The sequence below is a fragment of the Mustela lutreola genome, chromosome 9 (genome assembly GCF_030435805.1).
Source record: "Mustela lutreola isolate mMusLut2 chromosome 9, mMusLut2.pri, whole genome shotgun sequence".
Lineage (NCBI taxonomy): Eukaryota > Metazoa > Chordata > Mammalia > Carnivora > Mustelidae > Mustela > Mustela lutreola.
The window spans coordinates 1,132,973-1,201,078 of record NC_081298.1 but is presented as its reverse complement, the minus strand read 5'-3'; the positions used below and the strand labels follow the sequence as shown (position 1 = coordinate 1,201,078).

The 68,106-nt window shown below is 62.5% G+C and overlaps 1 protein-coding gene across 1 annotated transcript; it reads left to right on the top strand.

Moving 5' to 3' along the window:
• The first annotated feature begins 13,637 nt into the window (after positions 1 to 13,637).
• Positions 13,638 to 56,568, top strand: NTSR1 (neurotensin receptor 1). The gene is made up of 4 exons (XM_059133738.1): positions 13,638 to 14,666; positions 47,972 to 48,173; positions 51,468 to 51,558; positions 52,925 to 56,568. The coding sequence occupies exons 1-4, from the start codon at positions 13,953 to 13,955 to the stop codon at positions 53,172 to 53,174; spliced, it is 1,257 nt and encodes a 418-aa protein (XP_058989721.1). The 5' UTR covers positions 13,638 to 13,952; the 3' UTR covers positions 53,175 to 56,568.
• Positions 56,569 to 68,106: the final 11,538 nt, after the last annotated feature.

Sequence of the window (68,106 nt, the reverse complement as noted above, 5' to 3'; positions counted from 1 at the left end):
CGCGTGCTGGCCGTGGACGCCAGTCGCGGGCAGAATCCGTGGCACCCACAGCAGGCTCCCCGGGGAATCGCGTTCTGCTGTGTATACTTCCTGGCTGGCTGCTTCACTGCTCGTTGTGCGGGGCCCACAGGGGCCATGGAGGAACTGCCCTCCCGGCCGGAGAGAAGCGGCTCGGGAGGCTTCGGGGTGGCGGGAACGGCCATGACGACAGTGAGGACGAGGACTGAAAGCGAAGGCTAGGACGCGGGCTCCGTAGTGACTGCACCTGGGCCTCTCAGCCTGGGACGGTGCCCTCTGAGCCCCAGCGCACCCGCGAGCCTGGGCTGGCCGCATGGCCTGGGTCTCACAGGGACAGGCCTGGGGCAGACCCAGTGCATCCAGAGACGTGCGGTTCTGGGGTGTCACTTACCCTTTCCGTGGCCTCGGTCTCCCCACCTGTGAAATGGGCGTGATGCCACTGTAAGGGCTTATCGGGGTTTACGAAGACAAGGGTCCCCAGGTCGGTGCTAAATGCCGTGGGCTTGCTCATCGGATGCCTGAAGCAGCCCTGGCCCTTGCTCCGCGGGTGGGAATCGGAGGCCCTGACAGCCCGAGAGCCAGCCCGCACCAGCCGGGGTCCCAGAGACAGACACAAGGGGAATGTGTGCGTCTGTGCAGACGTCCTGTCCCTGAGGCCGGGAGCCCCGCCGTCTGCCGGCTGCAAGCGTGGGCCCGGGGAAGTCGGTGAAGGACTTCCCACGGAGGGCCACAGCCGGAGCCCCCAACCGAGGGCAGAACAGACGCCCTCCTCCACTTCTGTTCTACTCACGCCTGCAGGGATCGGACGAGGCCCCACACGGAGGGGCCGACTTCTTCCACAGTCCCTGGGAACACCCAGAAAAATGTGTCATCTGGGCTCCGGGGGACCGCCAGGTTGACAGGGGACGTGAAAAGTCGCACAAGCCTGCTGGGCTGTGCCGTTTCTTCCTTGAGCCCCACGTCCCCCAGAGGATGGGGCTAACCTGGCTTGCAGCCCCACATGTGCACAGGAACTGGGGGGGGACCCGCACTGAAAGGCGGAGCCCGCGGCCCTCACGCTTCAGAGTGTCTGGGGAGGGCCCAGGCCCAGGTCTGACCGGTGTGAGCGCTGCCCTCGCTGAAGCTGCCTCAGACCTCCTGAGCCCCTCCCAGGAGTCACTGCCCCTGGAAGGAGCGAGTCAGGAGCCCGGTGGTCCCCAGCCTGTCCTCCGCGCAGCCCGCCACGGATTTGTGCTTCAGCTAACACCGACTGCACAGCAGACACAACCCTGAGGACCGCCTCCGCGCTGACTTCCCGCCTCCCCAGGGAGACAGCGGGGCAGGGCTCGAGCCCCTGGGGGCCCAGCAGCCCCTCCAAGGCTAGCAGGTGATCTGGCCGGGGCACCCAGGTTGGGGCAGAGGGGCCCCCTCTCCCATCCTAGCAGCATGGATGGGTTGGGTGGCAGAGTCGCCACAGGGGCCGTGGGGCAGAAAGGGTCCGATGAGGTCAGGCCGACGGCTGCCCCCAGTCTGCTCCGCAGACACGGCCGCGCAGGGTCAGCTTCCCGCACAGTCGCTTTCTGCCCTCTGCGGTGGCCTCACGCTGGTGGCATCTTCTTGTTGGGTCGCAAGGAGGCAGAGAAGGAAGTCAGGAGGCCACGAGGCCCAGTGTGTGCCTACGGAATACCCCGACCCTCGAGGCGCCCAGGCGTGAAGTGCCCGGCCCCTCACGCCAGGCTCAGACGGGACAGGAGGGACAGGACGGTGCGTGTGCTTTGTGCTTTGTCTCCGCTTCCTTCCTTTGTGGCGCTTTCTCCTGGGCGGCTTCGTTCTGCGCAAGAAGACGGTGTCTCAGGCGTGCAACACGCACCGTGCGTGTCCGCGTGTCCCTGTGCTGCTGGGGTCCGCGGGCGGCTGTGGGCGGGTGGGCTCGGGGGAGGCAGCAGCCACGGGATTTTCAGCGGGGCGGCGGCTCCTTCCAGGGCGAACGGGATCTCCCTCCCCGCGGACTGGCACCTGGGCGCCCGGGGTCAGTGGCCTGCCTGCCCCTCAGGACAAAAACGCACTTCGCCCCAACCCCCCACACCCCCACCCTGCGCCCAGGCTGCGCACACAGAGGGGAGCGCGGGAAGCGCAGGACCGGACTGCCGGCGAGGGGCTGGAATGCGCCCTGCTCCAGCCCAGGAAGCAGCGGGGCCGTGCGGAAGGGGGCGTCCTCCTCGGGGAGGGGCTTTCCGGACAGGCTTCCCCTCCCCCTCCTCCCCCTCCCCACCTGCTTCCCCTTCCCCCACTCCCTGCCCTCCTCCCCATCCCTACCCCTCCCCCACGCCCTCCTCTCTCCACTCCTTCCTCCCCCCCCCCCCCCGCTTGCCCCTCCCCCGCTTGCCCTCCCCCTTTCGGGGCTCCTTCCCCCCACCTCCCCCACCTCTCATCCTCCGATTCCTCCCACCCTCTCCCCAGTCCCAGCCCCTCCCCCTCCTCCCCTTCCCCTCCTCCTTCCTCTCCTCCAGGCTGAGGCTGCCGTCGAGGGCTGGGGCTGGCAAGTGGGCCTCTGGGCTGTCCCCTTCTGGGCCGCCTCTGATCCCTGACGGCAGCACTGACGGAAGACAGAGCTGTGTCACGGGGGTGTCTTTCAGGGCCATGTGCCCCGTTATCTCAGCCCAGTGCACCTGCCAGAGCATCTTTGTGCTGGGGGGGGGGGGGCTGCAGAGCTACTGCTTCCGGAAACGGAGTGTCCCAGCTCAGGCCTCCCGGTGACGTCCTGAGGCCTCCGGACTTGACTGTGACCCCCAAGCGCCCAGCTCTCTCCCCACTTCTCTCCTCGCAATGGAGAAGCTGCCGGCCCCCACCGCCACCCCCCACCCCCCTTCACCAAGGACAACGGCTCTGATGTCCCTCAGCTTCCCAATGAGGCAGTCTCTGGGCTGGGGGCGGGGAGGAGCAGAGTCTCCCGGCCAGGCCCCTGCCCCAGGGGCTCCAGACGGCTCCCCGACCCCAGGCCGCCCCCCCCCCCACCCACCGCACACCTTCCCTGCCTCCCAGATGTCACTCCCAAGGTTTTGTTTACTTTTCTTAAAAACTACCTTGTTACAAGACTGAAAGGGAAAGAGCCGTATTAAGCCGCAGCAGTCGCTTACATGCTGGTCGGAGTTTGTTTCAGCTCCTTCTCCAAGGGCAGCTTTGGGTGATACGCAGGAGGAGGAGCAGGTGGCGGGGGACACAGGGCCACACAGGCAGGCAGGAGGGAGGCTTGTAGCCACAAGAGAAGTCCCCACCACAGGCAGGGACCTCTGCAGACAGACGTCTTCATATGACTTCCTGATTCCGGCGGCCTCTGGCCCAGCCTCACGGGGCCGGCCCTCGTCAGCCAGCAGACGCCCACCAAGCATCTTCTCAATGCTGAGGCCACGGCCGCTGCTGAGGGCAGAGCCATGGATGGCACAGGGGGCCCCCAGTCCCTAGGAGTCCTCCACCCACACAGGGTACGTGTGGCCACCTACCGAGGGGGTGCTGCGGAGGAGGTGCCCCGTGAGTCAGGGGGCCTGTGGAGAACAAGAGTTTGAGCTGACCTGGGAAGGAGGTAGCAGGCAAAGGGGGAGCACACTGATGGCCAAGGGCACGACCCTGGTCGGCGGGTGCATCTAGGGAGCAGGACACGGCAGGCGGCCCACCACCATCCACGTGGGGAGCCGGGGTGGGGCAGGCGAAGCAGCAGCATCAGAGCCACAGACAGATCCCGAAGAAAGGGAGCCGGCCCCCCACCCAGGGCCACACCCTCTGGGACCCCAGGTTGGTGGCCAGCTCTCTAGAACCTGGGGGGGCACAGAGCACTCCTGCGGGCCTGGGCCTCCAAGGAGGGCAGCCAGAGGCCCAGCTGCCAGATGGAAGGGCCTAGAGCTGACGGCACCTGCCAGGAAAGCTCCGTGCTCTAAGCAAAAGTGCCCAGCGGAGGGGAGAGGAAACTGCCGGGGTCTTCGGGGCCCCCGGCTGGTGGAGAAAGAGGGTTCTCATTTCCTGAGAAACGCACTCCTTCAAATAAACCAAATGAGGGCCCTGTTCAGCACGAAGACACATGGGAATAGAAGTTTGGAAAATCCGATTCATCACGGCACAAGAAATCCATTTCCCACGAAGACCTCCCTGACCTTCCCTCTTGCAGACTGTCCTCCAGGTCCCGTCCAGGCGCTGGAGGCCCCCACGGCTCCCAGAGCAGGACGAGCCTCTTGTCAAAGAGCCAGTCCGACCCTGGCCCTCTGTGCCTTCAGCCTCTTCCTCCCTGATGCGTGGTGGCCTGGGACTGTGCCTCTGGACGGGACGTCAGTGGGACAGGGAATTCACACACCAGGGTCTTCCTTTCCTGTGCACCCTTCATTTCATGGCAGGAGGGTTTGTGGAGAAGCCCAAACGGGCAGACGCCACCCTGGGCGCCAAGGACACCAGATAGACAGTAGAGGCTCGGAGCATGGGACGTGGTCCAGGCGGCCCCGGTCCCCGGCCCCCACCCCAGCGGGGCCAGGCCCGCTCAGCAGTCACTCTGGAGAAGCAGCTGCATCCCACACCTCCCCCTCCTCTGGGCCCGAGTCCTTTCCAAAGAAAGTCCTGGAAACCCTTGGGAAGTCTCAGGCTGAAGAAAGGAGCTGACCGCCCTCCCGCTCAGGGACCCCTGTTGTGCTCCAAGCAGAGGTGACCTGTGCCGTCAGTGCCCCAACCCCTGGGTGCGTCCGCCTGGCTCTGGCTGGGCCTGTGGGCTCGGGCAGGGGTGCCCTTGGGCTGAGGAAGAAGTGGAACCGAAGAATGCTGCCCCCTGAGGACATGGCCACAGGTACCTGCATTCCTCGTCACACCTCAAGGCCCACTTCGGGGACTGCCAACAGCCGTGGAGGGAGAGCTGCTGCGGGCAGATTCAGCTGCCGCACAGGTGTCGGGGGGACGTGCAGGTGCCCCGGCCTCACCTGCTGCCCCCAGCGCTGCTTCCTGGCCTCCTCCCCCCTACACCCTGCCTGTGCCTCCCTGTCCCACGTCTGTTCGGGTACCCGCCTGCCGTGTGGCTCCCCGGGCGCCCCAGTACCCCATCGACTCCTGCCGTGGCCCCAAGAGGCGGGTCGACATCCTGTTCTAATTCCCCACGAAGGACACAGAGCTCAGGAGAGGGTGTCCCCTGTTCCTGCCTCCAGGCCACCTGCTGGAAAGGCCGGAGGAGACCCCAGGCCATCTACCCCTCTGCCCCCTCCTGCGCCTGGGGAGGGCTCTGCAGGAGCAGCGAGAGCCCCAACAGGAAGGGAGCAAGTGAGGCCCGGCCCTCCACGCCCCTGGACGCCGCTCCCGGTGGGACATGACGTCCCCATGTCACAGAGGCTGCCTCAGTGGGCTCGCTCTGGGGTTTATGTCTGGACGGTGGAGAGGACGCACCGCACTGGTTTCCAGCCTGGCCACAGCAGCCAGCCCCGCCCAGGCAGGGACCGCAGTTCAGTAACTGCCATTATCTTACGCCAGACGCCGTTCTGTCAAGCTTGTGTAGACGCAGAGGGAGAACGGTGCCGAGCGCCCGCGGGCCCCCTCCTGCCTCCGTGTTTTCCAGCGCACACACCCCCCGCTTCAGCCCCTCGGCAGCTCAGCCTCTGGCCCCAAATTCTTTGACAAGGTCAGAAGCCCTTTGTCAGTGCACAGGCACGCTAGGAACAGGGGTGGACCTGCTGGCCTCCAGGGACTCCCCTGTGCTTCCTCAAGGGACATTCACAGAAGAGCAGACGGCCCGGTGCTGCTCAGACCTGGAGGACGAGCCTGGCCCTGGAGGATGGAGCTGGAGGACCGCAACCTGGGCTGCTCAGGACTGCTCGGAGAGGGACGTGAGGGCCGAGGTTCTGGGGTGCTCGGAAAGGAGCAGGAAGGGCCTAGAATTCTGTGTTCCCACAAACGTGTTTTCCTGCAGTAACTCGGCGGCGGCCTGTCAGTCGGAGCCGGCGGCGTGCCGTTCCGAAGCTGATCGTTCGCTGTCACAGGGAGAAGCTAATTATCTCCTCCCGGCTCCCGGCGGACAGGAGCGTCTCAGGAGCTGACGTCTCCATCTCCGAGCCTTGAAATTTCTAGAGAAGCCGAGAGTCCGCCAGGCGTGACGCCGTCGGCCTGTTCCCACTGGGCGTGTGAAAGCAGCAACCGGCGGGGGCAGCTCTGGGCCCTCTCGCTCACTTTGCGCATCAAGGCCTCCAGAACCCAGGTGTGCGAAAACCTGCAAGGACATCTGAGGTGCCCGTCGCGAGACACGTGGGGCCAGGGCTGGAAACTGAGTCAAACCCGCTTGAGGAAAAGCAGGCGGGCGGGGCCGGCTCACGGGGTCCCGGGAGTCAGTGCTGCAAGCGGAGTCAAAGGCCTCGGAACCAGCTCAGCGAGCAGCCAGCAGGGGTGTCTGCTCTGCCCGGCGAGTGGGAGGGCTTCCGAGCGTTCACCCTGGGCCCCTGGGCCGTGGGCAGGGGACCTCTGATTTCAGGGGGCAGGCCACACTGGTGGGCTCCAGGTCCCCAGACGCCGGTGACTGAGCAATAGGGGCAGGGATGGGGCAGGGCTGGAGAGAGCACAGGGCTCCGGACAAGCAACACCGACAGATGTCCCGTCCGGGGTGGAGCAGTGCCCTTCGCCCCTTGTGAGGACAGATGAAGTGGCGCAGACGTCCCATCCAGAGAACCAGCCTGACAAACACATACGGCAAAAGAGATGACCAAAGCCAGGCTCTGAGAGCTGGGGCCGCTCCGGCTGTGGACAGCAGAATGCTGGTGCCGTCTAGCAGCCTCAGCCCTTTTAAAAGGAAGACGAGTGAGCCATTGTGTCCCAAAGCCGCCCCACTCAGCTGGGGGTCCGCGTCAGGCCAGCCCGGGGCTGGACGCCAGAGCAGCGCCTGGAACAAAGCAGGCACAGAGCAGAGCCGGGCTCCCGTGTGTGCGTGTGTGTGTGTGCGTGCGTGTGTGTGTGTGTGTGTGTGTGCGTGCGCTCGCCCGAGAGGCACGCAGCGCCGGAGCCGGCTGTGACTGTTCATTTACACGAGAACACATGTCCTCACGAGTGCTTATGCTCCTTTTCTCCCCCAGTGACGATATTTTTAAAAACCAGATTGCAGAACCATGCTGGTGCGCTAACCGGCGAACCCATCTTTCGAGGGGAAAACACACAGCCGGCCTCCAAGCACGTCTCGCAGACGCCCGCCAACCGGGGATGGACACTCAGCCTGGCCCCAGGAGGGGGCCCCCAGCTCTGAGCCTGGGAGAAGCTCCCCACTGGCTAGGCCAGCAGGGGCGCCCTGGAGCAGGGACAAGAGGGACCCTGTGTCCCCACTGCCCCAGGACGAAGGGTGGCTTCATGCATGTGCACCTGTGCTCCCTGACCACGCTGTGGTCAGGTTCCGGCAGCCCCTAGATGCTCCCGGCCCCAGGGAGGAAGGGCTGGGGCTTCACGGCTAACAAGGAAGGCCCCGTGAGCCCCATGGGCTGGGTGCTGGCCGGTGTGGCCCGTATCCCCATCCCCGATCTGAGGACCCGAAAGCTGTCTTCACTGGGCTCTGTCGCTTCAGAAAGTTAGATTCACGCCGACAGAACAGAGAATTCCTCACCAGCCTCTTGCTCCTTGTGAGCGGGGCCCCTCTCACGCTGCAGAGAGGCCACAGGCAGCTTCCCCAGGACCGCCAGGTCGCAGCTCCGGTCCCCACAGGTGGCACACGAGCGGCACCAGCCAAGGGCCACTGCCCGACCCCACGGGAGCTCAGTGTCCACTCTGCGGCTCCGACGTGGACGGGCAGGCCCCAGCGGGCTGTGGGCCGATTGGCCCCGAGTGGGAAAGGCCCCGGGTGCTGGGGCTCGGGGTGCGCGGCCCGCAGGGACAGCACTCTGAAGGCCTCGACCAGAAGTCGAGGCATCAGCCCCTGGAACTTGTGAGGACATAAAGCAGGCCGCATGGACTGGACAAAGCGAGGGCACTGCTCCCAGACTGGGTGGGGAATGCTCTCTGACTCCGTCGGAAAGTGTCAGGACCAGAAGTCGGAAGGCAGGCGTGAGGCCTCTGTCAGAGGACCAGGAAGGCCTCCAGGAGCTGGGGGGACCCGCCTGGCTGCCAGCCAGACTCACGCCTCAGTCCTGCGGCCACAGGGAGCCACCCTGCGAGCCAGGAGACTCTGCCAGAGCCCCGGTCAAGGGCCCGCAGGCTGATGCCTTGGCCAGGCTGCTGGACTTGCAGCTGGTGATTGCTGGGCCGCCTGGGGATGGGGAGGCTCAGAGGCCTTCGCTTCGGGAACGTGAGGTCCAGCGGGCAAGGCCACCGTGCATAAACGTGTTGCCGACAACAGGCCCCTTACACACTGCTGGGGACAGTGCCTGGCATCCAAGTAAGGAGGGGAGAGCCAGCGGGGGTCACCTGGCTGTCATCCAGGCCTCCCATACCTCGGGGCTCCTGTCCCAGAGACGGACCCCATGAGGCCTGGGTGGGTCCACCCTGCTGGCTCCAGACTCCTGGACCCGTCCCTAGACCCACACTCAACTCCCTCGAGAGGGCCCTGGTCCCCCCCCCCCCAGATCCCGAGCACCCTCAGCCTGGAGCAGGTGGACAGATGGTGAATGCGTTGTCTGAGGTCACAGAGGGCTGTCTTGGGGCACTTTGGGGACGAGGCAAAGACCTCTAGGGGTGGAGGTCCTGGGGAGGGGGATTCTAGCACCTTCTCTTTTGCTGCTGGGCATCTCCTCCAGAGCTTCCAACACGGGGTCCCACCGCCCTAAACCCATGTTGGGCGGCAGAAGCCAGAGAAGGACTTAACCGAGGGGACGCCTTTCTCCTCACCCCTGCTGGCCGGAGCACTGCCTGTGGCCCACCTGAGGGGCAGGACCCTCTGTGTCCACAGGGGAGAGGGAGGGCGGAGGGAAGAGGGACGTGGGGATGCCCGTGACGCCCCCTCGGCCCCACAGCCGTGGCTCTCCGGGGCCCCAGCCGTGCTGTGGGGGCCGCATGGGAATCCAGGCTGCCCAGCCTGCTGCCGCACCCCTGCGACACGTCGGCCTCCGCCCCGAGCCCCTGCGGCCACTCGCCCTCAGTGCCCCCACCTGGCTGGGCGTGCCCTTGAGCAGCCACCGGAGCTCTGAGGCAAGAATGACAAAAGAGCCTCCGGTTCGAGTTTTATTTTTGGAACTCGTATGAAGTCACTACAAGATGAGAGACATTTCTTCTATTTAAATATTTCTAGGCAACTAGAACTCCTGATTACAGACAAAGGGAGCTTCAGCTCTGCAGAGAAAGAGCTGGAACCGTCAGCATCATGTTTATGCAAACTCCATGCTCCCCGCCAAGGAGGAGAGAAGTCGGGAAGGCAGGGGAAGGGGCACCGATGCCCACCTGCCCCTTCCCGCCTCGCCCAGGGAGGTGCTGGGGGCGGGGGGCATGGGGAGGGGTCCCCGCACAGGGCTGTCAAACAGCCAGCAGGCTCCCGAGGCCAAGAACTCCCAGTCCCCCCTCCTCCAGATAATAAATAGAAGCGTCATATTAGCCGAACGGGACCCTCTCGTCTTTAAATTGCCTGTTACGTTCGGAGTGTGCCTGGGAAATTCAGCCACAAACTGGTAAATTTATAACAGGCTCAGAAACTGTCCGCCTCCTAGGGCGAGAGCTGCAAACACACCGCTTTTCTTTGCACACTGAGCAGATGGGATTGTCCTTCTGTGTTAGACGCGCTGTGTGTGTGTGTGTGTGTGCGCGCGCGCGCATCTTCTGCCCAAGAGCAAATTAGGGACCTCCTCCCAGCATGACCAGGAGGGGGTGAGCGGGGAGCGGGGAGGCAGAGGGCCCCTCCGTCCGTTTCGAGCCTGGTCTGGGGGCGTCGCCGTGCCGCCTCTAAGGCAGTTCTGACAAGCACCCTCGTGTGCACGCCCGCCTGAAACCGAAGTCAGCCGTCCCAGGACACTTCCGGGGACCGAGCGACCTTGAACGTGTCTGGGAAGTTGGATTTTCTTTCTCCTGAGGAAATGATCCGACCTGGCCCCTTTCCTCCCAAACCCCAGCTTCCTGGCGTGCTGCGTCACCGAAGCCTCAATGTCCCAGACGGGGCTCACGCGGGCGCGGCTCCACCGGGCTGTCCCGCCCTCGGCTGCCGGAAGGGCCAGGAGCTGCTGCTGTTTGACAAGCCTCCAGGACTGGTGAGGAGGAGGGGCTGGCTTCTGGGTGCGGTGACGATGGAGGCTCCCAGGGGACCAGCCCCTGACCGGCGGCCACGGCACAGCCTTGCCTGCACATCCAGAGGGAATAAAGCCCCTGCTGTGTCCCCCTCCAGGGCCGGGCGCTGAGCCCCCGGGGCCTTGCCCCTCAGCCTCCTCCCCTCACAGCCCAGGCCCCCACCTGCAAACACTTCTGCACGGAACGCTCCCCACATGGTGTGTTGTGAGCCCTGGGAAGGCAGGCCCCCGTGCCCGGTGCTGACCACACTCGGTTACTGCTGGACAGACGGACAAAGGGACAGCGGATGGAGGGGAGATCCTAGGGAGAGCGTCTCTGGCCGATGGACACTAACTCTGTCAGCGTTCGTCCACAGAGATCCCAGAATGAGGGGCCCCAGGGCCGGGCCCAGCCCATTGGTGAAGGCGCCCACAGTGGTTCCGACACACATTCGGAGAAAAAGCCTCGGCCCAGTGAGGTTCTGCGCTGCAGCTCCCGGGGGAGGCTGGAGGCACGCTCCCCGCTCGGGGGCTTCCTCCCTCCCCGCCACACGCACAGCTTTCTCTGACACGCACACACCCAGCCCGGGGGCTGAGGCCGGCGATGCGCTTGCCGGTGAAGATCTCTGAGCCCGTGTGCCCAGGTGCCCTACATACGCGTTCTCGTTCCCACGCGGACACACGCACACGGACCACGTGAAGGGCGTGCGGCTCACCAGGAGGCCAGGAGAGACGAGGATGACGCAGCGGAACTCAACAGGCCCGGAGCGGGACCTCTGGGGTCTGCCGACAGCCCGACCAGGCCATGAGCCGGCGGGGGCCCCGGCTGAGGGAGGCTCTGCCCGCCCCTCCGGCCGGCTCACACTCACACCTCACTTGCGTTTACACACGTGTGGCTCTATTTTTAAAAATTTTCCGGAATGCTGTACATTTGGGCATGTGTGCGATTTCCATGTCGAGGATGGGAAAATCCACACCTAAAACTCTGCAAATGTGCAATTGTGTTTCCTCGAATTACTTTCCTCACAGCACCTTCCCACAGAAGCGCTCGCTCCCCCGCCCCCGGCCTTGCAGGAAACCCCATCGCGATGTCCCACAGCGGTCGGACTGCTAACTGATGACTTTTTCTTACTTTCTTACTTGCTCGCCAGAGTTGCCCTCCCGCAGAGGGTGCCCAGAGGAAAGAGAGGGACCTCCAGGGCGGAGAGCAGCTCAGGGCACTGATAACTCCAGGGACTGAAATCCTGCACCCAGAAAAGCGGACGTCTCCCCAACCTGGATCTTGGCTCCCGAGGTGAGTGAGTCCCCCGATTCCTCCCACGGCTGCAGGCGCAGCCAGCATGGGGACCGGCCCAGCGGGCTCTGTATGTGAAGCTCAGACATCCGTGCACATGGGACTGGCCAGCTCGCCCTGGAGCCTGGGGTCAGGGGTGACAGGTCCCGAGGCTCTCAGAGCAGCCGGGAGCAGCTCACCATACGGGCTCCCCTCCCCCCGAAGCCCGCCAAGTGCCAGGCTTCGCCTGTCAGTCTTGGGGGCAGACACCAGCCAAGGGCACGGGCTGTCACCCATAGACACAGCCAGACCCAGGATCCGTCCTCTCCGCCCCGTGCTGACACTTTCTTAGAAGGGTCTCAGCTGTTACAGGACACGTTCGCGCCAAATGAGTGGGAAGATTCTGGCCTCTGTGCCGTCCAGGCTCCCGGGACACGGGACAGGGGTTCCAAGAGGGCCACCAGGGAGCCCCAACAAGGGCTTGCTGCCCTCTTTGTAGACCGAGGCCTTCCAAGTGACATTTCCTCCATGGTGTTAAGCAAATGCCTCGTCCAATATTTGCACTAAGTTGACTTTTATGATTTTTTAAGCTCCTAGGTTGGCTCAAGAAGAAATCTTTGAAAAGAAGGCCGGCTTACCGCAAAGGTCAGGGTTTGAAAACCAAACAGTGAGCTTAAGCAGCTGGGCTGGAGCACGCTTCCACCAGCGTCGTCTCGGGCAGCTTCAGCTGCTGGCCGGCAAAGGGATGGGCCCCAGTGGCCACCAGCTGGTGCCTTCCCCTGGGGAGGCTCCTGAGAGGGGCAACCAGATGCCACCACCTGTGGCAAGACCCCAGTGTCACCCGTGGTAAGACCCCGGTGTCACCCAGGGCTCCCATGTGGTCTGGCACCGTCCCTTCTTCTTGTGACCAGCACACCCAGGTCCCCATCCCAAGAGCCATTTACTTAGTTGGTGGACTTGCCTTCCAGAGAGCAAGCCGGTCTTACCGTCTGGGGTTTAATGTGACTTTTGCTGGCCTGGGCCTTCACCCGCTCGCCTGTGAGGCCGCTGCACGATCCCGTCAGCAACGCCCAGCCGCAGGTCCACGGAGCTCCTGCTGCGTGCCTGCACCGTCAGCGTCCGGAGCAGCCCTGGCCGGGGGCCACCCGTCCCACCACCACGCCGGGGCCACAGATGACAAACGGAGGTACAGGACGCTTTGCTTTGGTACTTTGGTGCCCAATTTCGAAGCATCGAGGCCGGGATGGAGCCATGACGGGGGCCTCCCAGCCTGCTCTACCGGCTTCCAGCAAAGGGAGGTTCACGTTGTCTTTGAAGGCTGAGTTTTTAAGCACATGTTTTTATGTGCTGGGATCGCCTGATGAGAACACCAGGCTTCTGCAGAGCAGTCAAGTCCAAAGCCTTTTGAAAAGAGAGGAATAAATACGGACCCATTGCTGGGCTGGGTCCGGACTGGCCCAGCTTCTGATGCCCGACCTCTTCCTCCCACAGCAGAGCCTCTGCCCCCACTCCGCCTCCTCCAGTTCCTATTCTCAGCACAGCAGGTACAGCCAGACAGGCCCACCCTGGGACCCCCAGGGTCACCCTAGCCAAGCCTGCTGGGCATGGGCTCTGAGGGTGACTTCTGATAATCACATCCAGGTGGTGATAAAAGGCCGGTGTCCCCACTGGCACGCACGCACGGTGGGACAAAGCCCGGCAGGGTGCCAGGTGCAGGACCACAGTCCCCGCGGGGAGGGGCGCTGCTCTCCTCCTGCTCTCTGCACCCCCCACTCACCACTCCCCCCCAGTTGTGCTAGAGCCCCCCTGGGCACCCAGAATGGCGCCGTGCGGGCTGTTCAGCCCACGGTACCCCTGTTCCTCCCTCACCCCCCTGAGAGCCCTGCAAGCGCCATGGGGGCAGTTCCCTTCCTGGGGGGGCGGGGCGGGGCGTGAGAAGCCGGGAAGACCCCAAACGAAGAAGAGCACGCTCCTGGCAGAGGTGTGGGGAAGACCCCACATCCCCTACGCACCCCCGGCGGCACGCGGGGGACTCGCCAGCCCCACACTCGGGCTGGGCGGGGACAGAGGCTGGGGCCGCGCCGCCGCCGCCGCCACCGCCCCCCGCGGCTGGGCGCGCCGCGCTGCCGCCCGCTGAGTGGAGGCGCGGAGCCCAGGAGGCGCGGGCGCGGCGGGCGGAGTGCGGGGCGGGGGCGCGCGGGGAGCGCGAGCGAGGACCGCGCAGGCGAGGGAGTGAGCGTGCCGGGGCGGCCGTGCGTGCGCTCCGCTCGGCGCCACAGGCTCTCCGCGCGCCGGGGACCCGCAGAGCCGCGGAGGCCGGAGTTCGGAGCGAGCCGGGCCCGCCAGGAGCGGGAGGGAAGCGGCGGCCCCCGGTGAGCGCGCCGCGAGCGCTCCGGGGCGGCGCGGGCCGGGTCGGGAGCTGCCCGGCTGGACGGCGCGCCCGCTCCCAGTCCTGCGCGCTCCCCGCCGCTCCCTCCGCTAAGGTCCCCGCCGGCGCCGCGCCCACCATGCGCCTCAACGGCTCGGCGCCCGGTCCCCAGGGCGCGCCCGGCGCCAAACCCTTCCCGCTGCCGCCCTCCGGGCTGGAGGCGGCGCTCCTGGTCTCCAGCTTCGGCAACGGCTCGGGCAACGAGTCCGAGCGCCTGCGAGCGGCGCCCAGCAGCGACCTGGACGTGAACACCGACATCTACTCCAAGGTGCTGGTGACAGCCGTGTACCTGGCGCTCTTCGCGGTGGGTACTGTGGGCAACTCGGTGACAGCGTTGGCGCTGGGCCGCAAGAAGTCGCTGCAGAGCCTGCAGAGCACCGTGCACTACCACCTGGGCAGCCTGGCGCTGTCGGACCTGCTCATCCTGCTGCTGGCCATGCCCGTGGAGCTGTACAACTTCATCTGGGTGCACCACCCCTGGGCCTTCGGCGACGCCGGCTGCCGCGGCTACTACTTCCTGCGCGACACCTGCACCTATGCCACGGCCCTCAACGTGGCCAGCCTCAGTGTGGAGCGCTACCTGGCCATCTGCCACCCCTTCAGGGCCAAGACCCTCATGTCTCGCAGCCGCACCAAGAAGTTCATCAGCGCCATCTGGCTCGCCTCGGGCCTGCTGGCTGTGCCCATGCCCTTCACCATGGGCCAGCAGAACCGCAGCGCCGACGGCCAGCACCCCGGCGGCCTGGTGTGTACGCCCATCGTGGGCACCGCCACGATCAAGGTCGTCATCCAGGTGAGAAGCCGCGTCGGGGAAGAAGGATGGGGAAGAAGTGGGGTCTGGCCAGGGGCAGGGTTGGCAGGCACTCCTCACGCAGGGGTGCCTCAGGCGTCTCGGGCGCCTCGCTCTTTCCGTCCCCGCAAAAGTCCTCTCCAGCCTGTGTGCCCTCTGGGGCAGGGAGCAAGAGGATGTCCCCAGGAGACTGTGGATCTGTGCAGCCGGGAAGGGGATGGGGGCAGGGGGCTGGGCGCTCAGGAGCACCTTTCACTCCGGAGCTGCCAGATCTCTCGCCCCATCCCGTCCACTCCTATCAAAAGGGGCTGGGCCCTCAGATCAGGGACATCTCAGAGGGTCCGTAGACGGGCCTCAGCTGTCCCCAAACTCGCTGAGGTTTAAGGGAAACGTGTGTGTGCTGTACACAGCCCCTTTCGCCGGCATCCCTGAAAGGATCTGTGGCCCCAGGAGGCTAGGTCTGTCTCCTCTGCAGGCCAGCACTGACCTGTGCCCGACCCCCTGCGTCCAGTGCCTCCTGGCTGCCCCGCCCCCACTCACACTTGGAGCTATAGCCAAACCTGCTGCCACCTGCGACTGGCTCCGTAGTTAAGCCTCAGCATTCGCATCTGTGAACCTGGTAGCCCCAGCCCGACCTCAGGCGGTAGAGGATTCGGGAAAAAGTGCGTGGGAAGCACTCGCTGGTTCCTGGCTCGGGGAAGTGCTCAGAAGCACAATTTTGGTAATGATAAAGTTGCTTCTGCTGGGAAGATCCTGAGGTATTTGTGCGTGGTGGCAGGTGGGGGACCATTGTGAGGTGGACAACACGGGAGCCAAGTGCCCAACAGCCCTCCGAGGGTCTGAGCAGGGTGCCGCGGGAGCCCAGGTGGGAGCCCTCCCTGGGGACCGGCTAGGACGAGGCATCTTGGCAGGGTCGGGCACCACAGGATGGAGAGAAGGCGTCACCTGAGCAAGGGCCCTGTGTGGGCGGGCGTCCAGGCAGAGATGCCCCACTGGGCGGTGTCGTGGCCCTAGGACCAGGTGGCTGTGGAGGTGCAGCGTGGGACGGAGGGGAAGGGTCTGGGGGCGCAGAGCCAAGGAGGGGACCAGGGTGCCCCGTGCCCATCTGGCCATCCTTTCCGGCTTCTGACCAGGGCTCCTGCTGGAAGCAGGACGGTGGGCTGGGGTGGGGGCCGGCCACGCGGGCAGGAGCTGTCATCTACGTGTCACTCCCCAGGCTGCAGCTTATGGCCACAGGGTCCCCTGCGTGCCGAGGAACCCACCCCTAGCCGCGCGTTGTAGGGAGGTTCGTAGAGCCCAGCTGCCTGTCTGTGACAACGTCCCTGCGCTGGAGGCAAAGCCACACGGGGCCGCGTGCGACATGCGGTAGGAAACTGTCTTCCCGAAGCCTCAGAGGGCCACGCTGTCTCTGACCAGCTGCGCAGGGGCCTCCCCTGAGCTGCGCGGGCTTGGGGGCCCAGCGGCCACACCTCCTGCCTTGGAAGGTGTCGTGGGGCAGGCTGGGCTCAGCAGCTCAGGTTGCCGGCACTCACCGCCCACGCGGCAGCCGCTTCCACTCTGACCCCTGTCCCTGCCCTGAGCTCCCAAGGGCTTGGCCAGGAGCAGGCGGGTTTGAATCCCAAACAAGCCACGGTGGCGTGAGCACAGCCCCCTGAAGCAGCCTCTCCCCACTCCGGCCTCCTCCGCACCGGCCTCATGGGATCAGACATCTGGGTGACACCACTTCGCCCCCCACAGGGCTGTCCCCCGAGTCCCTGGGCTCGAGGCAGGGACACCGGCAGCACCCAAGGCGCGTCCTGGCGGATGTCTGCAGCAGGCCCCCCTTCCGTGCCCACAGACACTGCCTTCACTAAACACTCGCTGCGGCCCGACGCCCTCAGAGACTGGACGGTCCATCTCCCCTGAAGGCCCCAGGCTCCAGCTGCCTTCCCTCCGGGCGGCCAGCCATGAGCAGCTCCCAGGAGTGTGGCCAGGGCCTCACCACCGTCCTCACTCCCTTCTGCACACCCTGTTCCAGCTCAGGAGAGGGGCTCCAGCTTCGCGTCCCCCATCTGGGCTTTGGGGCCCCTGGGCAGGTCGGGGCGAATGTCGCTGGTTTCAAGCAGCGATGCTTGACCGGGGCGGGGGGCGGGGGCTTCGTGCTTGTGTCCGAGTGTGTCTCCTCTCACCGACCGCACTGGAAGTGCAGGGGGGGTCAGCCGCCAGCCCCTGCCCTGTCCACAAGGGCCCCTCCTGGGCACTGGCCTGCGGGAGTCCTGTTCAGAAATGAGGGGACCTGGGATCGGATTTCCGAGCGACTCTGAACAGTCCCCGCTGAAAGCAGCTGCGTGATCTCTGGGTGTGTCGCCGGGAGCTGGGCCGAGCGGAGCTGTCAGTGGGCGGGGCAAGGCCCAGGCCAGCCGAGGCCCCAGACCCGGAGCCCCAAGTTGATGGGGTAGCTGGGAGGAGAAGCCCACGGGGCTGTCCCCTTCCCTCCTCCGGGCTCTCCTCTGACCCCTGGAGGGAGTGGATTCTGACTTTCGGACAGACTGTTGGTCACAGCCTTCCTGTCCCCCAGGGGTCTTCTCACTAGAAAGCCCCCCTGAGGAACAGCACCACCCCATCGCGCACTCGAGCACCGTCTCCCTGGGGCGCACACAGTCCCCACAAGGGTCCTGCCCATATGGGTGAGCCCACGCGGGTCGCGTTTGATCCCCCTGCGGCCCTGCCCGGTCCCCTGCTCTGACCTCAGGCACCACGGGGATCCCGCCGCCCCGGGCTCTCTGTGGCTGGCTTTGGGGTGGGTTGGGGGAAGGGGTCATGTCCACCCCCCAGCGAACCTGCGGTGTGACCAGAGACCAGTGGCGGCAGAGACCCGGAGGGTTCTAGCGTCGGTTCAGATCTGACTCGGCCAGATGCTTGCCCGGCTTGGTGATGCCGGTGGCCCCCGGCCCTGACCCGAGACTCTGCCTGCCCCAGGGCGGTTGCCATCCTCCTGGTCGCCAGCTCTGGCCTGGTTCCAGCCGCAGCTCCTAGACGTCTGCTGTCCCCTCGTGTGTTCTCATTTTCCCACTTAATGAAGAAGAGTAGGGGAGGTGCTGACCCCCTCCAGTCCAGTGTTGGAAAGCCTGGGGGCTGTGTCCACGCGTATACAAACACACAGACGCACACGCAGGAACACGTACATAGACATGCACGTGACAGTGTGGACACACAGACACACAGAGATGCAACACATGTGCACAGACAGAGGAGACCCCCATGTGCACACACACAGGGAAACACGTTCACACAGCTTGTGAGTGCCCAGGTGCCCGAGCAGCACCCGTCCGTGTTGTAGGCGGTCTCTGCTGCTCAGTTAACAGAAGGGGGTCTGGGAGGTCCCGTCTTTTCCGTCAGAAGTGCGGAGGCCTCTGTGCCACTCGGGGCATGGGATGTGGGGGACGGATGCACGTGGTGGGCAGGAGAGGGAAGGTCAGAGTCTAGACTTCCCTAACAGGTGCCCTGAGCACTGACCCCCAGGGTCGGGGTCACTGCCAGCCCTCGGTGCTGAGGGACATGGCTGGGCAGAATCCCAGAGCCCCACGCTAGTCCTCATGTGGGGCCCAGTCCCTGGCAAACGTCCGTGGGGATGGTAGGGCTTCATCTCTGCAGAGACCTGAATCTGCTCTTTTCTCAGTAAATTTAGTCTTTGTGATGCTCAAACCGGTGGTCATGCATTTCCACCCCGGGAGCACATGAGCTCTGGGAACAGAGACAGAGGGCACCTTGGAGCCTCCCCAGGGCAGAATGGCCCCTCTGCACACCAGCGGTGCCCAGGGGAGGGCAGGGGTGGGTGAGCCGAGGGCAGGGGTGGCGCGGCCTCGCACCACCATGACAGGTGAAAGCCTGGGTGGCCTGCACCAGCAGCGGCTGGTGTCGCTCTGTGCCAACACTTTGTGGTTAGGATTTCGGGCTCCTGGGGGCTCCCTGCTTCTGTTCTCCTTCTCAGATGGAAGTGCTCCTGGTGGGGGTTGGGCCTAAGCTGGGGCTGAAGAAGCTGCCCAGGCTGACCCTGGGCAGGGGGCCGTCCTCTTGCCTCTGGAGCTGAGCCAGGGCATGGGGGAGGGGGAGGAGCTGGTGCCCCACGCCCACCTGCCCCGGGGTCCGTGGCCTCTGTGACGCCACGGACGTCTCATTCGACTCCACGGACACAGAGGCAGCAGCCTCCATCCCCACTGAGCGGAAGAAAATTGGTTCCACTAGAGTCGGACCACGAGTCATTTTCTCAGGATTTCCATCCTGTGGCCCCTTGGTTCTCCGCTCCTTCCCCTGCCTGTGAACCATAGGTAGCGGCCCGACCTCAGTGACTCAGGCACTCGTCAGTAAGTTCGGCAAGCCCCAGGGTCCCCACAAAACAGACATCGTTGAGGGTAGGGCACCCCCTCCCCACTGAAAGGCTCCTCCCTGGCGCCGCTGTGTACCCCTGCTCCGCGGCCCGAGGACAGCGCGGCCCTGCCCCCAGCACAGAGCCTCCTTCCTGTGCCTGAGTCTCCTGGCTGGACGGAGTTTCTGGACTCTCGGCATACCCAGCTCTGAGAGTGGAGCCCGACCACGGGCATTAGACCCAGAGCACAGAGCACCACGCCTGCGTACCAAAGAGATGCTGGCCCAGAAGGGGAGACCACCGTGAGGTCCGCGGCAGGGGCGGTCGCCAAACCCAGGCACCGTCCATGGCGAGACGATGAGGCTGCGTCGCTGTGGGGCATGGGTTCCCATTTGGAGAGCTGTGCTGCCCCTCTGTAAGAGAGCGTGCTTGTTCCAGGACGACACCCTCCCCAGGGCGCCGTCCGCAGGGCGGGTGGGCCCAGCGGGCACCTGGGGGCCGTCCTCGCTCCCGGGGAGAGTCTCCTGGATGGGGACAGGCGGGCCCGCTCGAGGTGTCGGGGAGCCTCTGTCTGTCTCCACCGGAGAAAGAGCAGCCAGGCACCCCATCTGGTCTCCTTGGGGTTCGTGTTGGAGCAGAAAACAGGATCCAAAACCTTTCTTTCTTGTTTTCTGTTGTGGTGAAAGATACATAGCATGAAATTTACTGTTTCAACCGACTTCCGGTGCAGCCATCCCTGACACCTGTCCCCAGAACGCGGCCGTCGTGTGAGACGGGGAGCACTGACCCCGCCAGACCCTGCCCGCCCCAGCCCATGCACGCACTCTACTCTCTGTGCCTAGAGTCCTGGCCTTGCCCGCGGGCTCTCCAGCCCGTCTGCGGGCTTCGCTGACAGCCAGAGTGTCCACGACGGACCCTCTATGCCAAGCAGGGACAGCAGCCTCTGAAGGCCGCCGAGACACGCTTCCCACTGCAGGACATTCTGGAAATGCCAAAGCGACAGACAGATTCGTGGCTGAGGGGCCAGGGGTGGGGTCGACATTGGGCCGTAAGTGTTCTGCACCTCGACTGCAGTGGTGGTGACATGGCTGGGCGTCTGCGACAAGCTGTGGACCGAGGGCTCCTTAGGCAACGTGAACTATTACGTCTCTTTGAGTCTGTTGGAAACGAGCGTGAAGCGCACCGAGGTCTCATCCCGTAAAGGCTCTGGGGGGTGGCCAGGTCCCCTCTCTGGCGGGCCTCTGGGGCCTGCACAGTCATCCTGGGGACTCAGTGGCCCCAAGGACCAGAGGGGTCCTGGGAACGTTCGTGGGGAGCTCCAAGCCTCCAGCAGCACTGTGCCCCCTCCACTCAGCCCCTGGGAAGGCCCGAGTCCCACAGCCATTGTCCAATGTTGCTGGGCTCCCAGCCGTGGGCTCTGCCCAGCGCCCTGCACCCCTGCTGTTCCCCAGCTGCACCCCAACATTCAGGCCAACCCAGCAAACAAGCCAGGTGCCGTGCCGGTGGAAACACCGGGTTCTTCAGGTCCCACCTGGAAGCCGAGGCCAGAGAGGGCAGGGCACACGAGCCAGACCTGGTGCCCCATGGTGGGGCCACTGACCTGCAGCCTTGCTCTGCCCCCTTGGAGGGCGTCACACGTCAGCACCTGCTGCTCTGTGGACCTTCTGGGCTGGTGTGGGGGCAGGGAAGGGGAGAGGGGAGCACCCGTGCTGCCGGGGAGCGGGCACCTTGGGACGGCCATCGGCAGCACAGCGGCCAGACCCTGGGCCAGTCACATGACCTGGTGCGTCCTTTCACCCCTGGAGCCAAGCCAGGGCCGGTTGGGGGAGGGGGAGAACTGGTGCCCCGTACCCACCTGCCCCACTGCCGGCCGACTGCCGGGGTTGTTGACCTTGAGGCTGGGGGACGTCAGACCCTCAAGGTGACTGGGATGGCTCCGGACGCCCAGCGAGGGCTCTGTAACCCGCACACAGCGGTGAGGTAGCCATGCGTGGGGAGACCCGGCCCGCTGGTGTGGGGACCACCCCCCCGGGGCCAGGAGCTGTTCCTTGTCATCCACGGGCAGGGTCCTGCAGGAAACCCTTTATTTCAAAATTGGCACCTGGTAAAAAATCACTTCTCTTCTTTTTTAATTTTTCTTTTCTGAGAGAGGGACAGTGAGAGGGAGCGTGAGTGAGGGGGGACCACGGGGAGACGCAGACCCCCGAGGGGCTGGGAGGGTCACGGGGAGACGCAGACCCCCCGAGGAGCTGGGAGGGCCACGGGGAGACGCAGACCCCCGAGGGGCTGGGAGGGCCACGGGGAGACGCTGACCCCCGAGGAGCTGGGAGGGTCACGGGGAGACGCAGACCCCCCGAGGAGCTGGGAGGGCCACGGGGAGACGCAGACCCCCGAGGGGCTGGGAGGGCCACGGGGAGACGCAGACCCCCGAGGGGCTGGGAGGGTCACGGGGAGACGCAGACCCCCCGAGGGGCTGGGAGGGTCACGGGGAGACGCAGACCCCCCGAGGGGCTGGGAGGGTCACGGGGAGACGCAGACCCCCCGAGGAGCTGGGAGCCTGACGCGGACTCGATCCTGAAATCCCGGGGTCGTGACCTGAGCCGAAGGCCGCCGCCCAACCAACGGAGCCCCCCAGTGCCCCCGCTTCCCTGCTGTGGACGTCCGAGTTCAGGTGCACGCGTAGAGCCGCGTGACCCCCACCCACCCCTGGAGGGTCGAGGTCAGTCTTGTCGCCCCCACACTTGCTCTCATGCTGCTGCTCGGCGGTCAGCCCCCGTCCCGCTCCTGGAAACGGGGGTCTCGTGTCCCCACCGGGCGCCTCTTCCGGGACGTCGCGGGAACGGAGCCTCTGCGGCCTGAGCGGGGGCGAGTGAAGCGGATGCCGGACCGGCGGCAGGGGTTTGCGCCACGGCGTCTCCTCCTTTCTCCCGGGAGATCGCGCAGGAGCCCCACAGCCGGTCCCCCAGGAAGTGCGTTCAGCCTTCTGGGAAGCTGCGAGGCTTTTCCAAAGTGGCAGAGCCGTGCTGTGCCGAGCATCCGCGTCCGCAGCCTCGTGGAAGGACGTGGGGCCCCGCCTCCTCGCGGGCACCCGCCAGTCGGTTTTCGGTTTAACGCTCGCTTTCGCTCAGCTGTCGCGGGGGCGTGAGGTGGGCCCCGTCGTGGCTTGCCTTGCCTCTCCCTGGCGGCGGGCGACCCGGGGCGCCCCTCCTCTGCCCAAGTCAGCCCTGGAGTTTGCCCAGTTGTCAACCGACTTGCTTTCTTCCGGTTGAATGCGGAGAGGTTTCAAAATATCTTCTGCCTGTGGGTCCGTCGTCCAGACACGTGATTTGCGGATGGTCTCTGCCCCTCTGGGCCTTCGCACGTCCCCGAGGACCACTGATTCTGGCCGAGTGCAGCCCCTCGGACCGTGGCGCCGACGCCGCCTTCCGGGCTGTGTCTAGGGAATCCTGGGGACCTTCCTCCTGCCTCCTTCCGCCGCCTTTACGGGCTCATGTCTCGCATTTAGGGCTCTGACCTGTCTGGAGCTCATTTCCCTAGAGTGTGAGATGCGGGCGCTTTCTCCGTATGTACGTGTCCACGGGGCCAGCGCTGCTCACGAAAAGACAGTCTTTCCTGCACTGAAGCTTTTTGGCGCCTGAGTCAAAGGCTGCCTGTCCTCCCGCACGGCGCCCTGCCCGGACCCCCCGGGTGTGCGCGTCTGCACCGGCCCTGCTCTCACACTGCCGCCGGCACCCTTCAGGAAGCTCGTTCCGAATCAGCTTGGCTAATTTCAGCCCTTCGCTGTCTACGTAAATCTCAGAATCAGCTTTTAAATATCTACAAAATAGCACTGGGGTTTGGGTTTGAATTGGGTCAGTGCGTCTGTCGTGGTGGGGAGACTCGCCGTCTTCACCCTGGGACCTCCAGTCCCCGAGGACGCTGTGTGACTCCGTCGGGTTGGGTCCCCTTTGCCGTCCTCTGTGCTGGCCCCCAGCGCACAGATCCCCGCACACTCATGTTTAGGGGATTGTTTTTCTGTTTCCAGGCCTTCGTGGCCGGCGTTTGGGAGTGTGATCGGGTTTCGCGTGCTGATGCTGTGTCTTGCAACCGTGCTGAGCACGCTAACGAACTCCACAAATTATTTTGTAGGTTCCCTGGGATCTTCTGTGCAGGCAGTTGTGTTGTCTGTGAATACAGTTTTATTTCTTCCTTTCTACTCGGTCCACCATTAATTTCCTCTTACCGCCGCACCGCTCCGGCTGTGACTTGCAGCACGACATGTCATCAGAGTGGAAGAGAAAACTTCCTGGCCTTGTTCCGAGCTTAGAGAGAAAGTCTTCATACTTTCTGATCAAAGATGAGGTTTTTCGTTTATTGAAGTCTTTAATGGAGGCCATGTATCGGATTAAGAAGTCACGAATGGATGTAGAATTTTGTTCCGTGCTTTTCCTGAGTCTGTTGGTGTGGCCATGTGGTTCTCCTTCCGTAGTTAACACAGTGAATTACATCGGTTAATGTTTGTTGTGGCAAAATGCCACAAATGTGCAATTAGTATTCCAGCCGTTTTTAAGTGTACAGAGCAGTGGCACTAGACATGTTCACACTGCTGTGTGACCGTCCCCACCACCTGTGTCCAGCAGGCCTTCACCTCCCCATCCCCATGAAAGAGCCCATCCCCCGCCACCCCTCCCCCAGCCCGGAGACCACCACTCTGCCTCTGTCTCTGTGGACCTGACGACTCTGGGGACCTTGTCTCAGTGGAAAACGTTACTAGTGTCCACTGCTGGCCCAGCCTCACATTTCTAGCTCAGGCCGCACCTGGCCACGCATCATCCTTTGTATATGTTGCCGCATTTGATTTAATATTTGTTGGAATTTTTGTGTCTATGCTCATGAGAGGTATGGGTCTGTAGTTTTATTTTCTTGTGCGTCTTTGGTTTCGGTGTCAGGGTCATGCTGGCCTCGTAAGATGGCTTAGGAAGTACTGGCTCCTCTTCTGTTTCCTGGAAGCGATCGTCTGTCTTCCTTAAAGGGTTGATGTCGTTCCTCAGTGACTCTGTCTGGGCCAGGAGTTTTGTCGGAAGGTTCCCAGCTGTGAACTCTGTTCCTTTCATGGGCACAGAGGGGTTCCAGTGTTGTGCGTCTGCTGGAGCACGTTCAGGCAACTTGTGTCTTTCAAGGAACTGGTCCGTGTTATCTAAGTCGTCCCCTTTGGGGGCATGGAGCTGGTGGCATTCCTGTCCCCTAGGCTGCCCACGGGTCCTGTGACCACCTGTTCTCTCATTCCTGGTACCGGTGACCCATGCACCCTCTTTCCCCCGGTCCGCACGCTGGGGGTTATTATTATTTTTATTATTTTTTAATTATTTTTATTTATTATTTATTATTTTTATTATTTTATTATTATTATTTTTATTATTCTTTTTCGAATAACCAACTTTCAGTTTCCTGAATTTTTTCTGTGGCCTTTCTGCTTTCGGTCTTCATTTCCTTCTCATGCTGGGCTTGGATTTAATTTGTCCTCAGCTCCCTGAATTTCTTAAGGTGGAAGCTTGGAGTATTGACTCGGGGCCTTTGTTCTTTTGTAGGTTAAACATCGAACGCTATAAATTCCCTCCTAAGTGCTGATTTAGTAACGTTTCAAGATTTTCGCAACGTATTCTGATTCAGGTCAAGATATTTTGTCATTTCTCTTGGGACTCTTGCTGGTCTTTGGACTGTTGAGAATCATGTAGCTTAATTTCCAAACGTGACAGCATTTGTCATTGATTTGTAATTCCTTATGCTTAGAGAACACACCGGTGTGAATTCAGTTCCCTGAAGGAGTTCAGGCCTGTCTGTCGGCTCAGAGTCGCGGTCTGTGCTGGGGATGATGTGTGCATCAGGACACTGCTTGCTCTGTCCGGTATATCGCTCTCTTATATCATCTCATTCTAAAACTTCCGTTGGTTCTTTTGATGTCGTTTCTTTTCATCTTCGGAGAGCTTGCATGTTTCTATTCATTTCAAGAGATTTGCCTTTATCTTGAAGAGCACAGTGCCTGCATCTGTTCCAAAGTCCTCTCCTAGAGTGCCACCATCTGAGCCTCCCTGAGAGCAGTCTGTATGGTCTTTTCCGTGAGAGTTGGTCCCATTTTCCTGGTTCTTCCCATAATAAGTCATCTACAGTTACGTTCTGAACACTTTGGATATTGCTGTGTTGTTTTAGGTCATCTAGAACGCTCCGGAGAATGTCTGTGTTTTTAGTGGCTTCTTTGGGCAGGGAGCCCAGGTGGAGCAGCCCAATCTGCCTCCCTGTCTGGTGGTGGCTCCACCGCCAGTGCCATTTGCAAACCCTCTGTAGTGCTGTCCTGCTCTTCCCCAGGGCACACGGCTCCAGGTTTTGTCCTGGTTCTGGGAGGTGGTTTATATCACATGCAGTTTTCAGGTCCTTCCTTTATCCCGGTTCTCTAGGTATGTTCCACACATTGGCAGGTGAAGGATAAGCCCAGGATTCATGTCAATTCATGCATGGAATTGGGGGGGGGGTCCCCTTTCCAGCTCACTCCTTGCTGAGATTTCCTCCCACGCTCCCCAGTTTCCAGAGACTCTTTTCTTAGTCTTCTGAAGGGGAAGCCAGAATACTCCATTTTATTTCCTCGACTAACTGTTTTAGGAATACCTGTCTGTGTTTGTTCTTCTGATGGCTGCTCGGGGGCTGTGAGTGCGCACCCTTAATTCATCACAGTCCAACAAGAATTCGCCTTGGACCTGCTCACGCCTGATATTTCCCACTTCCTGTTGCTACCTTGAGGGCTATTCTAAGCAATTGCTTTTTGCTTTTCCTTATCAGTGGGTCACATTTCCCTGTTACTTTGCATATCTGGTATTTTTAAATTTATACTAAGTGCTGTAGATAGTGCGTTGAAGAGACTCTGTGTTCTGTTATGTTCCTTTGAAGAGTGTCGACTTACTTTTGTAGGCCATTCAGCTGCAGACCCAACACCCTGGTTGACACCTCACCTGCACAGCTTTCCGGAAAGCCCAAGCCCTTCTAACTTGGGAGGACTCAACTCTAGTCTCAGTGTCCCCTGCAGGGGTTTGCTTCAAGGTTTAGGTGGGAGCATCTAGAGGAGGCCTCCCTTTAGGGCCCAGAGCTCATTCCTCGGATGTGGCCTCCTGGCATGTCAGTGGGACACTAGGTGTGTGAATGAGACCCCTGCCCTCCAGCGCTGTCAGAACACCAGCCACGGGCCATAACCAATCGGGGTTTCAGTCTGTGTACAGAGTGCACCAACATGGAAGCCATGGAGAGCCCCTCACGGGTTTCTGAGGACCCCCCGTGCTGAGGGTCCCCTCTCAAGTGCCTTCTCTGCAGATTAGATTCAAACTGCTCTGTGGCCCCAGCTTCTCAGTTCTGCCTCCTCAGCCAGAGTAGCATGCCGCGTCCAGACCGCAGCTCCTCGTGCTACAATCCGGAAGATGTCCCCGAGGAGGGAGATGGGGGGTGGCGGGCTCATGTTGTGACTTTCCCTGCTCTCGGCCACCACAGTCTTGCATGGTGGCTCATCCTGTGTTTGAAAACAACTGGCTGGAGCATTGGGTACAATTTCACGTTGTTTATGACAAGAGAGTTAGTCCAGTAACCCAAGTGGGAGTCAGCCCTGGATTTTAAACACTGCCTGTTTCCAAAAACATCTGAGACAGTTTATGATAGAAGATTTGGCTTCAAAGGAACTATTCAAACAAAGGTGCAGCAGAATGCCCAGCAAAGAAGCAGAGTCCTCCTAGAGACGAGAGGGTGGAGGGCGCCTCTGGGCTTGCGTGAATCTCACACTGAAGCTTACGAGACGGGGTGACATTATTTGGACTCAAACGTTTTTAGTTCGTTGTCTATTAAAAGGCGAATTTATTGTAAAGTTCAGTAACTCTCCCTTGACGGATTTAAAGGTTAAGAGCACTCTTCAGTGAGTTTTGTACCCTGATAACTCAAAAACACTTCCTCTATTAAAAAAGAAAAAGAACCCCACACATTTCAACTTCCGGAAGTTCCAGAGGCCTCAGCCCTTTAGGACTTATCCCTACTCAGGAATGGCGAGGTTGTAACTGCTCATGGAGTATCATTTCCCCATTATCCGGCAGGACCGCAAAACCTCCAGCTCCCGAGGGTCAGGCAGGAGTGCGAGTGCATGTGGGTCGTGTCACCCGGGGGCCCCATGCTTCGGGACATCCAGGACTTGCTGACGCAGAGCCAAAGTCCACGGTGCGTCCAGCTGTAAGTCCGTCAGCTTCAGGCCCTCTGCCCGACAGGATGTGCGCACTCGGGAGCTGCCGAGGGCCGCTGTGCACCGCTGGGGCTGAGGGAGAGGCGATCACATCTGTGCCGACCTCGCTCCCCGGATCTCTGGGGCTGGGCGCACCAGCTGCTGCTGCTAGAAACCCTGACTGGAAAGGAGCGCTGAGTGGGGGCAGGCGGTTTGTCCAGGGACAGTCTTGCCCACGCAGCTTAGAGACCCCCTTTTGGGATGTCCTTGGTGCAGGGAGCCCCATAACCTCACCACTTGATCTTCCCCACTGGGGGGAGGGCCCGAGGGAGGCAGGGTCCAGCCATAGATGGATGCTGGGACTTCCGGGGAACCGTCGCCGTCTGGTGGCCTCCAGGTGCTCTGCACATCTTCCCGCGACAGCAGGCGGCCCCCGCTGAGCGCCAGCACCAGGGTCCAGGGCGGGGGTGTGGGGGGCACAAGCTGACACAGACAGGAGCACCTTTGAGCCAGGTGTCGAGTGGCTGGGTCTGGGCCCATCCTGTGCTGCATTTACAGGATGCGCTCGTGAGGCAGGAAGCAAAGTGGCTGGCCCAGAGGCCCCTCTGTTCCCCACAGGCTGCCAACATGCCTGGGCTCTAGCCTTTGCCCCGGCCCAAGGCCTGTGCGACCGAGGCAATCCGTCCTCCAGGGGACCGGAGCCCACCTGCGGGCCCCCTGCTCTCCTTGGTGCTGGGTGAAGTTGGAGGAGGAGCAGGGCACTTGCCAGGCTGGGGGCTGGGAGGGGCACGGGTCCTGGGGCACATTCTTTCCACCCTCAGAGGCCCAGAAGATTGGGGAAGCACACCAGCTGGCCATAGCGGGCTGCCGAGACACGTGAGCGGTGATCTGGGGTCGCGACGTGCGCCCCAGGCCCAGGGAGCTTTTCTGGAGCAGCGCGGCTCCTGGGAGGCCCCCCATTCACGGATGAACGCGGGGCACTAGACGAGGTTAACACCCACTCGACTTCCTGCAATTCATTCTCCTGACGGCTTGTTTAAAAGACGCCCGTCTAATGCATTAAAATACCTACGTTTATGTCAGATCTGGAGATCAGCTGGAAGGTGTTCGGAAAGCGTCCAGTTGAAACCACCAGGGACAGATACTCATGCTGGGAAAAGGCTCTAACCCCCAGCACCTTTCCAGCTTCCGCCTGTTGTGAGGGTCTCGTGAGCCGAGGGCAAGTGCCCTGGGGCCACGGTGACAGGGGACAGCAGACCTAACTGCTGCTCGAAGCTCTGGAGGCCAGAGGCCTGAAGCCAGGGGGCAGGGGGGGGGCAGGGCTGCACACCCTCGTGGTTCTAGAGGAGGGTCCTTCCTGCCCCTTCCAGTTTTTGGTGGCCCCCGGCTTCGTTCCAGTCTCTGCCTGTCTTCAAAGGGTGTCTCCTCTGCGTCTGTGTCTCCTCTCTTCATTATAGGGACACATGTCATTGGACTTAGGGCCACCCTAATTCAGCATGAGCTCATCTCCATGTCCTTAATTGCATCTGTAAATACCCTTTCTCCAAATAAGGTTACACTCACAGATTCTGGGGTCCACCAAAAGCCCCACCAGACCACCGTTCAGGACAGAGCAGAGGGCGGGACCAGGACTGCCTGCCTGGGCAGGGCTCTCTTCTGGGGCAGACACGCACTCTGTCTGCTGAGCTCAGGACTGTTACCCCCAGTCCCAGTGCAGAGCAGGAGCCCATAAGCGCGAGAGGAGGAATGGGAAGGGGACGCGAGTGGACCTCACGACCCTCCGACGAGGTGCCCGTGAAACCTGCCTGGTTCCGGGTCCGACCCTTCTGCTCCAAGCCCGTAACACAAGTCACTGAGTGTGGGTCAGGGGCCCCATGAAGGCTCCTCCGTGCAGCCACTCGGAAGGCCAAAGGGACATGCGTGCAAAGCCGGTCTTGACTTCGCTCTGAGACGGAGACCCGAGGTGGCTTTGCTGTGCTGGGCGGGCCGGGGGGGGCAGACATGGGTGCTGGGACCCGGTCCGGAGCTTGCTCTGGCCCGACGGCAAGCTGGAAACGGGACAACAAGCAGGGAAGCCAGGATGGGGTCAGGATCCCTGGCTCTCTTCAGCCAGAAGCATGGGGACCCCTGCCACCTGCCAGAGCTCCTGCCCCAGGCACGGGAGGGCTCCCAGTGGCTCTGCCTCAAGCCCCAAGCCCCTGCCCCATACGCTGCCCAGGCCCCAGGGGTTCCCGGGAGAGCCAAGGGGTCTCCTCGCCTGTCCCAGACCCAGGGCTTGACCGGACAGGAGCAGCCCTCCAGCGCGACTCCACAGGGCCGGCTGCGTGGGCCCCACACGGGGATTTTCACTTCCACCAGCAATAAACTAAACGTGTTTTCGTTCCTCCTGCCCTGGAGAAACAGCCACCATGGGCGAGGGAGCCCAGAAGGACAGGCTCTCTCTGAAGGAAATCCCAGAGGTGCCCAGCCTGCGCGGGGGGACGCTGAGGGCAACAGGCCCAGGCCACCCCTCACTCTGCATCCCATGTCCCGCCCGTGAGAGGGCGCTGCTGTCCCCTGCACCTGCCGGCCAGTCCACAGAGAAGCCGGCTGTCCCACGCAGCATGGCCGCTAGAGCCCAGCCAAGGGCTTTACAGGCGCCAAAGGCTTTCTTCATTACTGTCCTTCATTATTGATTACTGATCTGGGGGTCAGGTGGGACCATTCTCTGTGCCAATACGGGGGCCACCTCAAGCGCAGCCAGGAGACCAGCTTGCCCCTTCCTATGTCCCACCTGCGAGGCTGCAGGTGTGTCGAGACCCCGTGAGCGCCTCAGAGCTCACCGGCAGACCAGGTGCTGGGCCTGGCCCCTCCCTCCGGTCCCTGAGTCCAGGCAGGGGACGGCGGTGCTGATGGGCTGGACGGTGGGCTCTGGCGCTTGTGGGAGTATGCGTCAGGGATGAGGGTCTCGGCCTCACCTGTGCTCACGGGTCCCAGAGGCGCTCCTTGAGTCTCAGAGCGCCTGTCTGGTCTGGCTGAGAAACGAGGTCTGGTCACACCGTTCCCCCAGCGAGGACCTGCACAGTCCCCTTGGACTTGTCACTGAGGCAGGCACCTCTGCCTCGGCCACCACTATGGTCCCTGAGCCAGCCCCGGCCTGGGGTTTCCAGGACCGGGGGTCCACGTGCTGGAGCACAGTGAGGCACCAACAGCTTTGTCTGTCACCAGAGAGAAAGAAGGTCATCCCCGCCCGGAGCCACAGCTTCCCCGAGACCGAGTTCCCAGCAGGCAGGTCTGCAGCTGATGTCGCACTCCGAGCAGCCCCCGGCGCTTAGCAGGAGGGCTCTGAGGTGTGTCGCTGCGCGTGGCCGCTGGGCAGCCACTCTGAGCCCGGGGCTGGCGGGGGAGACGGCCACAGGCTGCCCACATGTGCAGCTGGACGTGAATTTCCACAAGGATGCGGATCCGGGGAGGCTGGACGGGGAGGCTCGGGCTGGAAGTAGTGGACCCTGAAAGCTTTCACAGCAGATGGCCCCAGACCTGGGCATCCACAGCCCAGGGCCAGGCCTCAGTCTGCAGGGGCTCCCCGAGGGCCACTGCAGAGCTGAGAGGCACCGCCCGAGAGCAGGCCCACATGGGTGCCCAGGACGCTGCCCCAAGCTAATTTGAAAGAGGCCTGGAGGGGTGCCTGGGTGGCTCAGTGGGTTAAGCCTCTGCCTTCGGCTCAGGTCATGATCTCAGGGTCCTGGGATCGAGCCCCGCATGGGGATCTCTGCACCACAGGGAGCCTGCTTCCTCCTCTCTCTCTGCCTGCCTCTTTGCCTACTTGCGATCTGTCTCTGCCAAAGAAATAAATAAAATCTTTTTTAAAAAAGAGAGAAAAGAAAGAGTCCTGGATCCTTCCTCGGGGTCCAAGGAGAGATGTTGTCCCAGATCACCTGGTTCTGGCTCCTGAACAAAGCCATCAGCCATGTTTTGTGTCCTGGGCCCCTGGCTCTGTGGCCAGTGCAGGACCACCCAGCCCCCAGCCCCGTGTTGCTCACTGTGCAGCATCCGATGGTCCCAGCACAGCCCTGGGATCCCCAAAAGTCCCCAGCACCTACGAGCCCAAACAGGGCCCGTCGGGCTCTTTGCATCCCTCCCAGGGCTCCCTATGAGGACAAGGAAGAGCAACATCGACTTAGGAGCAGTGTGAGCTGGAACAGCAGGGAGGACTTCCTGGAGGAAGGGGTGAGCAGTTTTGAGTCTGGGAAAGTGGGTGGACCACTGAGCCCCGTGTTCTCCCAGCTGTAATCCAACGGAAGGGAGGGCTCCTTGAATTTGTGTCCTCACCTCCCTCCAGATGTCCACGTTCCCCTCTTGCTCAGCTGGGTCCGGGGGTCGCCTCCTCCACAAAGCCCTCCATCCGTCAGCCTCACAGCTAATGTGCCCCGTCCCTGTGCTCTGCGTCCTCGCTGGGTCACAAGGGCAGAGCTGGACAAGGCCGCTCTGACCGCCGACGGGACCCTCAAGCCCCGAAGCTCAGCTCAGGGGCGGCCCCTCAGACGGCCCCCCCGCCAGTGAGTGGAGCTTCCGTTCCCAACAGGCCACTCCTGCGGGTTTTTATGGTCTGGTTTCTAAAAATGGCAGAGGGCTCATTTCTCAACGTCCCCTCTGCGAGGCGGTTTCCATTTCACACTTGAAGCCGTTTGTGGCTCTAACTGCCGGCCACAGCTGGGTCCACACTTGCACGTGGGCCGGGTGAGCTCTCTGCGGCAGACGACTTCTGTTCTCCGGTCCACCTCTGCGCATGAGTCACGGGCGGGGAGTGGTCAGGTCAGACGGCGCAAGGCCTGCAGGAAGGCAGGCGTGAGCCCTCCTCAGCCTCCACGTCCCCGGGGACCCCTGTCCAGGTCCCCAACCAGGCACAGCCCAGGGGGCAGGCCCTGCCCAAGTCCAGCCACTGGGAGCCGTGCCCAGCAGCCCTGGCGATGTTCGGGGCGACCGGCCGGGAGATGGGTGGCCGTGCGTCCGGCAGGGAGGGGAGGGCAGGCGAGTCAGGAGGGATGGTGGTGGTGGTGCCTGGCGAGGGAGAGAGCCCGGCGTCCCAGCCCATGGGCCTCGCACTCCAGCCTCCCTGCCCTGGTCCCGTGGCTATGAGGACAAGTGGCCATCGAGGGCCTGAGAGACTCGGGCGCCCTCTCTGGGCCTCAGCGAGGCCGCCGAGCCCTCAGCTTCCTCCCCTACAGGCAGGGGTGGGGGGCAGGCCTCACCCACCGGTCGGGCCCCCGGCCTTGGTGTGAGGCTGGGAGGTTGTGGTTGTGGGGGCGAAAGCAACAGGAAAGGCTGTGAGGGCCAGAGAGAGGGCTCGGCCCAAGGGTGCCGCCCCCGGCCCCTCCAGCACTGGTGCCGGGCGGCTGACGAACGCGGGGACGTCCACGAGCCCCGCGTGGGACCCGAGCTCAGCCCAGCGGGCCGTGCCCAGGGGAGGGGCAGCAGCAGGATCTCAGCCCCCGTGGCCGTGGGGAGGGTGACCCGGATGTGTGTCTCGGGCAAACCAGGCAGGGTGCCCCCCCACGTGCCAGGGAGGGGGCCCCAGTACACCCTAAACTAGGGTTCAGGTGTCCGTTGGTTGGGGACCCTTGCTCTGGCAGGCTGTGGACGGCCCCCGGGCTGCTCCCTGCCGCTGGCCGCCGTGAGGGCGCGCGAACCTCCCTCTGGGTCCCTGCTTCCCGTGCTTCGGGGCGCCCGCCCGACTGGAATCTCTGGGCCACGTTGTCGCCCTTTTCATTTGTTATTAATTTTTTTTAAGATTTTATTGGTTTATTTGAGAGAGAGACGGCAAGAGCAGGAACACAAGCCGGGGGAGCAGGAGAGGGAGAGGCAGGCTCCCCGCCGAGCAGGGAACCCGATGCGGGGCCCTATCCCAGGTCCCCGGGATCATGACCTGAGCTGAAGGCGGGTGCTTAACGACTGACCCCCCCCCAGGGCCCCCAGTTATTATTAATTTTTGAGGACCTGCCCACTGTTTGCATAGAAACCACGTGCTCAGGAAGGGACAGGGCCTGCCATCGTGTGGATCAGCTCAGCTGGCCGGGTCACGCGGCCTCGACAGAAGGTCAGACGTGGTTGGGATGTGGGCCCCTGGCTCCCTCCGACTGTCCAGACTCACGGGTAGGTCACCAGCCCTTGGTCCACGTCCGTGGCCACTGCGGAGAGCCTCCCCAAGGCTGCCCGCTCGGTGCCAGGCAGTGAACGAGGAGGGCCGGAGTGTCCTTGGGGAGGCCATAGCTCGTCCTGTTCCCAGGGCATGGCCATGGCTGAGAGCAGGGGAGCCCCAGGCCTGTGCCAGCGCCCCTCACAGCCTCCCGTGGTTGAAGGAAGGGAAGCCAAACAGAGGCCCGAGCAGTCCACCCCTGTCCACCCCCACGTTCCCTCATCCAGCTCTCCTGCCCCTCCCGGCTCTGTCTCCCAGCCTGTCGGGGTCACCGTGGGGCAGCCCGGGGACCACGCTGACAGCCTTGTGGAAGGGACCTCTGGCGGCTTTCAGGTTCCAGAACGTTCTCTGGTGAGAAGTCACCGGAGACGTTGGGAGGACTTGTCACGTCTCTGCCGAGAGGCGTGGCACCCCAGTCTAGGAGAGAAACACATCATGAATATTCACGCCGGCATTGGACTCGCAAATTCCAAGTAATTTAAATGTCACAACCAGCGTGTGGAAAGATCTGTCAGAGAAAATGAATCTTGATCACTAGTCATAACAGGGACGCGGCCTCCTCGGTGGTCCGCCGGCGGCCGGCCAGGGGCTCCGTCACAGTCCCAGCTCTGGGGGGACGTCTTTAATGCTGATTAGGGGAGGCGAGCGCTGGCTCCCGGGGGGCCTGGTTGGGTGCCCTGCACCCCTCTCTGCTGTCCCTTGGGCTGTTCCGGCATCCCCGGCAGCGGAGAGAGGCTGCCGCTGTCACCTCGCCGAGGACGCAGGCAGGCCACTCCGGGCGGGAGGCCACCACGCTCAGAGAGCCACTCGGCCTGGGGCCTCCGCGGGCGCGGGGCGTTCCGAGCTGGCTGCGCAGACGGGACCGTGGCCAGCTGCCGCGGACCTGTTGACGCAGGAAAGCCCTGTGGCTGCCCCCACGGATGGCTTTTGTCACTCATCCTAGTTTTCAGAGCTAACTTGACCTCACGGCCACCCTCTGGCGGGGGCTCCTGGGACTGTCCCCACTGACGAGGCAGGAGACTTCCGACAGGGACGCTGTGGGCCAGACACCCTGCCGTGAGTCTGTGCTGATCCCCAGCACCCCGTCCCCGGGGCTTAGTTCATCTGAGACGGCGTGACGGGGAAGACAAGACGGTGCCGCCCCCGGCCACGCCCTGTGGGCCTCCCACCCCATGGAACCCGTGGCACACTTGGCCCCGGTCCCTCACGCTCGGGAGCAGCTGCAGGGGGCTGCAGAGCGGGCCTGTGCCGTTTCCGGAAAGCGTGGCCTCAGACGCAGGTGGTCCGGCGTCCCCCTGACGAGCTCACTGCCTTTCACGAAGGGGTTTCCTGCCCCTTTGTTCTTGTAGGAGGGCTTCAGTTCCTGGCACAACGCTTTCATGGGCCGTTTTAAATGTCCCGTGCACACGTCCTGTTTTGGGGGGAGCTGGGGGCTGGGGGGTTGTGCAACTCTCTCCCCCATCCTCGAAATCATCTTCTGAAACTCTAACTGCCCCTCCTCCTGGGGGGCGGACGGTGTCAGAAGGGGACCCCCAGCAGGTGAGCAGGCTGTGGGCACGGTTAGCGCCGCTTTCCCAAGACGCCGGAGGGTCGCCTCGTCCCCCGTCCGCCCCGTGAGGGCACAAGTGGCGGCCGTCTGCAGCCAGAACCCTGTCTCGGCCCCCAGCACCCAGAGCTGTGAGAAGCGCTGTACTGTGTGTGAACCTCTGGGGCTGGGCCCTTAGTCACAGGGACGCGAGCGGACAGCCCCTCATCTCTCGGTTCATTCACGCAGGAAGCCCTCAGGGGCTCAACGGGCCAGGCTCTGCCCCCACGCGGCCGGCTGCGAGTGGGGGACAGCGACGCGCCCGTGTTCAGCACAGCAGCTGCGTGCCGGCCAGAGCAACGCCGGCTCTCACTCCCGCCTGGTGCTCCGGCCACACCGGCCGGCTCGCCAGGGCGCCCAGGGGAGAGGACAAGCCTGCCGCCGTCTGTGCCGGAGAGGTCAGCCTGTCCACACCTGGAGCTCTGAGCAGTCCGGCACCCGCCAGCCCCCGGCAGGTACGCAGGTCGCCCTCACGGCGGCAGGTGACAGAGGTGGACGCACCGGGGCAGTGCCAGGCAGGGACGGCCGGAGCCTCTGCCCTCTACGGTGGCTCACGGAGGTTCAGCTCGGTCCCCAGTTGGCAACCAAGACCCAGCGTTGCTTGAAATGCTCCCAAGTGTAACAAATGTATAAATTAGTCTTTTGACAAACACCTTATTAGGAAGGAGATAAAACTCCCTTCACGGCTGGAGGGACAATGCAGCGGGAATGGCCCTGGGATGAGAGGCCGGCTCCGGAAGCAGCCTCCCCACAAGGCTGAGTGGACTCCGCGGGCGGCCTCTGTCCTGCACGGGGGACAGTGACCCCATGCCCCATGCTTCCCAGGTAGGCCAGCGCTGGGACAGCTCTGTTGGCAGACGTACAACTACTCAGAGCCACTCTGTCCATCTGCTCTGTCCAGTCTGTCCCTCCGCTCCGCCCATCTGCCGTAGCTGCTCTGTCTGTCCACTCCATCCGTTGCTCCGTCCGTCCGCTCTAGCCGCTCTGACAGAGACTAGGCACCTCTCAACAGCGGACGTGTGCGCCTCACAACTCCGGATGCTGAGGTCCACGACAGGAACGCAATGGCAAGAACCCAACTCCCCGATCGCGATGGTGGTCTCTCGCCGTGTCTGCACGCAGTGGACAGGGCGTAGCAGCTCCTGGGGTCTCTGTGACGAAAGCTCCCGTCCTGTCCCATCCCGTGACCAAGTCACCCCCAAGGCCTCACCTCCTTACACCACATCCTGGGAGCATGAGCCCAGCCTGTGAAGCTGGGGACACACCGTTCAGTCTGTGGCAGGATCGCCCCCCCGGTCGCGTGAGGCGAGCGCACCCCTAAGGCTGGCGTCAGGGTGAAGGGGGACATGCACGGGACGCTCGGGCCGGGAGTGCGAAGCGGGGAGGCGCTGCCCGAGAACCGGCGCCCCAGCGATCCCTGTTTCGGGTTCGGATTCATCGTCGGGGATCCGGTCTACGCGCCAGACTTGGCCGCCGTGTTCGACCGCCATCCGGACCGCAGAGCCTCGCCTCCAGCCAGCAGAAACCAGCATGGCCACGACAGCCCACGTACTCGCTGGGGAAAGTCTGTTCTGAAACACGGCGCTTCCGCGGCAGACTGAGGTTCCGGAGGCGGCGGCTCTGCTCAGAATCCCGAGGGCCACGGACGAAGGCGGGAGGCCGAGGCGTCCAGCCCCGCACCGTCGTGAGACATTTCCGTGCTCGAGTGACTTCCCTGGTTCTGCATGAGCCGAAGCAAAACAGGAACCTGTATGGGAGCTCAGCGCACACACACACACACACACACACACCCAGACACTCATGCACGTACAGGCACGCGAACGCCCCAGAAGCCAGCTGAGGCAGGAACCAGCGTTGGCTGATTGCAGGGATGGAGGCCCCTGAGCTGCCAGCCCCGCACAGCCCTCACGGGACCAGGCGCCCCCGCCCCACCCGGCAGCCAGGGGCTCCCCCGTCTGTTTTTGCACTTGAGTCTGAGCCCCAACAGAGAGCTGGTTCTCCTCTTTTGAGGCTGAAGGACGCGCTGCTGCTTCTTCAAGAAGTCAGAGCCGTGGAGGAGCCTCTCTTCACGGGAAATGAAAACGAAAAGAAACCATCCCGGTCCTCCTGCGCACCCGTCACCCAGCTCCGTGGCACCGCCAGGGGCAACACACCACAGCCCTCATGAGTCGCCTTTACAAAACGCCAGGTTCCGGGCAGGACGGCCCAGCCCGCGGCACACGCGGGTCCCAGGGCTCTCCCTGCCTCCTTGGGGCGTCTCGTCGGCACCGGCGGGTGTATTTTCCTTTCTCAAGGGGTGTTTCTCTCCAAAGAGAAAATTTCATGGTGCGGCCCATGACTCAGGGAGCACACGGTGCCTCCGCCAGCTTCTGCCGCGGCGCAGGACGGCCCACGGCCGTTGGCTCCAGCAGGGACACCGCCTGTCTCCTCCAGGCGGCAGCCGGGTTGGCTCAGCCGGTCTGAGCTGGGCGCAGGTCTGCGTCTGCTGTCATCTGGCGGCTCCACCGGCCGGGGTGAGCCCGAGACGGCCTCCCTCTCCTGTCTCAGTTTGGGGCTGGCTCTTGCCTGGGCCTCGCTGTCCAGGAGACAAATCAGGGTTTCCGCACATTGTGGCAGCCACATTCTGGGGGAATGAGAGCGGAGAATGTGAGCCTGGCTCAGAAGGCTGCATTTCCACGGCACGTCCCAGGTCCCAGCCAGGCCAGCAAGGGGGTGGGCCACAGACTCCCTGTCTCTGTGGGAGGAGCAGCCAGACATGTTGCAAAAGGTGTGTGTCCAGGCTGCGGGACACCATCAGCCGTCTTGGAGGACCCTCCTGCACGGGCCACCAGCAGACGAGTTCATGACAGTCTTGGTAGTGGAGGGACCCATGACAGTGCCCCATGGCCTGGCCCCAACCGCAAGGCTGGGGCCACCAGTGACAATTAAGGCCAACTCTCAGGAGCCCTGGAGGTCCCGAGGATGGCAAAGGTGCTGGTGGGCAAGCGTGCCACTTCGGGGCATATGGGGACTGGTGGCAGCTGGTCTGGGGACAGAGCAGGCGTGGGGTTTGTGCACGTTGGTCAGACACGTTGGTCAGATGTCCCACAGCCCAGAGGGTGGCCTCCAAGGTGTTGTTCCGGTTGTAGGAACGTTCTTTCTCTGCTCAGTCCCCGAAAAGCTGTGGGTTTTCCCAGCAGTTTCTGGTCAATAAGACTTTGTCTCCAGGTGGCTGAGTTCACTGGGATAACAGCAGACCGGCCACGAGAAGCTGAGACCCCCAGCACTGACGCCCAGACTGACCACTGCACGGTGACCACATTGGCACCTTCGAGCGTAGTCTGCCCACTGGCCCGGCCGGCGCAGGAAGCAGGTGCCTCGACAGAGCGAGCCGAGAAAACTCCTCTGACTGTGTAGGGCTTGATCGACAGCAGCAGATCGCCCCGAAGGGTAAATGCCCCGGACGCTGCACACCGGGGACGGGGCTCCCAGAGCCCACAGCGAGCCCCCGCGTCAATAGCAGGAGATCTGCGGCAGCGGCAGCGGGCGCGGGCCCGGATCCGGGGCGGCCGCAGCCCGTCGGGGTGTCTGGCGCGCGTTGCCACGGCAGACGAAGGCAGCGCGTTTGCCCCCTCTGCCCACCTCTGCCCGCACCTTCCCGCCTGCCTGGGCTCGGCGGGAGGGCACCTCTGAGAACCCCAGGCTGCGCTTTCTCTGACTCCACCAGAGCAGGACAAACCCTGTTTCACCAACGCCTCGTGCGGGAGTTGCTGCGGGGTCGGACGCTGACAGCCCGCAGACGGCTCCGAGGGAAGGCCTCCGGGAAGACCAGGGAAAGCCAGGGCGTGACATGTCGCACGAGAAAGAGCCTCGCCTCGTCGCAGAGGCCGAGGGCGCCGTGGGGGAGCCTCTAGCCTAGGAGGACATGCGAGTTGAGATGCCGCGTGGGGGTTACTAAAGCGGGAGGAGACGCGCCTCCGAGGAGCCACTGTGCAGCCCGAGAAGCCAAGAGTCTCCCTGGGGTCCCTCCTGGGCTCACGCTGACTGCCTCCTGCCTGCCACTGTCCCCACACCCGCCTGTCCCTGGGTCCTGCCTCAGCCCCCCAGTTTCTCCCAACTGTCTGCTGCACCGTCCCCGTGGGCACCGCTCTCTGGGCCCGGGTCCCTCCTTGCCCCCCGGCTCTACCCGGTTTTTCACCCCCTCCTCTTGCTTCTGCGACAGCCTTTCGTAATGCGACCCCCACCCAGCCCCCGTGGGCCTGAGGCCCACCTCCTCCCCCCCATCCGTGCCCCTCATCTCTCGGGGCTCTGCATGAAGATTCCTCCTCCAGAGAACGGCCCCTTGTCTCCACCGGACGGCCTCATGCTCGCCGCCGAGTCGTGCACCTTCCCCGTCCTCTGCACCCACCTCAGTCTGCGCACACTGCCTTGCACACAGCAGATGCTCCGTGAACACTCGTCAAGGTCAGATAAGGAGGACCTGGGCACCTGGTGCAGAGGACGGAGGGTGGGCTGCTAAACCGGGGGACATAGGTGGACACAAGGGAGGGTGCAGCCCTGGGTGCTGAGACATCGCAAGCGGAGACGCCAGGGCAGGACGTGGGGCTGCCCCAGGCTGGGGCTCCCGAGCTGGGAAGGAGCTGCTGTCCTGGGCCTGTGTCCAGCTGATGGCCTGAGTCCCAGGGAGGCCCCGCTCACAGCCTGGTCCCCTCACACCACTTCGGTGGCTGCTGTGCTCCTACAAGAGAAAGGGCTGCCGGTTCCCCGAGCGCAATACCAGGGAATCTCGGCAAACCCTCCCACTGCCTGTCTCTGCTCTCGGGAGCAAGGCCTCCCTGGAGCCCATCAGCCCCTCTGGCCCTCGGGCTCGGAGCACCACCCACGGCAGAGGTCCATGGCCCAGGGTGGTGGGGTCCTTCCAGCAAACCACCCTTCTGACCACGGGAGCTGGAGGCCACAGACCACATTTGTCCTGGTCCTCAATTCATTTCCAGCTTGGACCGTCCCCGTTCCTGAGGACCAGGGTCTTCAAGATGGACCAGCCCACCCCCGGCTTTACCGGCAAGAAGCAGGCCCGGCCTGAGAATAGATGAGCTCAGGCCGTTGGGCCCAAATCCTGGCTGCTTTGCTCTTTGGTACCTAGAATCAGAGAGCTGGGCCCCTGTCACCGCAGCGGCCGGCTCTCGCACGGAGGGCGGCGTGTCTCGGGTCCGTCAGGCCTCTTTACTGTTTCACAGTCCACGAAAGGAGGGAAGCAGAGTGAGGCCCCGTTGGTCACATGGTCGTGTTCTCTCGGGGGTGGAAGGAGGAATGGTCATCGGGTACCCTGCTCTGGGGTAACCGGGCAGTGGGCGCTCCTGCCTAGCTGAGGACTACAACCCTCGCTGAGTGGGGCTGGGGGGAGCCGTGGCAGGGGACCCCGCCACCGTCTCTGAGGTCACAGCTGCCCTGGGTGGAGGCCCCAGTGGCCACCTGGCAGGGAGAGAGTGAAGCATTGCCGCTGGGAGGGAAGCCAGAGAACAGGGTCCCCGCCGGGCCCCGGAGTCATGTGCAGCCCTAGTTGGGCTTGGGGTGTGGGTGGCCCCTTCCGGCCCTCCTCCCTCGCACTGGCCACCCCACTCCGGGTCCACCATAATCAGATTCACCTAAATCAGGGACAGAGCGTTAATTCTATTGAAAGGAGCTGGGTACAGACCAGATGTCCACGGGAGCAGTGACCAACTCTGCCGGGGGACAGTAATTTGAAATTGGGAAGGAACAGGATATTTGCTGAACTGCCCACACAATTACATGGCGAGAAAACACTGGAGGTCATGGGGTGCAGGTCCATCTGCTGGCGACGCCGGGAGCACAGAGAATAGGGCGGATGTGGAGGATGGTCCCCCGCCAAGCCCTGGCTGTGCACAGCTCTCCTGACCCCGCTGCTGAGGTGCCGTGGACGCCTGCTCCTGCTCTGGCTCGGACTCCCCGCCCCACAGCACAGGAGCTCCCCGTCTCACAGAACCCCCCAGACACAGATGAGGGACCTGCTGAACTGCCTTGACACCCACTCGCGCCAGCATCCGCGCGTGGCCCCCCACCCCACCTGGGTCTTGAGGGGGACCAGGTCCCACGTTTTCCTGGCATGGAGCAGAGCTTCGATGCCCCAGGGTTCTGTCAAAGGCACATGCAAAATCCCCAGGACGATCTGCAGACTTGGCATGACGTGTAATCCCTTGGAGTCTAATTAATTCCCTGCACATTAGAAAAATGCATACTAAAGGCTTAGCAAACCTGATCAAATCAGCAACTGTTTGACTTCTTACGAACTGGGAGCCACCCCACAAGACAGACTTGGTCACCACAAGAACACCGTCGCCATCACGGTGGGAGGGGCGGGGAGGGGCGGGGAGGGACGAGAACCGGGCACGCCTCACGTGCTCCATGGTCTCTGTGTGTCAGTGGCCACCAAGGCACCCTTCTGTCCCCCTCGCAGGCACAGAAGCGGGACCACGCCGCAGGGTTGGCCAGCCACGCACCTGCTCGCTGCTCACTACTCTGCCGTCCTTGTCAACCCGTGTGCTGCTACTTAGCAGATGATTTGAACATTCTCTTGGGCTTTTCAACCAACAGATATTTGAAAACATGGCAAACAGGCCTTCAGCCCACAGCCCTGACAGCTTGCCGCACTGCACAGATGGCTTCCGTGTGGTTTCGAGAGGCGCCAGCTCGACCGAGAGGCAGCTCGCCACCCCAGCTGCTGTGGAGGCTAACGAGCCCCCAACTCTGAGCCAGGGCCAGGCCTCGAGTGCCCCTCCTGTGTACTCCCGGGGAGGGGCCATCCTGCTCCTCCTGGAGGAAGGGACAGGCCTATTGGGAAGCAGTTTCCCTAATCTGATTGAGGGTCTCCCGGCAGCCCAGCTGGAGCCAGCGCGGCAGCACAGCCGGGGGCAGACAGGATGCGGCTCGGTGCGGGGGGCCGGGGGGGGGGGTCCTCCAGATTCACTCCCAGACTGCAGGGCTGCGGCTGCAGGAGGGGCAGGCAGGGTTGGGGGAAGACCTCCCCCACAGGTCACACAGGTTACAGGGGCGCCCCTGCCCCTCATCAGGAAAAGAGACAGGGTGGAGTATTCCTGAGGGTGCCTGCTCCTAGCTGGCTTGGGGTCTCCCCGAGTCCTCCCCACCCCAGCCCAGCCCAGGTCCACCCACCGCAGACCATGACCTCTGGTTAGCCCACCCCTGTCCCCAGAGCAGTCGCCGGCTTTGGTGTCGCTGTCCATGGTGCTGAAGCCCCAGCTTCCTGGGCTGAATCATTCCCTTCCTGGGAGTCCCCAGGAAGTCTGGTCCCTCCTCTCCCAGAAGATCCAAGCCCTAGGGGACCACGGGGACCATGGTGGAGCAAAAGGGAGAGCAAGGAAAGGAGAGAGAAATGGGCAGAGGTTCAGCCCGGAGGGCTCAGCAAGAAGTCATGAGTTTTGGACTGGAAATTGTTCTCAGAAATCCATACTCACCCCAAAACAGTGTCCTCCCTGGGCAGTTGAGGACAGGGCTTGTGTCCAGCAAAGTTTCACGGATAAAGACAGAGTGGCCGCCTGCTAGTCCGGCCATTGCCCAAACCCAGGGGACGCACGTTCCTTCCATGCACTCCCTGCCTGCGAGGCGGCCCGGGAGGCGGGAGGTGAGTGCGGCAACTGTGGGTCGGACAGGGTCGGGGCGTGTAGCTGGGTCTGGGCCGCAGCTTCTGTAAAGTGAGAACACCGACAGAGTCCAGCTCGTCCATCCAGTGTGCCTATTCGATGAAGGACGTGCGGGGCACTGCGCTTGCTGTCTGGCTCGCGACAAGCTCTCCGTCCATGCTTAGCTGACGGCTGTGTGTCACCTGGAAGGGGAAGTTGGAGGCGCTCACGGTGTCCTTGTTACATCTGCTTACTAGAGCTGGCAGTGTGGGAAGGATGGTGGTCGGTGAGCTCTGCGGCCGGAAGCAGACTCCTGACCTGTGGAGTCCTCCTGCCTGGGTGGCCCTGCAGACACTAGACGTGACTCATGTGGCCTCTCCAGGTCACACACCCCATCCTCTTCTGCCTGTGGGCTCAGACATGTCCACAGCTCCTCCCCAGAAGCCCAAGCCTGGGGCCAGCGCTGACCCACAGTGCAGTGTGCAACTCAACACTGGTCTGTCTTGTTTCCCAGATGTGTGTCCATGGGAAGGTGTCCTTGTTGGGTGGTGGGTCCCAGCAGTGTCTGCAGCGTCAAGGGGCTTGTTGGATGAGGAATGGAAGATTCTGGGCTGTGTCACCTTGAAGGACCCTTTTCTTGTCTTTGGTCCACCCCTGAAGTGAGGACATACCCACTGAGCTCCGGTCCCTTGTGCCTCTGACCCTTCCCAGTCCTGGGGTGGGAGCATGCAGGATTTCCATGTGACCATGCGGGCAAGGACCCCAGGCCCCTGTCACGGATGCACACATAGGAGAAGCAAACCACGTGTCCCACTGACTCCTGTGCCTTCAGTTCAGGAGGGCACGACAGGCGCCTCCCAGCCCTCCCCCCAGGTCAACCTATAGTGGCCTCCATTGGGGTTCCCCCTGGGAACGGTCTCCTTACTTCGCACTAGCTGCTCTGGGCTTGCTTTCTTCGCTCAACTAGTGTCCCGGCCCCACGCCCGGTCGGACTCATCCCTGACGCCAACAGAGCAGCTCCTGGTGTGGATGCACCGTGGCTCACTGGATGGCCGAAGGGTGGGCTCTGGTGCTCTTGCTGGGTTTTTGCTGCTCTGAGGGGTGGTGACACGCCAGGACTCTGGAATGACTCCCATCACTGTCCCTGCTCTCAGCAGCACCAGAAGAAGGAGCCTGGTGCGTGTTTGCTCGTGTGACGTGATTGCTGGGTCTGAGGAGGGGTTCTGTTCCACCTGGGGACCGACTGCAGGCTGGAGGCCACCCCTCTGAGCCTGGGCCTGGCGGCAGCCGCTCACCTGCCAAGCCAGCTGAGGAGGTCCCAGCACTGTCTCCGTTGGGGAGTTTGGACAAGAAGCTGAACCACCGGGATTCATCCCTTTCCCCTCACTACAGGCTGGTTGTTGAGCCTGGAAGCAGTGTGAGCCCAGGGCCCAGCTCTTTATTTAAATACACGGGGTGAAGTAGAGAGAAACAGGCCACTGTACTACACAAAAGATGGTTCTGCAGAGGAAGTGAGCAGTGGGCGTAGGTGGTTTGAAGGCAGAAGGAGAGGAGCCTCATTGGCAAAGCCCCTCGCAGACGGAGGGCCCCGGGGCTGGGCTCGGCTCCCTGCACCCCCCGCCTGCTGCGTGAGTCCCGCAGTACTGGGGGTCAGCCCTCCCTTCCGGCAGACCTTCTGTCCCTAAAGGCAGATTTCCTCTTTATTGCTTCCCGGTTCCACTCCGTCCCCTCACCCGATGACCAGTGCTGGAGCCAGAGACCAGCCCCGAGTCCGCAGACAGGGCCGGCCGTGCCAATGTCTCGGGCGTGCTGGCGCAGTCCCACACTGAGCGCCCCCCACCTGCTTCCTCGGCTGTCCCAGTAACAGCCCGGGCACCCCTGAGTACGGACTGCGCTCACAGCACTGAGCCGAGTGCGCATACTATCCCCTTTAGAAATGAGAAAGCCGGGTCTCGGGGGCCATTCGGGAACTGCCCAAAGCCACAGCTCACCGGCCAGTGCACAGCCAGGTCTGTCTGAGACCAAGGTCCACACCCCAAGCAGGCGCCCTTGCTTCCCCGAGGCCAGCCCGCCTCAGGAGTTTCCAGCTCGGGCCTGGGCTTCGGAGCCCAGAGGCCGGGCAGGGAAGGAGGGAGGCAGGAGGCCTCCACAGTCCTGAGCCTGGCGCTCAGAAGAGCTGTCCTCCCCCAATCAGTCGGAGCTGGCCAAGCGGTCAGTCAGGGCCATGGGGGATGGAGGACAGGCTCCGGCCTAGGGGTCTCTGGAGGCTCCGGGTCCACCTCAAAGCCGCAGAGGGAGACGGGGAGGGGCCAGGGGGACGGGCACACCTGCAGGTGCGGTGGGACAGGAATTTCTCCTGGGGCCGAGAGAATGTTTTTTTCCATCATTGATTTTTTACAGCAAAACTTTACAGCAGCGCCGGGATGACTATTTCCCAAATTCTGACAGCGGAATGTCTGTGATGAGAGTAGGCTTCCCGCGATTCTCCTGGCGGTCGCCTGGCTTTGATTTCCACATTTTCATCTTCACTCCATCCGGATTTTTGGTGTGGGATCTCTGAGCTACGGGACAAGCTTCGAGACCCCATTCGGATGGTCCTAAGGGGAATAAAGAAGCCTTTACCTGAGGAAGAACTAGAAGTCTGGCAGCGGCGGCCAGCGGCTGGACCCCGGAGCTCGAGCAATGCCCTGGGTGTCCTCCCCCTCGGGCTGGGTTCTTCCGGGCCGGGCTCCTCACGGGCTGGGAAAATGGTACCAAATCTGACAAAGGCATCTTCCCTCTCCGCCGCGGGCTCAGCAGGACAAAGAGGTCGTGGCTCCTTCCTGAATTAAAGGCCTGCTGGAGGGTGGGCCACCGCGTAGAGGGGTGGGCGGTTTCAGGGAAGCAGCGGGGAGGTCCCGGGAAGGGGACAGAGGCTTTCTGGCCGTCACCCACCCGCTCCCGCCTGCTTAGATGCCGCACTTGGCCTCATCGGGAGCCATTTCTGGCCTCTGCTGCGCCGCCCATCTCTTTGTCCGTTCATCTGTGCCAAATTGTTCTCGCAAATTCTCTGTTTCATGGGTGGGGTGGTTGATAAGTGGGTGGTAAGTTGACAGTACTGACCCATCGCTGTTCCTTTCCAGGACTTTCCTGGCCGCTATTACATTATGTCTCTATTTGAATCTTAGAATCAGCCAGTCTGTCCCCAGGCCTTCTGTGTTATTGGGACAAATGCGTGGGCCAGGCCCGGCACCCATCTTTCGTCCCCTGCCTGGGGAGGCCCCGGCTTCCCGCACCCGAGCCCTCCTGCCCTCCTGTGCTGACAGGACAGCATCCCCAGAGATTGTCCACGAGGCTCACGAGACGTGGTCCTGTTGGCTCATGGTGAGAGGGTGGGCTGCTCCCCGTTCCCAGAACCAGGAGGCAGGGAGGAGCCCCCAACCACGCTGCAAGCTTTGGCAAGAGAAGGCAAGCCCCAAGGTCATGTGTGCCCCCCAGGGCTTCCACAGCCAGTTGCAGTCTCGGTCTCCAGGCTGGAGGGGTGGGGGACTCGGGGAAAGACCCCTGCCCTCTAGCAGTCGGCGCTGGCCTGAGCCCACGATCAGGGCAGGCCTGCGGGTCAGGCCGCTCCTCGGCCCGGCCTTCAGCAGCAAGGGCCTGGACCTCTTCCAATGGGGAATCCATGGGGGCCTCCGAACAGACCCCAGAGGCCCCCGAGCTGGGCCCTGCCCACTGCTTACACCCCCACTGGCCCTTGGAGGTGGCCGTGTTTACCGCCTGTGCTCAGCGGGGTTTGGTATCTCAATGTTTTGACATTTAAAATCTGTGTTGGATACATTCATTCTGTTTAAATTGTGCCGGGCCGAGGTGAGTCACAGGGAATTAGTCTGTCTCCTGGGCCCAGAGCCGACGTCCTGCTGCACCCCGGCCCGGCTTCCAGCCCAGGAGCAGACCCAGAAACCTTCCTGGAGTGGCCTCTCTGCCCCTGTCACCTCCCCACTGGGAAGGGGCCCCACCGGGGAGCTGCCCCCCGGCTCGGCAGACACAGGAGAGAAGAGTGCCGGCGTGGGAGCTGTCAGGAACGCGGGGGCCTTTCTCTGCCTGTGGGTCCTCCCGTTCAGCAGGGCCTTGTTCCAGTGGAACTGGAGCTGACCCTCAGGCCACTGCCTCCTGGGAGGTCTCGTGGCCTCCCGGGTGGGGCCTGGAGCACCGTGAGGGTGGGCAGGCCCTCTGCAGGTCTGAGCTGGAGGTCTCAGCTGGCGTCTGCTCAACGGAGCAGGCATGGGAGTCTTCCCTGTTCTGGACAGACGCCCGACCGCCAGGAGGGCCCAGAGGAAAGCTGCCCGCAGCCAGGGCGGCCGCTGGGTCTGGCTGGGCTCTGCGTGTGTGAGCAGGACAGAGGTGCGGCCGTCCTCACCCAGGGGAGACCGTCTCCGTCGAACGATTGAGGGTCCTCGGGCTGCAGGCAAACCCGGTTAGGGGTGGCAAGAGGGGCTGCCTGGAGCCCGGGGAGGCCCCGTGCAGACCCCTGGAACTTCCCAGGGAGTCAGAGCTACTAGGCCGGAGCCAGTGCAGGCGGCCTCTCCAAGGGCAGCCAAAAGCCTCTGTGAAGGTGAAGTTCAAAGGGAGCCCGCAGAGCAGCTTGGCAGGGCCTGGGACGCGCCCCTGTGACTCCCCTGGCAGGCGAGGTCACCCAGCCCCTGCCCGGAGCAAGGGGCCACAAAACCTGCCCTGGGAGGTGATGCCAGTTTTAGGACCAGCCCCAGGGGATACCTGTTCCCCGTCACACACCACGGCCACCCCTCAGAGGGGCTGCAGGGATTGGTCTTAGCCTGGTGTCCTGGAAGGGCCTGGTCAAGTGTAGCCTAGCCCCTCGGACTGTCCGGGCCTCAGCTTCCCCGGATACAAATGATGTGGAAGTTAGAGGTGCTCGTGAGAAACTCTTTTCGAGGAGCTGAGGGGCCATGGGTGGGGCAGGAGAAGGGTCTCGCCTGTTTGTCCAAACATGGGCTGTCCGTATACGGGAGGGCTGCTGGGCTTGGCCATCCTGGAGGACAGCCCGGGGCTCGGGGACTGCAACCATGACGCGTTGTGTCCTGACCTGGGAACATCGAGCCCAGCCCTTCACCACAGCGAGGACACACCAGAGTTTGTGCCCCGCACTGTCGGTAGGCTGAGCCCTGTGCTGAGGGGTTTGCCGACGTGGCAGACGGTCTGGGAACCCTTCTGAGCCCGGGGTGGGTGGGAAGCCAGTCTCCCCCGGAAGACCAAGCACCTTCCATACTCCAGGTCCCAGCCTGGTGGGGCAGAGGGCGGGTGGTGTCCCCTCCACACCAGCCTGACCGCTGTCCTTTCCTGCCTCTGTGCAGATCAACACCTTCATGTCCTTTGTGTTCCCCATGGTGGTCATCTCCATCCTGAACACCATCATCGCCAACAAGCTGACCGTCATGGTCCGCCAGGCCGCTGAGCAGGGCCAGGTGTGCACGGTGGGGGACCAGCACAGCTCCTTCAGCATGTCCATCGAGCCTGGCAGGATCCAAGCCCTGCAGCACGGCGTCCGGGTCTTACGTATGTAACCTCTGGGCCCTTAGGGATGGGTGGCAGCCGGGGGCCAGCAGAGCAGCAAGCCTCATGCCCCCAAACAGGGCCGAGTTTGAGACCCCGGCAATGGAGCAGCCCCAGTAGACTCAGAGCCTGACTGCACCCACTCATCTGCCCGCCACCACCCAGCCATCTCGGTCCACCATCCGCCCACCCACCAGCGGGTCTGTCCACCCAGCCATCCCTCCGTCCACTCATCCGTCTTTCCATCCATCTCTCCCTTCTTCTGTCCGTCCATCCATTGACCCATCACCCATTAACCGTCCGTCCATCCTATCACTCACTCATTCACCGATTCCCAAGGCTCCCGAGTACGAACTCAGGGTCAGGCCGCTTGCTCTCACAGCCATGGGGCGCAGAGGTATGGGTTACCGTGTGTGCCGAGAGCCCGATGCTGGCTGGAGAGACGTGAAGTGCAACCCCCCAGACGGCGGCCCGCACTCTAATAAGGAAGCCTGAAGACCAGCTCTTACAAAGGGCCCAAGCCAGCCCCCTTCACAGGAGAGCGCAGGGTTGAGCTTGCGCTCTTGCGGGTCGTGGTGCTCCCTGTGGGGGTCCCTGGGCCTGGCTCGTGCCCAGAGGCGGCATCCTTGAGGAGGGCTCTTTCTCAAAACACCCCGCCCCCCAGTCCCCACTGCTGAAGCAGCCCCACCCAACCCAGCCCCCACCCCGACCCCGACCACCTACCTCGTGCTTCCCAGCAGCCCTCCCAACTGCTGTCATCCTGACCCCAGCAGACGGCCACCTGTCCCACAGCAGCCACTGTTTCTTGGAAGAGTCCCAGAGCTGCACCATTCAGTCTGGGAATATGACCCAGACCCCACACACAATTGTAAATGCTCTAGTAACCACATTGTTTAAAGAAGAAATAGATAAAATTCATTTACATAATTAATTTGGGCTAATATTTCCAAAGTCTTGTCACTTCGGCATTAGTCATGGTAATAGTATAAGAGCGTTCCTCAGCCCACAGTAACCTTGTGGCCAGTGACCAACAGGCTGTGTCCAGTGGTCAGCAACACCGCCTTCGCTTCCGCTGTGTCAGGGATAGGCTTCCTGGAACATTCCAGTGCCTCTGACCCGTCTCCTGCCGCCAACAGGTGGCCCTCCCATCATGGGGTCTCCCCCAGGCCAGGTCTCCTGGGCCAGACGGGTCAGGGCAGCCGCCAAGGGGCCCGGGCCTTCAAACCAAGCACCTGCTACAGGTTCCCCCCATGTCCCAAGATGAGGATACACCATGTCCAGGACGAGCTTCTCTTGACACCAGGACAGCCCAGCCAGCCCCAGGTTCTCCCAAGTGGCTTTTTTATTGCTTTCTTTTTCACTGTGGTGGAATGCACCTAGCACGCGATTTGCGGTCTGGACCGTCTGTAAGTGTCCGTTCAGTGGCATTACATAGGTTCATGCCATCGGTCTCCAGAACATTGTCATCTTACCAAACGGAAACTCTGTCCCCGTAAAACACTAACTCCCCGGTCACTCTTCCCCAAAGCCTGACAACCACCCCCTCCTCTCTGTCTCTATGAATTCGGCCACTCGAGGGGCCGAGGTAAGTGGGATCATCCTTTTATGCCTGGTTTATGTCTCTGAGCACGATGTCCTTCCGTTTGCCCAAGTCGTGGCAGGTGGCAGAACGTCCTTTCTTTTTAAGGCTGCGCATACTCCAGGGTCCAGACACACTGCGTTTACCCGCCGGGTGCGTGGACACCTGGACTGCTTCCGCCTTTTGGCCGTCGTGAACAGTGCCACAGGCGAACAAACATTGGGTTGAGTCCCTGCTTTCAATGCCTTGGGGATTATACCCAAGGGCAGAATTGTTGGCTCATAGAATAATTCTATTTTTAATTTTTGAAGAACTGCCATACTGTTTCCCAAAGTGGGTATTTTGGATACCCGCCGGACATCCAAAGTGGACATTGCATTTTGCATTACCACCAACCCTGCAGAAAGGCTCTCATTTCTCCACATCCACACCAAAAATCACCATTTTCTCAGGCTGTAGGCGTTGGTTTGTTTTATAGAGCCATGGTGGGTGTGAGATGGCACCTCATTGTGGTTCGGGTTTGGATTCGTCGCAGGGTGAGTGACGAGCACGTTCCCATGTGCTGAGTAACCACTTGTGTGTCTTTGGGAAAATGTCTGTTCAAGTCCTTTGCCCATTTTTATTTATTTTTTTAAAAAGATTTTATTTACTTGACAGAGATCACAAGTAGGCAGAGAGAGAGGGGGCAGCAGGCTCCCCGCTGAGTGGAGAGCCCAACGCAGGACTCGATCCCAGGACCCTGAGATCATGACCTGAGCTGAAGGCAGAGGCTTTAACCCACCGAGCCACCCTGGTGCCCCTTGCCCATTTTTAAACACATAATTGGGTTGTTTCATTTTTGCTGTTGCCTTTTCATGCTCTGTGTGTCCTGGATGTTAATCCCCAATCAGATGTGTGATGGAGTGTTCTTTCCTGTTCTGTGCATTAACTTTGCACTCTGTTGCCTGTGTCCTTTGGTCCTAAGCACTCACTGCTGGACTCAGTGTTGTCAAATTGGTGCCCATCATTTTGCTCCAAGAATTTTGTACTCTTTGCTACACTTAGATCTTTGATCCATTTTGAGCTAATTCTGTATATGGTGTGAGGTAGGGGTCCAGTTTCCTTCTTCTGCACATGGCTGTCCCGTTTCCCCAGTATTGTTTCTGGCACAGTGGTCTGGGCAGCCTTGTAGGTAATCGTCTGCCCATATTAGTGAGGGTTATTTCTGGACTCTCTGTCCCGTGGTCTCTGTGTCTGTCTTCAGGCCGATGTCCCACTGTTCCAACCACTGCCGCTTGGTGGTGGGTTTTGAAACCGAGACATGAGAGTCTCCAGCTTCACTCTTCTCTCTCAAGTTGTCTCAGGGGCCCCTCAAGCCTCCCCGTGGATCTTAAGACAGGTTTTTCTTTTCAGCAGGAAACACTGTCAGCATTTTTTTTTTTAAAGATTTTATTTATTTATTTGATAGACAAAGATGACAAGTAAGCAGAGAGGCAGGCAGAGAGACAGGAGGAAGCAGGCTCTCCAAGGAGCAGAGAGCCCCATGCGGGGCTCAATCCCAGGACCCTGGGATCATGACCTGAGCCGAAGGCAGAGGCTTTAACCCACTGAGCCACCCAGGCACCCCCACCGTCAGCATGTTGAGAGAGGTGGCAGAGTCTGTGTTAGCTGCGGGTGACGTTTTAACCGTGTTCAGTCTTCTGTGCGCAGAATAGGACCCATGTCTCTCTGTGTCTCAGGGGCCGTGGTCATCGCCTTCGTGGTCTGCTGGCTGCCCTACCATGTGCGGCGGCTCATGTTCTGCTACATTTCTGATAAGCAGTGGACCCCGTGAGTACTGGGAGCCTGGGGCAGAGCCGGGAGCCTTGGGCTGAGAGCAGCTCATCCCGCGGGTTGGCATGGGAGGTGGGGATGCTGAACAGAGAAGCTCAGGACAAGGGTGCAGGTCAGGGGTTCCCACGGGTTCGTGGTGTGGCCGCAGATGGGTGGGGGAAGGAAGGAAGGCCACGGAGGGACAGATGCCACGGGACAGGTTATAGCAGAAAAGGAAAGCAGACCCTAAGAGAGGGGGGATGAGACAAGTTTAGAGACGTCTGGAGAGCAACAGGAAGGGCTGGCTCTGCTGGGGGGGGGGACAGCTATGTGGGCGCCCTAGACCACCTCCACGCTGGGAAAGTTGCCAGGAGGACTCCCTGGACTCAGGGAGACCTACACCCTTGCTGTGCCCTGTCGTACCCCAAAGACACACGGCAAATCAGTAAAAGGAAGGGGTCCGGGAGACCAGGCACAGCATCCAGAACCCCCTCCCGGCTATCTGCCCTGGAACGAGCTGAGACCCCGTGTGAAATGCTGTCTCCCGGGAAGCTCGCCAGAGGCCCGGCACCCAGGGCGTCTGCTGGGGCCGGTCATGGGGGCACCCCTGGCTGGCGGGGGCCCAAATCCCAGACTCCCGGCGGGGAGGAGCTGCTCAGCATCAACCCCGCTGTTGGCACAGACAGTTTAGGCCCGGAGAGCCCCACCTCTCAGGACGGAGAATCCCTGAAATCCACGCTCCCAGACAGCGGCGAGGCTAGCCTGGCCAGCAGGCCCCTCTGAGACGGCAGCCCTGGGCCCACCATGTGAGCTTTTCTCTGTGCAGCTCAGAGCCCGGGGTGCAGGTTCTTTACAGTGACGCGGAGCTGGCGGGGAGGGCAGATTGAGGGCAGAGGAGGAGAAGGGCAGGGAGCAGAGCCCCAAGGTAAAGGGTTCTTGAAACTCAGGGCTGCCTGTTGGGAAAGTGGTGAGGGAGTGAGATGCCTGTGAGTGGAGGCAAGCAAGCTGAGGGAAAGTTATGCAGCTGCCCAGGAGGCAAGGAGGGGGTTCCTGCCCTGGCTGTTCAGTGGAAGCTGGGGACCAGCACGCCCTACAGCCCAGGCGTGCCAGGATTCTGCTCAAGGAAGGGCAGCCCAGGTGCCATGCAGGGAGAGGTGGAGACGGGCCCGGCAGGGCTGCCACAACCCGGCTGAGCCGACTGGTGCCAGCAAGAATGTGAGCAGAACGTCCAGCTTCTCCAGAGAAGCCAGAACCTGAAATTTACTAGGAAACATCCGCACGTCAAAACATTTACAAGGAGTTTTTACGATTCTTGTCCCAAGCCAGCGAGGGTCCGCGGCTGCGAGGCCGTGCAGGCCTGAGAGCCTCTCCCTCGTCCCCGCAGGTTCCTCTACGACGTCTACCACTACTTATACATGCTGACCAACGCGCTCTTCTACGCCGGCTCTGCCGTCAACCCCATCCTCTACAACCTGGTCTCCGCCGGCTTCCGCCAGGCCTTTCTGTCCACACTGGCCGGCCTCTGCCTGCTGTGGGGACGCAGGAGGAAGAGGCCGGCCTTCTCGAGGAAGACCAACAGTGTGTCCAGCAACCACACCTTCTCCAGCAACGCCACTCGGGAGACGCTCTATTAGAGCCGGGGTGGGGCCCAAGGAGGGGCCGGGAGAGCCGGGGAGGGGTGGCCACTGGGCCTCCCTGCCCCCACCCCCAGAGCTGGAATGGGGCTCAGCGGAGGCCTAGGACCTGGCGCCCACCCCCAGAGGCCCCATCTCTTTCAGCGTCTCCATCAGCACCCCGCACCCCTCCCTCCACACCTCTTTGAAAACCAGGAGAGATCGCTCCTCTCCCAGATCCAGAAAGGGCCTCTAATCAGAAGAAATTAGTGGTGGCTGAGAGGCAGCCTCCTTTGTTCCCACACCGCTGGGTGTCAGGACAGAAATGAAAGGCACCGGCCAGGCTGGGCAGACGCGGGGAGGCAGCGGCCCCGAGAGGCCAGGGCGCCGGGAGGAGCCTGGCTGGTGGGGCTGCCACCGCCCTCCGCAAGGAGAAGGGCGCGGGATGGCAGGGATCCGGACCCCCACCTCTCCAAGGGCGATTCCTAGGAAGCTTTGGTCTGCCCCGAAGGACAGCACAGGGGTCCCGTGGGTCAGGCACTGGCCAGACCCAGGCCTCCCCCTCCTCCCTGCCAAGACGGCCAGGCTCTACCCAGACGCCCGCCCACTGGGAGCTGGCCTGGATGTCTGCTTGGCTTGGCAGGGGCGAGGTCAGTCTTGCCTCCTGGTACCTGCCGTGCATCCCAAGCCAGGCCGTGTGTGCCCCGGTTGCATGGGTGAGCTTCCTGAGGGGAAGGGCAGGCTCCCTGAAGAGCAGAGGCCATGGCCAGGTCCCAGAGGGAGGCCATTGGTAGGGACTAGGCCACAGGTGAGGGGGAGGGGCCGTGGGTCCAGGCAGCTCCCTGGGCCAGCAGCCAGCATCATTTGTCACGGCCCCAGGCCCCAGGCCGCAGCCCCAGCCCCAGGCACCCGGGAAGGCAGGGGTCTCCTTGATCTGTAAGAGCTGGTCTCCAGACAGGATGGCCTCCTGGCCTTGCCCTAGAAGGTCCCCTGAGCCAGGGGGAGACAGATCCCAGAGGAGCTGCCCAGAACAGCGAGAGGTCTGGAAAATGAAATGCAGGCTTTTTTAAAGTAGGTTCTCACTGCCCTGAAGGGGGACTGTTAGGCAGATGGCCGTGAGCCTCCCTGACTCAGGACACAAGAGGCCTGGTCCGAGTGCCCCCACCCCAAAAATGGCAAGCTGGTAAGTCTCCATGGTGGCTTTGGATCTGGACCCCCGACTTGAACCCTACAGGATCCTTCTCCAAGCCACAAGACCTTTCCGGGCAGTCGGCTGAGCGCCGGTCCTTGGGCACAACCCAGGGGCCATCCGCAAGGGGAAGTAGGCCAGCCCGGACCTCACGCATAGGCGCCTGCTCCGGGTGGGCGAGGGGGCCACTGGGCCCTGAGGGGCGGGCAGCGAGCGGCCATCAGTTGGGCAAAGGCTGAGGCGAGGCCCAGGCGGTGGGCATTGGAGCAAGAGCCTAGACTCCTTCTGAGAGACCCTCAGACCCCCCTCCCCGACCCAGTGTTTGGCACCTCGGGCACACCTGCTACTCGGAGCCTCGGTTCTGCCCCCAACAAGTGCACGTGGCCGTTCGGCCCTCTTTCGAGGCTGACAGTGTGGGTCCTGGAGGACGCCGCCCGGAATGGACAGAAGAGATAGCTCCCCAGGCTGGGGGCAGAGTTGACGTGGGATGGGGAGCTCCCGCCAGCCCAGACCCGCCCAGACGCAGCTGGGACAGGGTCTGTGCTGTGGCCCCAAGCCCATTTTACTGTTGTGGTCCGCACGATCCCATGTCTGTGCCCCGTGCAGCCCCGGGGCATCGGCGGTTGGCTGCGTCATGCTGTAGGCCCTACCCCCAGCCAGACTCAGCGGCCAGCATGCCTGGTCACTAGTGATGCTGAAAGCCCTTCGTGTCGCTCACACGCGCTCCCAGTCCTCACCACCGCACCCTGCCATCTGCAGGAACAGAGCCCTGAGTGTCTCTGTAAAGGAGGCGGTGGCCGCCGCGGCCGGCGTCTTCTGTTGGGGCTGGGGGACCTGCAGGCATCTGTTCACTCACTCACTTACTCAGCGGGCACGCATGGGCACAGCAGACAGCCCTGCCTGGGCGCTGGGGCCAAAACCACACAGACTTTGGCCACATCTCCCCAAGGCTGGGGGGACTGGGGACTGATTCCCCTGCTCTGGTCCTGCCCCCACCGTAGTGTTGAGAAGCAGCAGGAGAGGAAGGAATGTGTGCAGAAGAAAACCCCGTACACCATGGGGTCCCCTCGAGGCCTGACGTCAGGGAGACCCGCGTCCGTGCCGGCTGTGTGCCCAGCACCTTGCCTGCCCTGAGCCCGGTTTCTCACGCCACGGGCCGGGCACAGAGGAGGCCCCCTGGCGGGCATGCAGGGTCCTACGGGAGATACACTCAGCCCTCCAGCCCAGGAAACAGGGAAGCAAGTCAGCTTCCCCCCAGGACTCAGTGGTGGGGGGATCCCCTGGGGACCTACCTCTGACATAGCCGGCCCCGCCCACCTCCTCTCCAGCCTCCCCTGCTAGGCCGTTGCCTCTCACTCGCGCATCCCCGCGGGGCCGGCCTGCAGGACGAGCAGCATCCTCCCGGGCCGCGGGGCTCCAGGGAGGGCCCTCCGCAGCCCCCGTGTCCTCGACCGGAGGGGCCGGCTGGTCTCAGAACCACCATGCGCCCGGCGCGCCAGCTTGGAGGTCCCAGCCCAGCCCGTGTGCACGCAGAGAAGCTCCTGGACCCTGGGGCGGGGGGGGCACCGGCTGCAACAGCCTCTCTCGCCCAGCCCCCTGCATGGCCTTCCGTCTGTCCCTCCCTCGCTCCCCTGCTGGGTGCAGAGTGCCACGCCCACGCCCCCCTTTGGTCACTCACTGGCTGGCTCACCGCGGGGAGCTCCGCGACGCGGCCTCGCTGCTCAGCTCTGGCGGCCATGGGCACAGGCGTGAGGCTCCAGAGGCTCCGGCTCCGCCGCAGGCGTCTCCGGCCTCTGGTCAGCAGGGGAGTCCCGGACGCGCCTTCATTCCCAGGGTGAGGGCCTCACCGGCCAGCCCCAAGGGGTGCACTGACATCTCACAAGAATATCCAAAGGAATGAAACTCTAATGGTAGACGTTCAGGCCAACCAACGAGGGGAAAGTTGGGGGACAGTGGGCAGGCAGTCTGCAGCCCAGACCCCATGTCCGTGCCACCGTCCCAGGAGACCAGAGCCCTACGCCCTCCGGCAAGTTTCCTGAGCTTGGACCCCTGTTGCCCCTGTGCACAGGAGACGAGTCCCCCCTCCTGGTTCTCCTAGAGGCACCCTGGCCTATGACCATCGCTAAGCAACAGGAGGAGGGCTTGGGAGAGAATTTACACACTTGAAGGAAGAAAAAGACGGCTGTCAGCCTGGGCCTGCCGCTGGAGCCCGAGCGCAGGAGGTGCCCCCCCACGCCCTCCCCCTCCCACTGCCCCCCCCATGCCCCAATCATGATCTCAATTCCAGTTTTCATCAGAACTCCATGGAAACCAGGTCTAGGCTGAATTTATGAAGGGCATGACGCTGTAGAGGACAAGGGCAAAGCCAGGAACCAGAGTCGGGAAGGGAGGAACCCCGCGCTGCACGTTGAGGGGACACATGTGTGTGCACATGGGCACACACGCACACACACGTGCCCACACGCGAGGGCACCGGCCCTTTGTCCCATTGGGCCTCCTGCTGTGGCTCCGAGAGGCCCAAGGCCCAGCTCCTGAGGGGCAGACGCCCGATGCCTGCGTTCATCTCTGGGCAGAGCCATGTGAGGGCCTCGCGCTGCTCTAGGAAGCCCCTGGGGAGGCCCAGCCAGACCCAGAGCCAGGGCAAGACCCATCAGCTCAGCCCCAGCCACCCCGACCTGTCACCTCTGACAGGGCCCCTCCAGGGCGGTAGCAGGGACCGGTGCCTCACTCACCCTGTGGCCCTGGGAGCAGCCCGCTCACACAGAGGCCCCAAGGCCCACACCCCAGGTTTTATTTATTTATGAGAGAGAGAGAGGGAACACAAGCAGAGGGAGAAGCAGGCTTCCCGCTGAGCAGGGAGCCCCATGCGGGACTCAGTCTCAGGACCCCAGGATCATGACCTGAGCTGAAGGCAGACGCCTCAACACTGAGCCCCCCAGGCGCCCAGGGAGCCTTGTTCTCATCCCCAAGTACGGTTCTCGCTGTCTTGTCTCAGCTGGGAATTGAACAGGAGGCCCTGGGGCTGTCACTCAGGACACCGTGAGAAATGCCGGCCCCGCCTGCGGGGTCTCAGTCAGACCCTGCCCGCACCTGCCGATCTTGGCCTGCACGGAGCCGGATGCTCAGAAAATCTAACAAACTAACCAAGAAGCAAACATCCACATCCCTCCCTGTTTCTTGCTGGGGGGGCCACAGGGCCTCTCTCCACAGGGCCAGGGGCAGGGGTCGCGTCACTAAAACATGGCGCCCAGACGACCCAGACACACAAGGTGAACCCGAGGCAAAGCCGGACCCACTGTGGTATCCCCTGGAATGACAGGCCCGGAACGGCCGTCACCTGCACAGCTCAGCAACCCTCTGTCCCTCCGCCCCGAGCAGAGGGCGAGCAGCCAGGCACACGTGCCCAGAACATTCTGGCAAAGCATCCCTGTCAGGAAGCGATCCTGTAGGTGAGGATGGATGGTAGCCCAGGGGGCCACAGCCGGCCTGGGTGCAGCTTGGCGTGGCGTGAGTGCCCAAGTCCCCCGCCCCGAGCATCCCCTCGGGGACTTGCAGCTTGGCCAGAAGCCCTGAGGGGTGCTGGGGCCACTGTCTCCCGGGAAGCAAGAAGCTCCCCAGGACTCTGCCTCCCAACGTCCCATCCGGACCAAACTCCACAAAGGACACGTCTCGGTCTCTTGCCAGCCGCCCCTCAGCTTGGAGGTGCCCTGCACAGCCCCGCTTGCCTCCCAGGACCCACAGGTCCTCTGCGCCGCGGGCCGGTGGGCATCCCAAGTTGGGGGCTCCCCCTGCCATCACTGTGGGGGAGGGAAGTCCCCCGCCCCCAACCTCTGGGACTGGAGGCCCAGCAGCCTCCCACCCCTGTAAGAGAGGCGGCTCGGACGAGCACGTGAGTCGGAGTCCCCGGGTGCCGGACAGCGGGGGACGCTCTGGGTACCGTGCGCAGCCCGGGTGCCACGTGCAGGCTGGCCCCTCCCCTCCCCAGCCAGGTGCCCTCCTAGGATTGCCTCCCTGACAAGCGGGGGGGGGGGGGGGACACGCAGTCCCTTGTCCCAGGGTGGGTGAGACTCAGGGACTGGTCAGACCGGAGCTGGGAGCTGGGAACGGAGGGTCCCCCCGGCAGCTCCCGCCGCGCTCACCTCGCGCCTGGATCTGTCCTCGGGCGGTTCCGCCTGCAGGAACGACCCTGCTCTTTGCTCTTTGCTTTCCGTCCAGGGTGTTCTGCTCTTGGTGACCCGTGGGACAGAAAGTGCCTCTGGCTTCTCCTGTCCCACTTGGAGCTATAAATGGGCAACTTGCCCGTTCCACGTCCGACATCTTAGAGCCGGAGCCGAGTCCGCTCGCGGTGGGGCATCGGCGCCTTCCCAGCGCGGGAGACGATGTTCCGGACGGACACACCGGCGCGTGCGGATGCTCGGGAGGCCATTTCCAGCCCTTCCCTCTCCCCGGGAGCTCGAGCCCAGCCCGTCTTCCACTTCGCTCCTGCGCACCTAACCCCTTCCTCCCCACGGTGGGTCGGAATCTCCAGCCGCAGGGTTTGTGCCTTTTTCATTTCACTGCTACAGCCACACGCCTTCTGCAGCACCGTGCGAGTGCCCGTCCCTCCGGCGGCCAGCGCTCACCACGACACTCTGCAGTCCCGTGAAAAGAAGGTTCTGGGAGTGTGTTCTGTGACACTGTCTGTCTGCCACCGGCAGGTCAGAGGAAAATGGCCTCACTGAAGCTCTAGGATGAGCCATTTCCTGTGATCTGCACGGGGAGCCCAGCCCCCGGGTGCCTGACGCACACACTTGAGCACCTGCGGCCGCTGGCTTCCCCATCTAGGCTGGGGGCTCCTCAGGGAGCACAAGGGCTTCGGGAAAAGAAGGGAACCTGGACCCGGAGCTGCTTATTTGCACAGGTGAGGGGGACTGCAGCCCCAACCGACCCCTCCTGGTCCCACTGGACGTGACTCCTGACTCGCCCCTTCCAAGCAGAGTCTCACCTCTCAGCAGCGATTTCCCCGCCTAGACGCTCCCCGGGAGGGTCTTTGAGACCACGCTCACCCTCTCTGAGTGTTTGTGTGTCTTGTCAACGTGATATGTGCTGGCTCAGAAATACTAAATAAAATCATCATAATAGTAAGATATTTGGGCGTCTGGGGGCTCAGTTGTAAAGCCTCTGCCTTTGGCTCAGGACATGATCCCAGGGTCCTGGATCGAGCCCCGCATTGGGCTCCCTGCTCAGAGAGAAGCCTGCTTCTCCCTCTCCCCCTGCTTGTGTTCCCTCTCTCGCTGCGTCTTTCTCTCTGTCAAATAAATAAATAAAATCTTTGAAAATAATAAATAAATAAATACACAACGGCCGGCCAAATCCTGAAACGCTGACATTGCAAGGAAGCTTCTAGAGAGCCATCTGCAGAGGCTGCCCGAGGTTATCCCGGGACTCCAGCCCCCCAGTCCCCTAGCCTGGGCCCCAGCCTGCTGAGGAGCTTCTTGCCGGTGTCACCCTCCGACCCCTTCCTGGTCCACACAGCGCCTTGGCTGCCTCCTTCCTTTTCACAGAGCCCAAGCTCCGCCGCGCAGGACCTGGAGCAAGAGTGGAAGGGGCAGGGAGGCGCCCCCACCCCCAGCCGTCTGGCTGGCTGTGCACACTTTCACTTTCAAGATGCAGGACAGTTTTCCTCGGTGATGAAGTGATACCTTCTCTCATGACGTGGAAGAGAGTGTCCCGAGGACAGTGTCCCCCTGGTCCCACCTAGAGGTGACCCCTGCTGGCGGGGGGCCCACTGCCCAGCCCGGGGCCATGCCAGCCTCCGCAGAAACATCCCTGGCCTGGACGGCGGCCGGTGCACTCTCACGTGCGCACCCTTGCGTGTCCCCACGCGGCGCTGCCCATCGCCCAACGGTGCTCTCTCCCTCTGCACACCGGCAATGCCATGCTTTGGACACAAAGTTCAAATAAATTTCTGATACTCAGCTGTTTCCAAAAGGGAAATGGTCTGTCTTATACAGAGTGAGGTCCCTGTCCCCGGAGTGCCCACGCAGAGGGCTCGCCGTGTCTCCACACACCTCAGCTGACCCGTGGGCGCTCAGACATGAGAACGGCCTTCCAGGTGTCCTGCCGGGGACACAGGGGGCCCGGCCTTTCTACCCCCCACTGAACAAGCCAGCAGGGGAGGGACAGGCACAGTAGAAGGGGGCGGGACAGCAGAGAAGGGACACGAAGACCCTTGCTGCATGCTGGTCGGCTGGATGGCCTCGTGGTGGTCACTAAGCAGGAAGGAAGTTCCTTTTCCTGGTGAGGAAATGGAGTCTGGGAGGGAGACCCAGCGGCATCCCTCAGGGTCGGCGGCAAAGCGGAGAACGCTCTGGTCTCCCAGCCACGGCCCAGAGTTCTCTCCACCTGGGACCCTCCCGCGCCCCTGCCTTGGGCTGCATTCAGCCCGCACGCCCCACGCAGGCGCCTCTTCTGGAGCTCTTCTCTGGGCGGCCTGTGAGCACAGCTGACCGCTGCTCCCACGTCATCTGAGAAGCCTGAGGGAAACGTGGACACCCCATTTCAGAGTCGTCTTGTCACCCTGGATGCCTCAGCCCCAAGGGAGGGGCTCCCGAGAAAACCCCGAATCCCCACCCAAATCCCCACCTCCCAACGTCCCCCAGGGAGTCCTGCCCAGACGGGGCCACCCGTGGAGGACAGAGCCTCCAGCCCAGCATGGAAGCAGAGCCCCCCAAGACCCCAGGCAGGCTGGTGGCTGTAATCCTGGGAGGCTGCTTGGAGGAGGCTGTGGAGAGGACAGCCTGGGCCGTGCTCCCCCAGAGCCCTCCAAGTACACGGAGGTTCCCATGGACAGATTTACCTGCGCCCTCCTGAGTGCCAGACCTGGGCTGCCTGGAGACCCTGAGCTGAGCAAGGTGGGCCCTGGGGCTGCCAAGGAGGATGGGTGGGAATCAGGGAAACAGAACAGGAGATGTGGAGATCGGGGCGGGCGCAGGCGGGGTGGCCGGGAGGAGCTCCCTGTCCCCGGGGTCGGGACAGTGGCCCGTGGTAGCAGACGGGCAGCCAAGGGCAGGGAGGACCGGTAGGCAGCTGGGGGCCTCGTCCTGCGCCTCTCGGGGCCGTCGGGTGGGGACGGCATCCGAGCCGCCCCAGAGCCCCCGCCCCAGCCTCAGGCCCAGCCCTGCCGATGGGACCCTGGTGTCCGACGGAGGGAGGCTCAGCGGGGGACCGGCACCGCTGCTTCTGTCCGCCCGCATCGATCACGGCTCTTGGGCCCAAATGACTCTAATCACGTTCCTCCTCCCGGCAGTCCGGCTCCTCCGGGCGTCCTTGTCATCCGTTCACATTAGAAAGTGACACGTCAGAGGGGCCTCAGGAGGGGGAGAGGCCTGCCCGGTCCAGCCACACCCGCGCGCCGCACAGAGCCCCAGCTCCTGTCTGACCCCGGCCCACCAGAGGGGACCCCTCCCGGCCCCCGAGCACCACTGGCTTCCCCATATCTGACTCTGGTGCCCTGGGGCCTCCCCCTGTCCCCGTGGCCCACACAGCCAACCCATGCCTCTGTTTCTGGGGCATCTACTCGAAGTGCCATGCCAGAGAAGGAACCCAGATTGGGGCCCTGGGGGGAGGCCCTGAGAGCCCGAACATCAGGCTGCCTCTCTGGGTCGGGACCCCGGGTCAGGGCTCTAGGAAGGAGCCTAGGAAGTCTCCTGTGGACCAGCTCCCTCGGAGCCTCCCCGCAGCCCCGGCCCCTCCTCACTGTCTGTTAATAGGAGAGGGAGCCGCCTGGGGGGCTCAGTGGGTTAAAGCCTCTGCCTTCGGCTCAGGTCATGATCCCGGGGTCCTGGGATCGAGCCCCGCATCGGGCTTTCTGCTCAGCGGGGAGCCTGCTTCCTCATCTCTCTCTGCCTGCCTCTCTGCCTACTTGTGATCTCTGTCTGTCAAATAAATAAATAAAATCTTTAAAAAAAAAAAAAAAAGTAGGGGAGGTGGCTGCTGAGAGGGAGTCCCAAGCAGTCGGTCACCCCGTCCCCAGCTGCTCCAGGAATCCAGCCTTGCCGGGAGTGGGCAGGAAATGAATTTTAGGGGTCTCTTTCCATCCTGTGTCCTGAGCCCCCCTTCCCCTGCCCCGACCCCAACGAGGTCTCACCCGGTCGGAGCACCAAGAAGAGGGGGAGACGTGGATTCTTGCATGACGAGGTGAGGTCTGCGACGGGACGGCCTCACAGTGGCCACGGTGAGGCCTGAGTCCTGGGAGGCCCCAGCCATGCCTCGGATGCCCCGTGCCGCTGCTCCCTCGCTCCCGAACCTGCCTCTCGCCCTCCGCAGCTCCACGGCCGGCCGCTGCCCCTCGGGGGCAGCCTCTGTCCGCGCCCCCCCGCACACCCCACTTCCCCAGAAGCACGTGCCAGGTTTTAGCCCTGTGATCTGGCTCCCCGACCATGGGTCCGGTGACCAAAGGCCGCATTTCCCCAGCGTGATGTCTGTGCTTACCAACCTCCTGCCGTGTCCCCAGAGAAGGAACATCAACACAGCCGTGTCCTGGGGGCCCTGGGGCTCTGGGGTGATCGCCAGGCTGAGAGCCATGATGGCTGGGGCCTGGACCCAGGGTCCCCTGTGCCCTCAGCACCCCAGGGCCCCGGACCAGCCCCACTCCAGGGGACCACGAGCCCCGCCTCCCCCCCCAGACTGCTGCTGCTGCTGCTGCTGCTGCTGCTGCTGCTGCTGCTACGAGGGAAGGACCCTCCCGGCCCCTCCCTTCCAGCCTCTCCTTTAGAAAACTAGGAACTGAATCCTTTCTCAAAGGCGTGCGCATTCCTTTGAGAGGTACGGAAATCTTTTTAAAAGCTAAACACGTCTAGCCAGCTTACAACCCAGGACTGTGTTTCTCGAGGGCCTGGAGCCACGTCTCTGAAACGGACCCCTCCAGGAAGGTGGCGTCCCTCCCCAGCCCGAAGGAGGCAAGGGCCAGACCCCCCACAGCTCCCTCCTGCTGTAAAGATGCGAGAGCTTGTCCCTCCTCCGAGGAAGTCAGCTCGCTGACGCGGGTGAGCACACAATGTCAGGTGGTTTAGGATGAACCGTGTGGGACGCACAGAGCTGCGAAGCCCCTCCTTGACAGCAAGCCAAACGTGCTGGAGAACGCACGTGCGACGGGTTGTGTGTTCTCGGTGCTCGAAAATGTGCCATATTCCTCTGTCTGTGGCCCCTCCTGGCAGGAGGTCTGTGAGACACACTGCCCGGTCCCCTGCATTCTGCGTTAGTGCTCATTCAGTCACCAAACCGTGTCCTTTCTCTTCCGCCTCCATGGGGAGGCCGATCCGGCTAGCAGACTTCGTGTTTAGCTCTGTTTCCCCCACAGGCCATGGGTCCGTCCGACGCTGGGGGCCCAGCCGACGCGGCCGCGCTCCAGCTTGAAGCTGATTGATTGTGAAGCCTTGACTTTCTCACACACCCGTGGACACGGCATCTTTTCCGCAAGGAGCCCACATGCCACCGAGAGAGTGGTATGTGTTACCCCAAGGTTTGATGCCCCTAAAAATAAAGGGAAACCCCGCACCACCTCCCTCAGCCCCAGAACACGCAGAGCGCACAGTCACCGTCCGTCCGTCCGTCCAGAAGAGCGCAGCAGGTGAGCGCAGGAACCATGACAGCAGTCAGCAGTCTGCAAGCCCCAGGCTGAGCTCACGGTTCTTCAAAGGCAAGTGCCTGTAGGTGACTTTAAATGACTTTCCGTTAATTACTTGCCAGGGAGCCCAAGACAGCTCCCCAACCTGCAAGTCTGCATGTGAGTCCACCCTGGGACTTACGGCACAAAGAGGGCCGAAGCCGGTGCTTGGAAGCACCCTTCCCCCGCTGCCCTTGAAGGGCTCCCAGAGGCAGCCCGGGAGGCTGTTTCTGCCCTCCCAAAGGGAGAAGCCTCCAGAACGTGGGCAAACAGGTACGCCCCCGCATCTGACTGCAGCTTTGCACTCTCCCAGGTCAGGCACAGACACCCCTGGCTCCGGCACAGGCTGCCCGTGACCCGCGGGAGGCAGGACATCCACTCCTCGGTCCCCGGGGCCGGTAAGAGTGAGTCTTGTTGCTGGCAGCACGCAGGCTCTCTGCAGATGGGGTTAAGGTCGTCACCAGTAAGGGAGAGAGAATATCCCGGATTTCCAGGCGGGCCCCAGTCATGTGAACCCTTCAATGCAGAGAACCTGCTTGGGCATCTCCAGAGTGAGGATGGGAAGTCTGAGAGACCCCAAGGTGAGAAAGACCCCACTGCTTTTGCTGCCTTTGGAGATGGAGACAGAGGCCCAAGCCAGAGTGACTGAGGACCTCCTCCGACTGTGGCCAGAGGGGACCAGGGACTCAGTCCTACAGTCATGGGGACCCGAATCCTGAGCATGTCCTCTCCCTACAGGCGCCCTCCAATTTTGGGAGCTCTGCAGCCCTCACCTGCCTTGTGCTAAGCAGGCGACATACAAGACCTGAGCTGGGGGCCACAGGCCACATGGGGCATGGGCTCTGTCTTCAAGGCATGGGCCGGTCTGAGCTCCCAAACCAGCAAGGCCCTACTCTCTGTGGCATTCTGAGCACTGTTCTTGAGGAAGATGGCTGTAGGGCAAGACGGGCCAGGATAGCACGGTCACTGGTGAGTGACAGGGAAGGCAGAAGGCAGACAAGGGAGCAGGACACTCGAAGCTGGCTGAACCCCCAGCTGGGCCCATGCCTTGCCAGCCCCTTCCCTCTGATGCTTCAAAATGTGGCTGTCAGCTACCGGGGCTAAGCCTCTGGCTTTCCCAGAAGGGCCTTTTACGCCCCTAGGGTCCAGCTGCGACACAGGCTCAGCGCTGGGGCCACTGGAAAGATTGTGGGGGTGCCTGGGTGGCTCCGTGGGTTAAAGCCTCTGCCTTCGGCTCAGGTCGTGATCCCAGGGTCCCGGGATCGAGCCCCACATCGGGCTCTCTGCTCAGCGGGGAGCCTGCTTCCTCCTCTCTCTCTGCCTGCCTCTCTACCTATTTGGGATCTCTGTCTGTCAGATAAATAAATAAATAATCTAAAAAAAAAAAAAAAACAACAACAACAACAAAGAAAGATTGTGTATGGATTGGCTGAAGGTGCTGGGTCCATTTCTTACTCAGGTCTAGGAGAAAGGATTTACTTTGCAGAAAAATGCTCCAGGTCATTTCTCAACAACATGGAGGGAGACCCCTGTGGCAGATATGCCGGGTCTGTGGGTCCTGGAATTGAGCCGGTTGTGTCAAAATTGCAAAGGAAACAGTTTGGTCCAACATCTTGGCTTGGCCTGTGTCCACCACACTAGGAAGCTGGATGCCTTCCCGGCCTTGGTCGGAGTTTCCTGGACTTGCCACGTGAAGGCTGCCAAGCTGATTTGACACAAGTGGAGCCCCAGACATCACAGAGGCAATCGTTCCCAACCTCACAATCAGATGGAGAAAAGAGAAGGCTTCAGGGGAAATCAAGGGTCCGTTTTTATGGGAAACAGAATTCTCCATGGCCAAGAATCAGGATATTGGGGAAAAATGACACAGACAGAAAAATATTTGTGTCATTGACCACGATGCTGCAAAGCTGCAGGCAAACTGGGTTGGCCTGGACAGTGCAGTGCTGAGGGGGAGACACAGCTGTCAGATACGCTGGACGACGGTACGAAGCGGAGCTCCACGGGAGCGCCCCGAGGCCTCGGGACAATGGGGCCTCCCACTGCTTCTGGGGACACCCGCCTCAGCCTTCTGACGCTTTTCTTCACTACCAGCGTGTTACGTTCTCTTACCGGTCTCTCTTCTCTCCAGCGTGAGCCGTGTTCACTGCTCAGTGCCTGGCACATAGAGAGAGGGGGCACCCCTTAAGTGTTTGAGGGACGGACGGACGGACAGACGGACGGACGGTGAAGGAGCTGTACAGGGCACTACAGGAAGAACCCACTGTTCTTTGCATGGATTGTCCTGTCAGCAGAGAGCCAACATGAGGAAGCTTCTTCCCTGTAGAGCCAAAACAGCAGCTAATAACAAGGGCAGTCTCTGCCGAACTTTGCCGCGGAAATTTCCATTTGGAAATTAGGATTGTGCTGAGTCCAGCAGCTACGCCACGGAGATGGACTGAGCAGCTGTGCCCACGGAGATGGACTTCAGGGACACGGTGCTTGAGCGCACACATCACCATTAGAACTGTCCGCTAGCAGCCTCAAGTCGGGGTGTGACAGGGATACTCCCATAGAACACGAGGGTGGAAAATCAGCCATGGGCCAAGCCCCAGACTCCCACACTAGGGAGCCCTAAATAGGCCCAGCCCAGAGGCTGGAGATCCAAGCCCTTCCCACCACTCTATCTGCCTGATGCTTCTAGATGGTTCCTCCCTTGGTTAGGGGCTTCACATTGAGGGACCTCCCACCTCTGGCCATCCCAGTGTCGGGGTCGGGGGACTATGCACCTCTGGGCCATGACTCGAGCGGGACAAGCAAGGCCTCCAAAGACGAGCGTGAATTCCTCATCACTGACAGCGGAGGCGGGGGAGGGCAAGGAGGAAGGAGAGGGTAAGGAGGAAGGAGAGGGTGTGGGGTGCCCAGGTTGGCAGCAGCCCCCAGCACCCAGTCCAGGACCAGGTGAGGAAGCAAGTAGCCCACCCTGGGCTCTGGGCAGCCTCCTCCCCACTTCCTCTGGGGAAGCTCCTGACCTAGAAAATCAGGGAATCCTACCCCCCGCCCACCAAAACCCGGGGCCTCGGTCTGAGGATGGTCTGGTGCCCACTTCATGGGGCAGTGTGATACGGCAAAGTCTTGTGCTTATAATCACTCCCTGCCAGGGAGGAGGGAGAGGCTCTGTGTCCCACACGGGGGATCTCAGGGACCGGGGGGCCTGTGAGCAGCGCCTCTGAAGCTGCGAGGGCAGCTGCCAGGAGTGGGCTTCTTCCCCGAATCCTCCCCCTGACCCGGACACAGGCCCAGACGACCCAGGGTACTCCGAGGGACCAGCAAGAGGCTCCTTCGGGGGTTGTGGACAATCAAGTTCTGGCCCAGAGCCAGCAGCAGAACCGTCACCTGCTACGCTTAGACCGTGGTGGCCCCAGGGAGAGGCCGGCAGGGAGTCCCAGAGGAAGCACACAATTTCCTCTCCACACGCCAAGCCTCCCTACATAAAACCCAAGAGCTTTACCCAAGCCAGAGGCATCAGCAACAGCAGCACGGCTCTCCAGCTTGGACTGCCAGAAAACCGCATGTGCTCAGCTCCCTGGCCAGGAGCACAAACCACGCCGTCCCGTAGCGCCCCAGCGAGCAGGCTGGTGCGTGGCTCAGGGGACATGCCCGACCGCTGGGAGCTCTGGAATGACCCCGGGGCGCTGAGGGCAGCTTTCCAGGCTGAGGCAGCCCAGGCCCCGAATGACATCCCTGGCTTTGGGCTTAATCAGCCGCTGCTCAGCTCCACCCAGCCTGGAGCCCAGCTCCCAGCTTTGGCTCCCACCATCTGCCCCGGAAGGGGTGCTTGGCTCTGAGCCCTACTTGCATCATCCCAAGGCTCGAGGTCGTCTCGGAAAGGGCCGGCACTTCCAGTTTAACCCAGCATGAGCATGAGCTGCCCACTGGGACCTCACCCGCCTCAGAGATGAGCCAGTCAGGGGCACCCGCCTGGGCGGGTGCCCTGTGTGGGGACCGAGCACAGGGTCCGGGGACCCAGTGCACAGGGCTCCAGGGCAGGGAGCCCGGTGGGAGGGCTCTGAGCCCGAGAGGCCGGCTCCACACAAGGATTGTAGGGCCTGCCCCTGCCCTTCAAACCCAACGGAGGC

Coding starts and splice junctions, on each gene's coding strand:
- NTSR1 (XM_059133738.1), top strand. CDS start 13,953: ATGCGCCTCAACGGCTCGGCGCCCGGTCCCCAGGGCGCGCCCGGCGCC. Junction 14,667..47,971: donor CGATCAAGGTCGTCATCCAG/GTGAGAAGCCGC, acceptor GCCTCTGTGCAG/ATCAACACCTTCATGTCCTT. Junction 48,174..51,467: donor GCACGGCGTCCGGGTCTTAC/GTATGTAACCTC, acceptor TCTGTGTCTCAG/GGGCCGTGGTCATCGCCTTC.